Genomic DNA, 72,089 nt, shown 5'->3' on the forward strand with positions numbered 1-72,089 from the left:
TAGAGACCTAACAACACAAAACACTGGATTTATTTTTGCTGTAAAAGAACATTCTTGGGGAAATGGAGGAGATCGAGATAAGGCCTTTTGATTGATCGTGCTATTGCATCCGTGCTCAGTACTGACTTGGGTACTTGTGCTGTGCTTAGATGACAGACCTTCTCCCCTCCACCTTTTTTAAGGCAATGCTCAGTGAGTCATTGAGGGTACAAAAATATTTCCTTTAGCAACTTTTAGTAGATATTTGCCACTTGCATCTACTTAGATCTTTGAACATCCTCACTATATATGACCAATGTACACATCGGAAGTTCAGCCTTCCTGACGTAAAGCCGTACCTGTCACGTCCACACATTCCCTGGCAGCAAAGATCTGGTCATAGAAACCAGCTTCTGTCAATTCGCCACGTCTGCACAGGATCTAGATTTGAAAGAGAGCAATGTAAGGAGGCTGAGAAGGGGGTGGACATTTATCTTCTTGGAAAGCAATGATCCCAGCATCTCTGGTGCTTAGTAGCGAGGGTGATAGTTCCATGTAGAAGCTATCCATGAGGAATGTTTTAGTGTGAGTACCACTCTGGCCCGCACAGGGATTCGATGACAGAGGCTGTGTATGTTTATAGCACACCATTCCTTCACACTAGACGCAGAAGACTAGAATTCCCAGTCTCTGTTGTGGCCCACTGGTGGACCTGGGATTCAGTTCTAACCCAGGGGATGTGTGCAGAACTGATGGAGTCCCCCTCACAGGCCTGGGTGCACTTCAGAGAACCCAGAATAATCCTGCAGCTCTCTTCCTCTTCCCTGTGGTGGTCTTAGAGACCACAAGTCCTAGGGGTCGTGGCTGAAAGATACAAGAGAGCTCCTTAGACTCATGGGAGCAAAACTTATTTTTATTGCTTTTAGATATAAGATTTATTGGTTGTGGCAACTAGCATTGCTTACTCTAATGAAAATTCTTTAATGTCCTTTAATACATACTCTTCTGCCTAAAGTAACTGTCATGAATAACAGCTGTTCATAATTAACAACACCGATGCATTCTTGTTTCCCTTATTTTAAAAAATTAACTGTTTTTCATTCTAATTGATAATTTCAATGATTCAATAATTAAGGAAATTATTATATTGTTATTATTAATAGCTAACAATTGTTAAATGTTATCTATGTTCCACGCACTACAGTAAACATATTACATATATTATGTCATTTTAAACTTAGAAGAACTCTGTAAAATAATGTTATAATACCAAAGCTCAAAAAGTTTAAGTAACTGGCTTACAGCACCCCAGTTGTGAATTCAGGCCTACCTGTCCCCCCACAGTTCATGCCTTTTGTTGTTATACAATTAACATCTTAGTTTTCTTCCTGTATACAGATCATTTGCCTCTCACGCCCACTGTCATCACTCTTTTAATAAGAGCTTTATGTATCCCTCAAGGACTTTTGAGATGCTTCTCTCCTTTTGTTAAGGAGAGGCTAAAGTTACCCACTCAGTGGTTCAGCATCAATATGATTTTCCTACTCACCTGCTCTGACTTTGGAAATGTAATTTCTCTGTAATTGTGTTCACATTGTATCCCATTTTCTTCTTTTGAAAGTGTTCTTGATAACTCATTTTCCCAGAAATAAGATTGGTGCATTTACTACAATTCTTCACTTATTTCCAGTCCCTTTGCAGAATTCGCCAACCCCATATTCTCATCCCATCCATCATATCAAGTTCTTTCATTCCGCCTCCTCCACCTATTCCTCCGAGATGGATCCCTTCTGCTCCTGTATGCCTGATCTTCCACGACTGTAATGAAAGTGTCAGTAAAGTTTGCTGACACCCCTCCCAGAATGTGAATCTCCGATCTGGCTACTTTGGCAATTGCTAGGCTTGTGGGCATCCACTTACTATGCATCACTTGAGCAGAGAATGCATTGTGGAAATAGACAATTGGTACTGATGCTTCTGAGCCTACCACTGTCTTTCCCACTTGTAAAATAATCTCTTCGTTTGGCACATTGTATAGGTTTATCCTTACATGCCGCATTTTTAACTAAACCACAGTTTTCACTTAAATCTGAAGTTCTCCTTAAAATGCCATTTTGTGTTTTGTCATCAAATCCATCTTGGTAAGAAATATTCCTCAGAAAAGATGGCATTTAGAGCTTTTAATATTACCTAGAGTTTTGAATTTGAACCTCCAACAATTTGAACAATGAAAAGTAGTAATATTTTTCATTACTCTAAGTCGAAATAATAGTTGGACCTGCCCATTAACCTTTTGCTACAAAAAATAAAAAGGACATCTGGGGGCATCAAGTCCCATGGGTACTGTGAAATAAAAGGAGTGATAAGGAAGTTTTAAACCTAGTTAATTATTAACTTGAGTCATTAAGGAAATCATATTTGGCAATTAGAAATCTCAGTTTACACGACTACAAGACCAAGTCTCCATGGATTAAAATAATAAAGACCACTTTCAAATGAGAATATTATTTGAGAGGAGACACTAAAAGTCCTCCCTAGGTTTGGGTCGATGAATAAAAAATGACAAGCATACTGTAAGATTTCTTAAAGACTGCTATGCTCCTCAGTGGTAGAAGGGCCAAAATTAGAGATTGATATTATATACATAGGATAGTTTCCAAGTTGCCATAACAAGCTGATGATAGAGCATGCTGTATAACTTGGCTTTATAGAGTGACTCTTCTTTGTGCAATAAATGACAGAATTATAGCTGCTGAAATTCCATTTTAGCAAATGCTGAGGCATCTTTATTAACCACATACATCTAAGTACCACTGCACATCAACCTAAGAAATAATTTTCTTAGCTACCTTGAACACTCTAAAACTTGACCTTCTCTAGAAAAACTGAATAAAATTTTATTACATACTATTTGATTAAAGAGGGCAATTAAAGACTGTTGAAAAATATTGAATTTATAAATTATGCTTCCAACATTCATGCTTTTACCAATGTGCAAGACATCATTGAACAGCAGGCTGGTCAACAGCATCCCTGAAAACATCATCTCTTATAAGGCAATTATAAATACAGAGACACACCCATGAGAGTGTGTATGAGGAAGCAGGAAATTGCCTGGGAAATGCCATGAGGGAAATTTCTGGGTGAAAGAATGTTCTCTATCTTGAGAGGCATATGGTATCCACTTGCCAGAAGTCATAGAATTGTGCACTTAAAATTGTGAATTTTGCTTCTCCTTGTGGATACATTTTACCTATACAGAAAAGATAATATTAATATTAATTCTAGTTAGTAGGTTTGCTTTTGGTGGTGGTCTTTAATAATAATTCTGAAACTATTTTCTATAGATAGAGGCTTATAAAATTCAATAAATTCACTGGCGATAATGAGAATCAGATTTTTCACTTTTAAGAAAGGAACATGAATATGAAGAGGGAACTCAATTTATACAGTGGTTATATATAAACAGAATATATAATATACATTTGTAAATTCTGTAAAGATATACTTATATACTCACATACATAGACATGTATTTCAATATCTGTGTATAGATGGTATACGCATAAGTACAGATACTAAATGTGTAAGTTGTATGTACAAACATACTTCCTAGTTTTCTCCCATCAGAGCAACGAGGCACATGAGCCCTCCTATTGCTCATATCTTTAGTTATAAAATAAGATTCTCCATCAAGAGAAGTCTGGGCTCCCTGAACCAAGGGCTCATTCCAGAATTCAGGCAGAAGAAGTACAGAGTGAGCCAGGGACAGGCTAGTCTTCTCTAATGGAACAAAGTGCTCAAAAAATATCGTCAAAATATCACAGACTGAAGACCCGTCAAAATCACACAGACTGAAGACTTGCACAGGCTGAACCTCCAATAATTTGAACACAAAATTAAATAATATAGTGAAGGAATGTAACCAATTAAATAAAATACGAATCCCAAGTCCATGCTAATATAAATGAATGAATGAATGGCACAGAAGGGAAAACTCTTACCATAGAATACCTACTAATAAATATAGAAGAAATAATGAATCTAGGAAGCTATTAATGTGAAATAGGAGGTGAAAGTTCGATGAGGAAATGGACATTTATATGGTATTGTTCCATATATTTCTTATTAATCAGAAACCGAAAAGTAGATGCTCTAGGTGAGAAGCTACAATAACACCTTAATCTAGTGACCCAAGTTAATGCTTCTGAAGTTGGGACAACTGATTTCTTGTGCCTTCTTTATGATGCACTGAGAAGGCCACCACATTGCTCATTTGGTATCTCTGACTCTCCCGACCAAACCCCACTTGTCGGAAAAACACAGGATCTGAAGATAATGAGAAGGAAACATCATTATCTTCAATCAATTTTGAATCAATTAGTTAAATCAATTTTGAAGGACATTCTAAAAAATAACTTAAATTACTGGCCTTTATTTTTTTCTAAATGCCAAGGGTAAGACAGACAAAAAGAACTGGGTCAAATTAAAGAAGTAAGGGGTATTACAAAAATGCAATGCTTTATCCTTCATTAAAGGTTGAACCAGAAAAAAAGTAACTGTAAAAGACATTATTGGGACAATTGATAAAATTTGAAAATGGACTGTAAGTGGTTCAGAAAAAATAATATGAGAGAGAAAAAGGGAATGAGAGAGAAGGGTAATGCAAATGCAGCAAGTTCTAAACAAGGAGCAAGTCAGAATTAACTGTCTATGGGAGTTCCTTGATGCATCAAGCAACTTTTCTGCAGAAAGTTTGAAATTATTTGAAAATAACAATGCACATAAGAAGTATAATTTTAAATAACTTAAAATCTATTGTATGTTTAGGAATGATAAAATTAAATAAATACTTTAAAAGTCCAATATCTCTGTACACTGCTGAGTAAAACTTTTAAAAATTCCTATGTAAATTTGAAGACATGATAGTATAAAAATGTCAGTTTTCTCCTAATTGTTCCATATATTTAAATAATTTTAAATCAAAATTAAAATTTTGTGGAAATGACCTGGATGATGCAAAAATTATAGGAAATAAAGGATCAATAAGAGTGTTAAAAACAATCTGACAGTAACCAGAGGGGAGGTGAAGGGGATAATGGGGGCAAAGGGGGAAGGGTTTTCGGGAACAACTATAAAGGACACATGGACAAAACCAAGGTGGGTGTGGAATCAGGGGAGGAAGGTGGGGATGGCTGGGGGGGGGGAATGGGGGGCAAGTAAACACAGACAACTCTAGTTGAACAATAAAATAATTTTTGAAAGTATTAAAAAGATCAAAATTTGGAGAAATTACTACACTGACTCAAAAACCACAGTATTGAATGCAGGGTTGTATTAAAGACAAGACAAATGGAATGATGGAACAAAACAGTTCAAGAAACAGAGCCACATGTGTGTAGTTTTCTGATTGATGATAAAGGTACCATTATAATGCAGAGGGGACATATGATCTTTAAAACAGTGGTAATGAATCACTGGGTATTTCAATAGGGGGGAAATGACACAGCACCCCTTCTTTACACCTTACACAACAATCAACTCTGGATGGGCAATAGATCTCAATGTCAAAAATAATAAAACTTATGGAAGATAAATTAGAAGAATATTTTCATGAGTTTGGAGTAAGAAAATTCTATCAACATCTCAATGTGTATAAACAAAATTGAAAAATTAGACTTTGTTAAAATTAAGAACATCATTTTTATCACAAGATACCATTAAGAGCATAAAAAGCAAGGCACAGAATGGGGAAAAGATATTTGTAGTTCATATTTCTGAGAAAGAGTTCATATTCATGATAGATAAAGAACTTGTAAATCGATTTAAAGAGGAGACAATAGAATAGAAACATGAAAAAAAAGACTTGAATGAGAGCTTCACACACACACACACACACACAAACACAGTCTCTAAAAGCCAATAAAAATATGAAGGCTGTACAACCATATCAGTAATCAGGGATGTTAAGTGAAATCCAAAGTTGAGATGTGACAAGCCATGATTAGAATGGGGAAAAAAATCAGCCTGGTAATAATATTAAGAAATATTGGTCAGTATGTGAACCAATTGGAACTTTAATTGATTAGAGGTAAAACCACTTTGACATTTTGGAAAACCATTAGAATGAACCAAAACTAAACATACACATAGCTGTTGACCCAAAATATGTTTCTCCTGTATTTATATTCTACAGAAATGCATACGAATGTGCACCAATAGATATGTACAAGAATCTTCATTGTGGCTTTATTTATGTTTCAAACAGAAATAAATGCATACTATTAAATACAGAATAAACAAAATAGTGATCTATTTCCTATAATAAAATACTACTCCGCAATTAAAAAATGACTTAAACTGGTTTCTTTCCATGTTTTATGAATTTTTCACTAATGACCCTAATATTCCTGGGCTTCTAGATTTTCCAGTCTGCTTTATTTTACCAAATCTCTGCCCATCGAGGTTACCTGCCACTGTTTTGCTGGTTAGAAACAATTCTGAATTTGAAGTATGAGTATGAGAAAATCAGTGTCGGGATTAATGTAAAGTTGGTGTAATTTATTTTGTAAAATTAATAATATATTGGATATGCTGATAATGCTATCCACAAGTATTTTATGATGGAACTCATATAACTCAATAATGTTTTAATTAAAATTTTGCTATACTCTTTGCTCGTCAATGGCAGTAGTTATCCCGTTGGCGTACCTTTTAAAAGCCTCATGCAGTGCCTACATTTTCCCATTTAGTTTATACTCAATAGAACCAGCAGGATGATTGTTAAAATGGCATGTGCATTACATCACTTCTGGGTTCAAAACTCTTCTTCATGTTCTCATGACACTCAGGAAGGGAGTCCGAGCGTTGGCTTTGGCCTTTATGGCCCTGCCATTCCAGCTTGCTTTCTCTCTGCCTCCTACTCCTCTCTCCCTAATTAACTTTTCACCAGCCAATCAAGACTTCCTGTTTCCACCTTAAACAGAGACAGTGAGTTAAGCAACTGCTGTTACCTCTACTTGGTATGTGCTTTTCTGTCATCTTTCAGGACTTTGTATTGTACAAATAATACCTTGTCAGGGAAGGACTTTGCCTGAATATGCTATTTAAATTTTCAAACTACTCCTGATATGCACTCGCCTATTCTCTGCTGTCTTTTTCTCTGTAGCATGCATTATTCTCAACAGAGTACGTATAGTTCTGTTTATGAGTCTGCTATTTATTTCTTTGCTATCTATATCTCTCATTTGGAATGAGAGTTTCTGGTGGAGAAGGAATTTTTCTGTATTGTTCCATGTTGTATTCTCAGTGTTCCTCAGCGTGTCAGGGAAAAAGTAGGTTATAATAAAATACTTGCTAAATGAGTGGGAGTAAAACTTTTACTGCAAAGAATGCAAAACTTGGACACAGAGGGGAAAACTGAAGTCACAATGGCTTATAGGACCTGAAGGGATGGAAACAAGAGAGAAGAAACGAGTTTCTAATACTAGCAATGTTTGTTACATAAAAGGAAAGGAGATGTGATTCCAAATGTAGGTAGGTCTGTCAATTTGAAGTAGAAAAATGGAGCATTTGTCTGTTGCCGTTTCTTAGGGAAGTATATGGCAAGATCATTCAGCTGAAGAGTTGTTTATGACATCTTGGAAATTGTACCTTGCTATTTTAGAACCGAGAGATATGTAATAAGAAACGGGAGAAATTAAAATCAGGGGAAAAGCTATTTCAAGTAATGAGGCAAAATCACGAAATGACTGCAGGAAGGAGAGAAACGTATTTCAGATTGCAATGAAACAAATTTGTAACTACGTTGCACAGAATTTGCCTTGGACGACCATAATAGGAGTTGCAGGAGAGAAGGAAGAAAATACAATTTTTCTATAATTGTATTATATAGAAAGAACTTATGAATTTTCTGACTAATTTTACTGGATGGTATTGTTATATATTTCTTCTGAAGTCTTGGGGCAACTTCTACACATTCAAATACTAAAAGCAGAGTAATTAAGGAAAAAAAGGAGAAAAGCAGAGAAATCACTGTTTCTAGGAATTCTGCACTGAGTTGGTATCCTTAGATACTGATAGTAGCTCTCATTTTCCCGGAACTTACGGTACAAGGAAAAGTAAGTTGAGTTAGAAAAAGAAGGAGGAGAGGGGAACATATTAGAAGGAGAAAGAGAGGAAGAGGAACATCAATGTGTGGTTGCCCCTCACGTGCCCCCTACTGGGGGCCTGATCTGCAACCCAGGCATGTGCCCTGACTGGGAATCAAACTGGGGACCCTTTGGTTCACAGGCCCGCTCTCAATCCACTGAGCTACACCAGCCAGGGCTCAAAAGAATGTGTCTTACGGACTTTCATTAATATTTGTGTTTTGGGTATTATTCTAAGTCTTAATTCAGAGAAGGTATTATTTTTTTGAGCATCTGAGAGAATATGGTCCAAGTATTTTTGTTCATGATATCTTAATATAAGAATAGGCCTCAGGGAAACTGAAGAAAAGGTTAATTAAAATGTTTATTTGACAGATTCTCAAATATCACATGTTTCAAATGGCCTTTGGCAAAATCTCTCATTATCTTGTAAGAATTTTAGATGTAAACTTGTGGAAATGCCTGGATTGTCCAATTCTTCCTAGATATAACCAAAAACAGAGCAAAATTCATCCTTAGAAGTAAATATAAACACATGGTCCCATAATTGAGGCAAGAACTTGCTTGAAATTGTGGAGAACATTACCATTTAATATAAAGTTAATGGATTTAATCTAAATTGCTTTAAAATTTAACCAGAGCCACATGGCTTCCATCATTTTTATTTAAAATGAACTTTCCATCAGGTCAGCTGTGAATTAAATGAAAACAGAGGTCATTTACTGAATATCTCCTACGTATCCAAATCTTCCTCAATGTCTGCTCATTTTATTATTGTAGTCACTTAAGGCAAACGTGCCTTTACCACATACACTTTACAGTTGAGGAAACTGAGGAAAAGAAAAGGAAATAGTTTAAGTCACATAGTTAACAAAAAGGCCAGATATGGAGCACAGGCCTGATTTTAATATTACAATGTGGCCTCCATTTGTTGAATAGAAAACCTTTTAAATAGAGTCATTTAATATTGTACATATTATTATGGGAGCACATTTGCAAAATGTAAGGATTTTACGTTAGTGGCAATAAGTTGTTTTTGACAGTAATTACTCAAGTATTTTGTTCCCAATTAAAAACAATAAAACAATGTCAATAATATGGAAAAAAGGTGTTTTTTCAAAAACATTGGTATATCTAGGAGATATGCATTTAATTAGTAGCTGTTTTAAGTTTCTCAAATATAGGTTCTGAGAGATTGGGCTAGAACATAGTCCTTTTAGGTATATATAAAGTATGATCTAGTAAAATTTTGGTCAACTTGGATTTTGGTAGACCAGGGTGGAAGGAAGATTACTATCACAGGACCTGTATCTAGAATTTCAATAGCTTTCCTTAGATAACTGATTACAGGGAATGAATGCTGTGAAGGTTCTTCTTTTGATCTTATGAGAGAGTGGTCCTAAGTGAATATCTTTGAAAATTAGTTCATTAAAAAAATACTTAACTTCTGGGAAAAAACTCTTCCCGAGGACCATTGAGTCAGTTGGGGTGAGGAAGCATGATTGAGTGAAAGGTAGTCCAATCTCCAATGAGCTACAGTCATTCAGTTGCAAGGGATTAAACATTTTTGGAGGAATCAATTGTTAGATCTTATTGAAAGGATCCATGATCCTAGAAGTCTGGCAATATTTTTTTAGAGGTGCATTTAGAGTCTAGTTTTCAATGAAATATCAATTTCAATTAAATTCCTCTTTTAAAAGCAATATTCTAGCACAAATAATCATCTTGGATAGCTAAACACAAATTCCCCCACTGAGATTTATAATAATCAGAATCATGGCCTTATTTTTTAAACTCAGAATGCATTATTCAATTTTATTAAGTCTTCAGTTGCCTGCAAGAGAATTTTATTTGAGGTGTTGTCTGAATGACTTTGCCAGGAATTTACTGTCAAGGCTGTACTCATTATAACAAGTCCGAATGTCAAGTCCCCTGGGAATAGTTAAGGCTGAGTTCAGGTTGTCTAAAATCTGTCCAGAGAAAGCGAAAGTAAAAATCTGTTCTCCAGAGGGAAAACGAACAGTATTTTGCATTCTTTTGTTCTCAGGAGGTTAATCTTGAAACTGGTCAATTATTTTCTCCATATAAAAATATTATCCCTCTAATTTAATGATCGTGGTTAGAAATCTTATGTATAAAACACTTAGGAATAATAATGTTGAGGATCAGAGTGACTTTTTTATTTGCATGAGATTTTTTAGATAAATAAAAGAAGAGGACACAAGCACCAAGAAATGTTAACAAATGTGAGCATTTCATATGTGCTTCGGTTATTTTGTCAGCAACAGCTCAGATGCAGTTCGAGCTCTCTTTTCGTTCCTGCCAGATCCCATTTCTCCCCTTTCTTACATTTTTAAAACTCTCTTTCAAATTGTTTTAATAGTATACTTTCTTATGTAGCTTTTAATTTTTAAATTGTGGTCTTAAATTCCTCTGGATTTCTGTTTTGTGGCAGTTACATGAGCCTAGGTGGTCGAAGTATTTTATGCAAATGATATTTTTGCTTTTTCATTCATGGGGATCACTTCTTAATTTCTTTGATCCTGCCCACCCCCCCACCCCCCCATCATATCTTGGCTAGCAGACAAAGGTCTAGTTGCTTTGAAATCCTTTGGGCAAAATTTTTCTTCAGTCTTCATGGATCCTGAAGTTGCTTAAGGACTGAAATGGTAGCATGAGGAGCTTCACAGACTTGCTCTGCAGGAAAATCACCATAAATTTTTAACATTTTTAGAAAAAAAGGACAGTGTAGAGTCTTAGGAAATTGTACTAAAGATATATAAAAATGTAGAAACATTTGTTCAAAAAAAATGCTACTAAAAATCAGTAAGAACAGCTACTTTGCTCTACTTGAACGATATGATCCGCTCCCTCCTGCTAACTCTTGACCCCCTTCCACAAATCAAGATGAAGGAAGATCCACTCTAGGAAGAGGTGGCCAGGAAGATGGGCTCCCTCTCCCCTTAGCTCTCAGTCTGTGGTGCCGGTGTCTCCCCAGGAGGAGCGGCCCACCAGCATTTCCACCTCCACCTCCACCTCCATCCAGCTCCACGTGGCAGCAGCTAAATCGGGTTGAGTGCAGCCAAAATGTTGGTGAGTCCCTTCCTCCTCTTAGCCTCCCGTTCTGAGGATGTGGAGTCTACACCAGGGTTAGCAGGCCAAGAATTTTAGGGCCCCAATTGGTCTAGCCCCTGATCCTTTATAGAGGAGAATTTTAAATTGGGGAGAGGCAAGCTTAAGAGTGCAGAGAATACCGTGCCCACTCTAAAGGCAGGAGTGTCACTGCAGAGAGAAACTGGTCACTGTCCTCACCTCAGCTCCAGAGCAGTGATGCAGAGATTTTGCCCAAGGACTGACTGTTCTGGAGTGTTTCTTCAAGAAACCAACATTAGTTGGAACAGAGTGTGGATAAATTCAAGTCCAAGGATGCTGTAGAAAGCAATGGAGATCTTAGCTGAAAGCAAAAAGCTCTACCGCAGGCCAATGGGTGCTAAAAAGGGTGCTCTTGAGGTCAGAACTAAGCTCACAAGTTGACTTTAAAAAGTATCTGGCAGAGAGGCTCTCATTTGTTTGGATCAGATTGTGAAGCCATCGTGCTCGAGGCGTTGTTGCGAACAATAGAACGATCATAAATTAGTGGTACCTAAGGGCTGGGCGGGACTTGCAGGCGGTGAGAAACGGGAGCCAGTCACAAAGAGCCCTGTTAAAATCACTGAGATCCCAGGGCCACAGGGCACACGACCAAGGCTGTGTCTGGGGATTAACATCAGAGGGGTCACACTGCCGGAGAAAATGGTCTAGCCAAGCTGCTAAACAAACAAACAGGCCAATAGCAGCAGCGAAGCTTCAATGGTGGGGATGAGCACGCAGAGATTACATCTAGGGGAGTGTGCCTCTCGGATATCCCACCGGAGATCCTGCAGAGGGCGCAGCGCGGACTGCCAGCCCAGGCTTCCTCCCTGGTCACCTTGCGGCCTCCTGCAGAGGCCTCGCTTCCCCAGGTTGCTCCCTGCCATCTGCGGCTGGAGCAGTGAGGGTGCTGCCAGGACAGGTCTGCAACTGCTCTCGCCGTGGGCCGCTTTTCTGGGGTGGGAGGACCTTGCCTGTCCGGTTGTAACTTCTTTAGAAAGGCCCTGCTGTTGAGTCTATTCCTAATTAGTTCTTTCCTCTCTGCCCCCTTTTCATCAGTGCCAACCCGCTTCATGGTCCTTCTGCTCTCTGCCTGCTCCTGCTCCCTCTTCCTTTACCTTTCCCAGCTTTCCCCCAGTGAATCCCAGGTCTCATCCTGCTGGGTATTTGCTTCTGAGAAGAGTGAACGTTTTTGTGTCCTTATAACATGGTTTAAAAGTAAGTGGGGGATGGGAGGGGGACCCACAGACCTTACCAAAATAACTGGTAGACAAAGGATTATTAATAAAATAAGCTCCTATTCTGACATTTAGGTCTCTTATGATGGTTAATAAACATTTTGAAAATATGTTCTTTGGTGAATTGTAAAGTATCCAGGATATCTGAGAAATCAATATGCCATTTTTTAATGAAAATATGGTTATTTGTAAAAAAAAAAAGATTAGATATATATGTATATAATGTAAGTTTTTAGCCTTTAAGGTAAATTACTTTTCAGTGAGGCTTGGCGAAGAAAAAATATTCGCCTTAAAAGTAAAGTAGCTTTTACGGTTGCTCAGGAAAGAAAGTCTCACAGGGTAGAAAATGTGTTTTTTAAAAACACAGATTGCTTTTTTCTACCTTGAAGACGAATGGAGATCAACTGAAATCAAGTGAGCCCGATCAGGTGAAGGAATCGGGAGACTACTGTCTCGTAACCATGTCTTCTGTGCTTTTAATAGCATACATAGTATACTGAAGACTTAGCAAGGGTGGTAGTTGAGAAGCCATCATCATTGATTTTGGTATCTTGATCTATTAGGAATCAATACGTGTTCAGATGTGAACGTGTGTACCTCACATTCTGTGACTATGCTGACCCGTATGTGCCAGGGAGACCTATAATACACAATGATAAAAGAGATTCATGTAAGAACACTTTTTTAAAAAAGAAAAGATATCACAAAAGTTGGCTCTATCAAGGCAGACAGTTAATTTTGCCATTTGGTGAACTGTTTCTTTATTTAACCATACAGGTATGTAACATAGGAGGTACATTATCTGTTATATAATGTCACTTCACATTACTACTCTTTGTTCCTATGTCATTCCTTGGTGGTAAATTATTTCTTTGAAAGGTAGTGTGTACTCCCCCACACATCTGAATGACTACTACTTAGACCCTAGGCAGAGAATGAGCTTGATGTTCTTTCGAAAGGCAACTTTACGTTGAATCTATTTAATCAAATTGATTGAAGAGAGTTACAAATCAGAATGTAAAACAGAACCTTGACTAATATGCTCTACAATTGAAAATGCTCTGTCAGCTCCTCCAAATATCATAGCAACTGAACTGCAAAAGGAAAATAGTTTTTAAAAAACATTAAGTCACACATTTGTCATCTAAATTAAATATACTCCAAAAGATTTCATGCAACTTTCTAAGTTTATTCCGTAAGTATAAACTCATTTTGGACGACAGACTTCGAGTTGTTTTGATATATCACTATAATTATAAAGGCACAAAAGTTAACTTTAAAGTACATGGCAATAAATTTTGAAGAACACAAATAAAAATATTGTATTATGGAAAGAGAACTAATGAGAAGCCAGGGTTGGTACCCTAATCTCACGGGAACATTCATTTTATTGAATAATATCATTAAGCCTCATATAAGAATGATACTACCATAGAGAAAAAACATTTTTGCTTACTCAAATATTAATTATTATAATAGATATCATTTAATTGCCTACTTTTCCTTGAAATGTAAGTATTTGTGGAAAAATAAAGTACTCTGTAAAAAATTTTTAGTTTAAGAGATATTAAAGAATGACTTATTTATACAAGTAATTTTCTGTTTGTAAATGTGGTCCAAATAATTTTGTTGCTGAAAAATAAGGTTAAAATCTCTATGGACAGATAATTTTATATGTACTTATATAATAATATAAATTCAGAAATTATCATATGGAAGCCAATCTATAATGATGAGAGAGAATAATTCTAAAAAACATTATCTTATGTCAAAATGTTATTAATAATGTTAACCTAAAAATTCTTTCTGTTTTTCCTCAGGCTCAACATTCTTCTTAAACTCCATTAACTGCTAAATTACTGCAATTGCAACGGACAAAATGAATTTCATAAAAAGCTATTTATCTCTCTCTAGAGTAATGGTGAAAGTCCAAGTAAATGAGCTAATAAGATTTCACATATTTTCTTTCTAAAAATACAGATGTTTTTGAACCTTTATATTTTCATTTTCTTTTCAGTTACAGTTGACATACACTGTTGTATTAATTTCAAAGGTACAACATAGCAATCAGACATTTATTTATATGCTATGGAGTGATCGCCCCAGTAAGTCTAGCACCCATCTGACACAATCCATGGTGTCAGTTTAAGGAACTTTTAACCACATGGTTTCAAACTTTATAATTTATCATTCATTCATATGCCAAAAGTATAATTATAAAAGTAAACAGATGACATCAATTAATAATGAATGATTTGAATTTTGAAAAACAAAAGAAACATATATATGGTTTTATATATATAACACTCAAGTCCAGTTGTAAAGCAAATGATAAACTGATGCCTTAATGAAAGTCAAACTGAAAGTTTATTAAAATTTTCAAGGTAGTCAAATACAGAAGAGCATTCTATGATATATAAGTCTTCTGGAAGAAAGGTAGATATTTTAAAATAAATTGATCTGTAATTTAAGTATAAAAGTGCTTATATGTAATTTGACTTTTGAGAAGGTACATTCCTTGCATAGAAATGTTTTCAAATGTTTTAAAATTTTTCAAATCTTACTGTAGGACTCGGCAACCCTAGCAAACCTCCTCTGGCATCGATGGGTCCTATGGTAACTCTATTCAAAAAATTTTGAGGAGCGTCCATGGTGTTTTCGATGGTGGCTGTACCATGAATACAATTCTTCATTGAGATCTTGCGGAGTATCGTGGCCATTCTAGTATTTAAACCGACTTTTTTAAGAAGGCGCGGCCAGTTCAGTTCCTCTTTACCTCATTTAATTCTCCTCAGCATCACAATCAAAATGGTTTCTGCTTTCCATGACCAACAAATAATGAACCACAACTGTCCTAACGAAGTCATTTTTCCTCTGAGAAGGTGCGGCAGCTTCTTCATGTTTTAATCTCTTAGCCTTATACATCAGGCACACTCCCACCATTCCAAAAGTCCTCCTTATAAATTCTCCCAGCCGATTGGGAGGCCCTCATGCAAAGGGCCCTTCCTGCCCTATTTCCCCACAGCCGAACTTTAAGGTGACACTTTCTGAATGCCTATTTTCAAATTTTCCACGTTAACAATTCCACTTTGAAATTGTATATTTATTTGCTTATATATTTACTTTAAGAAATTTGACAAAGTGCAAAAGTTACAAGAATTTTATAAACCACCACACATGCTATGAAAGGTCAGTTCTTGACTTTTGGGAAAAAATCACACCATAAATCTCGATTGACGAATTTGCTTCTTCCCCTTTTAAGTTCTCTAAAAAACACTTAGTGTTTTCTTTGCTATACTTTTTGAATAAATTGTTATCACTCTCTCCTAGTAATGTCAGGATGTTGTAAGTTTTCATTTTTGCTGGGGAAGGGTTCCTGTTTTGCTTGAGGCTTATTTGGCCACTTTTATCAGCAGCAGTTGTATTATCTGTGATTAGATTTCACTGGCACCGAGGCAGCTCTCTCACCATTTACAGTTCAAGGTGGGCAAACAAACTTAAAACCAGCAGAAGAGACAGCTCAGGGCTTAGAGAGCAAAACAAATCCAGCATCTAAATAATAACCAGCAGCAAATAACATACAATTTGCTATTTCAGTGCATTAAATAGAAAATATGTAACCATATATTGTGGATAAAACTAGCAGTTTAGAAACTTAACAGAAGTAAAGCAAGCACAGACTTCTTTTTTTTTAATTTTTATTGTTATTCAATTACAGTTGTATGCCTTTCTCCCCATCCCTCCACCCCACCCCAGCTGAACCCACCTCCCTCCCTCACCTCCACCCTCCCCCTTGATTTTGTCCCTGTGTCCTTTATAGTAGTTCCTGTAATCCCCTCTCCTCACTGTCCCCTCCCCACTCCCCCCTGGCTATTGTTAGATTGTTCTTAACTTCAATGTCTCTGGTTATATTTTGTTTGCTTTTTTCTTCTGTTGGAAGCAACCTAAGTGCCCATCAGCAAATGAGTGGATCAAAAAACTATGGTATATTTACACAATGGAATTCTATGCAGCAGAGAGAAAGAAGGAGTTTATACTCTTTGCAACAGCATGGATGGAACTGGAGAGCATTATGCTAAGGGAAATAAGCCAGACTTCTTACATAGAGAAATTAGCATTATAGCAAAAGAACATGACCTGAGGAAAAAATTCTGAAGTAGGGTCTCTCCCACTCCATTCTAAGTTGAATGTTTAAAATTTCTTTAGAAGCAATGCCATACATGATGGCTCGATGGATATGTCACCCCAGAGAAGCTGATTTCGTCTGTGCTGTGACTTGTAGGATGAGATTGGGCTAGAGCATCCTCTATCTGGACACCACTGTGAAAAAGACGCTTCTTTCAGATAAGTTCATTAAAAATGAAAATAACCCATGAACAATTGATATCCTAGGACAGAGCTAAATAGCCAAACAACAAAACAAAGAAACAAATGGAAACAGAACAAAAAAACACACCCGAATTAAACAAAGAGGAATGGTAGAGTGTCTATGAACACAAGGTGATAGCAACCTGAAATAAAGATTGCAAAGAAGCTTTTCCTCCCTCATCTGCCATTCTACTGAAAATAAGCAGACACCTCTGAACAGCATTCATTAGGCTCACATTTTCATATCGCACTAAGCATAATCCCATCGTCGAAGTGATGTTGTCGTTCTTGTGTGTTTCTCCCATTACATTATGACCTAATTGAAAAACAGGGACCAAATCTTCCTAATTTCTCACACATTGCAAATGCTCAAAGCATTCTGAGTAACTGACTTTTTCTTACATTTCAATATAGCAGTTTTATGGACACTGACACTTCCTAAAATTCCTAGTTTCATACTTCCCATTTAATGGTGTTCTGAGTTTATTTTAGGACCAAATTTATTAACGTGTGAGTGTCTCATGCCTCTCTTCTTATCTCCTCTACTCCCATACTCCCAGACCACACACACAGACACACACAAGACCCATATGGAGACACACACATGCACACACAGAGAAATTGTGTACATCAATCTGGTTCCTTAGCCAGAGCACCTAAGTCGATCCACATTATAAAGGAATGGAAAGCGAAGAGGAGGAGGCTCAGGGTGGGAAAGAATAAATAGGAGAAAAAATACTCTGGATTTTGACTTAGAGTCTTATTGACCTTTTCCTAGAAGCAGAGTTTAAGTATTGGGATATCTCTTCAAACATATTTCCGCTGACTGGGCTGCACTGCCTTATGAACTCTGCAAACTTTGGTCCATGTGAGATGCTGTTTTTTTTAAAGATTATATTAAGGGGTGGGGGGCAAGTATCTAGGATTTGAGATAATTCTCTAGGACTTAAGCTGCAGCATTTGGCTGCCTCTCAGATTAAAAGTTTTGCTTTAGACTGAACGAAGAATATGCCTCAACAGTGACACTCTCATCCTTGGAAATATGCTAGAAATAATAAAATTCTAACAGATAGTGGCTATTGTAGGTCTGAGAATATAACCACAAAAATCAATACTAAAATCAGTATTTTAATTTCTTTTGTGAATGCATGGTTTGGGTGTGAGCATGCACGCAGAGATGCTTAAAGGAAACGACATGGATTTTTGAAATGAAAATTGCTTTACCCTTAATAATAATTAATAATTAATAATAATCAATAATATTATAAATAGCAACAATAGCATCTATCATTTATTGAGTGCTTTCTCTGTACCAAGCACTGCCTTGATTATCTTATGTACATCATTTTACTTAATACCTTCAATAGTTCTTTGACTTAAGCAACAGTCTTAGCTCCATTTCACAGACACAAAAAACTAAGGCATAGAGAAGTTAAATAGTAGGCCTATCATTAAGCATTAATGCACTATATAAAGGCAATCTGGGTATCTCATTCCAAAATCTCTACTCTTACCCACCATATTACATCGTGATATTCCCTAAGAAGATAGCATCTGACCTAGGTAGCTATGTCAAGGTCAGACTTGTTGGGATTAGTTGAATGCTTTTCACTGTACCTTCAGTAAAAACAACAGATCCTCCATGGGATATGAATGCTCTAGGTGGACTTGCAAATAAGCAGTTTGGAGCCACTTGTAGAGAGTTCTTCCACCTGGAAGGCAAAGACATATAAGCACCCTGTGTTATGGACAGGAGTATTGTCTTTAAGTTGTGTTTGTCCCGTGTGGGTGACTAAGATACAAGTCCTCGGGTACAAACAGTGTGTTATCTATGTACATACATCACCCATGACTTCATTTTTGTAAAGGATGCTACTCTGCTCCTGAGTGGGTACACTTCAATACATGGGGTGCCCGAGACTTATGTCAAATGCTGTAATAACATGTCAGCAAAAAAGGGTAATCGACCCACTTTAATGTTCCACGTGACATAGCTACAAGAGAGGGCCATTTGCCAAAGGACATTAAACTAAGCTTTGGAGAAGTAGCAACCATTCCACCAGATTTGTTCAGTAGAGAATTATGGTCAGAATCACTCACACCAGGATTTCTCAAATTCTATGGGTGAAATTAATCAGGACCCAGTAACAGTCGGTGTCCCCCTGCGATGGCCACCCTCACGAGACTGAAGGCTCAGCATCACTTTTTAGCAATTAACACGTCACGAATAGAAATTCTAAAAGAACAAATTTAATTATGTCGCCACTTGTTTTTTTGTAAAAATGGCAAGTAGCATCTCATTTGTCTGACAAGAGTAATCCGCATAAGGGAACGCAGATTTGAAGTATCAATGAGTGCGCCTTTTGTTTTCTTCTCTAAACTTGCCATCATACAGTTTAGTTAAAACACTTTTTTAGACATAGAGTGAGACATGCATGCCTCTGAGAAGACTCAGTCAGCTAGCTACCTTGCCAGTCACATCGCACCACATGGAGACACATGCACTCCTCAGTCACGTCTCTGTTCGATGAGTGTTTTTCTAGAAGCTAGATAGCCTTGTGAATAAAGGAAGAAGAGATGAAAGAATATATAGTAGCACAAGCCAGCCTTATGTATGGAAAGGCAATAGCTAATTTTAAGAGAATAGTTATTTAGAAAGTCAGGAGCGATTTTAAAGAAGCGTTTGCTCTGACAACTCAATACAGACCAGTGAGTACTGAGTCCTTTCTGCCGCCGACACATGCCAATTAGGGAGTGTGCTGTCAAAACCAGGAGACTGATGAAGGGAGAACAGCTCTTCCATCTTGGGAGAACGGGTTAAGACATACACATTTTGGAAAACTAAAACAAATACTGATTTCTTGGCCTCAGTATGCATGTGTGGGGAAAACAGAGCTAAGAAAGATGTGAGCTGGTGAATGAGAATTAGAAACACGAGTGCGGCGATACCCGTGGCTGCATGGTACCAGTGCTCCGTTGATGTATTGCAGCGGACGCCCGCTGGGAAACGTAGGGAACTCGGACAGAGTCCGGGCGCTCTCCTGCACTTCTTGCCCTCAGGCGCCGCATCCTTGCTGATTTAGAGATCAGCCCAGCACTTTTTACTGCAGACCACAAACTGCTTCACAAACTTTCATGGTGATTTTCACGGAGTTGCCAGATTTGCCCCACGGCTGGAACCAAGTCACACCCCACAATGTCTGACAAACAGAGACGTCTTTCCAAACGGTGCATGTTTCCTTAGCGGAAGGGCACACCGTGCTTCACAAAGGGTCTGGTCCCTCTGTAAACTGGGGGGGACCCTTTCACTTGGAATATTACCCTGGCGCTAAAATGTTTAGTCTTTGAGGAGGGAGTATTTTAGTTCTAGTTATTAAAATTTAATAGTAAAGAAATTAAATCTATTTTTAAAAGCAAATTTTACATGTGAGGTCTACTGGGTGCATATTTTTATTTCAACAGTTTTTTTTTTCAGGATAAAGGTGAGAGTCTATTATATCCATGATGCTTTCATCTCTATAGTAGCGAAAAACAATTCCCTGCAGTTCTTTTTGTAACGTGTACAAGCACATCTGTTCACACACACATGCACCTTCATCTAAGAGAAGTTTTTTAAAGGAAATGCTTATGTCTGATGTAAAGGCTCCCTGGAAAATAAAGTGATTAAGAATAAATGTATTTATCCTGCTGAACACCCAGATATAACTAGGCCGGAGAGATCACAGTATCGTGGTTAACTCAATAGGCCAAAACAATGTCTACTACGGCATGCTCCTTTGCACTAGAAAAGTGAGGGCTGTGTTTCAAGCTTTTTATTTAGAAAGATCTGCCTCTCAAGAGAAAGCATCAATTCTACAAGTGAAGTGGCTGCTACAGTTGATAAGCAAGAGCTGTGAGTCAGCTCCTGACTCCAAGGCAAGGGCCAGCTGGGAAGTAATTTGTAGCAATAAGGAATCGTGACCTCCTTGGTCTCCCTTCCTGCTCCTTCCTCAGGCTTGTCCCAGCAATGGAAGAAAATCAAAATAACTGAATATCTACTATAAGCTCCATACCATGCTAGGCATTGAACTTACAGTATTTCTAAAACTGTTTCACCACTTCAGAGCTAACAAAGCAGTGATGTTTGAAAAGAAAAAGAAAAAAAATACCTTAATATGCCTCTTGTGTGACACAGACAAAGCTTTTCTTTTAAATATTATATTTCTTATCAATTGTTTCGAATGACAGCATGCAATCTCTCAGTCCTGAAGTAGTAGGTTGTTCTCTGTTGTGTTTGCTGATTACCTGAAAGAAAAATATATGAATTTTAAATACCTTTCTTTACTTAAATACACTCTATAAGGGAAACTAAGGCATATTTGACTTATATTAAACATTACTGATCTCTTCATCTTTTATAGTTTCTCCACTAGGCTGGGAAAGGGAGCTGCTGAGACCGCAGGGTCTGCTCACCATCTTCAAATCTAGAGCCCCGACGGGCTGCCATGTCCTATTCTGGGGCCTCTGTGCCTGCTCCCTAGAGGGGGCCCTTCTCTCTCACCCTTTTATTTGGTTTCCTTTGGGGAGGAAGCCCAAGGCAGGGTCGGCCTCTCACTCATCTCTGCAGCTCCCACAACATGTACTCTGGACAGTGTCTGAACTAATAGACGTTTTCTTGATTGTTTAGTCTGGTTATATAGGTTGCAAATTCTCCATTTCCGCTGGGGCTCACAGAGAGCGAAAGAAATTATAATAAATCCTCAAAATAAATTTCTGACTCTCTGTAAAAAAAAAAGAAAACCTTCTAAAATTTTAAGCCACTCATTCCGAATGGAGGAGGAGGAGGAGAATGACTCTGCTTTAAAACAGCTTCACTTTTTCTCTCTTAAAGGGAGTTAGTGATAAGCACAAAGCCCTTGATTTTAAAGTGCTGTCTTGATGGAAAATATACGGGGTTATTCTATTCATAGGCTAGGTCAAAATGAGTTATAGTCAGCCCGGTATTGATTCCTCTTGGTATTTTGTTGAAACTAATCACCGTCAAATTAAACATCACATGACTTTTATCTGAAATTATGCCCTAGCCTGAGCTATATTTAGGACTCTTCCTGTATAACTGTTCATACATCTCTTCTTTATCTTTGTGTTAGACTATTTGGAAAGTAAACTATTATGTGAATTGGATATCATGATTTAAAACCTGGGATGCCTTCTTGCCGTGGATCGAATTGCGTCACCTCAAAGGTTATTTGTTTACAACCCAATTCCCAGTATAATGGTATTGCAGATGTAGCCTTTGGGAGATGCTTTGGGTTAGAAGAGGTCATGCGGGTGGGGCCTTTATGATGGAATTCATGCCCTTTTTTAAAGAGGCACCAGAAAGCATGCTTACTCTCTTTCTCCCATGTAAGGACACAGTGAGAAGGTGGCCATCTGCAAGCCCAGAACAGAGCCCTCTCCAGGAACTGAATCTGAAAGCACATTGAACTTGGACCTTCCAGCCCCCAGAACTGTGGGAAATAAATGTTTGTGGTTTGAGCCACCCAGGCTATGGCATTTTGCTGTACAGAGCCCGCTGAGATGACTAAGACACTCCCCAGGTGGTGAGTGCAGGATATGAGGAAGCAATGGAATTGCAAATGGCTCCTGAACTAACCTGGAAGCTGAGATTTCTGTGTAGGTTGAATTTTAGCTTCACAGCACGCAGCCTTCTCAGTGTTTGTGCCCTCGAGGCTTGCACAGCCAGTCCTCCTCCACACACAGCACCTTCCATTTAGGTTCATGGAGTTCCTTCTGCTTATGGATCCTCGAAGGCATTTGAGCACCCTCCCTAAGTAAAAATAGGTAACGCTTCCTTCAGCTGACACCTTCATCATTATCAGAGTTAAGGAAGATCTAAGTTTAAGAAGCCCCACTCAGGGCCCAGCTAACACTCCCGATTCTAGGATACCTCGTGGTGCTAAAGATTTACTGACAACTTCCGAGGGCAAAACCCTCCAGAAAATTGAGTCCAAATCTCAGGCTGTGTATCAGTTTAGCGTCCACAGACCCTTGTCTTTCAGCTCACATTTTAGAATTATTGTTCTCCTGGGTGGAGATCGAGCAAACACTCAAGCAGCTATACGAAAGATTCAAACTCATGCAAATGGCTGGAAATATCTCTCCCTTGAATCCCAGGAATGAGGGTTGAGAAATCATCATTCCTTTATATATTTGTATTAAAAAAAAAAACTAAAGAAAAAATGTCCAACTTAAAGTTGCAGAAATAAAACAACAACAAATATATACTCCATTTGGTCAGAAACCACACAGTCCTGCCAACAATATTAACATCATTTAGATCAAACACCTTGGATAAATTAGCAGCTTTCCTGTGTCTAGTTTAAATGGGCTGGGCTATAGGTATGGTGGAACGGGGGTCAAATAAATGGCAGAGCTTCAGATCTGGTTCTGATTACCAAGACTTGTAGAATATGTTTTTGTGTTTAACTCATATTGTAACTTCGCCAATGACTGTTTGCCTAACCTCTGCCTCAGGAACATCGAGTTTCAATTCCCTAACATACTTCTATGCTTTTAATTTGTATCTTCCTGCTCTTTGCCAGAGTCCTGCTGTTCCTTTACACACTCCCTAAGGCCTCAGAACTGCGAGACTGGCTTCCATATGGACGCTGCAATCACTCACTGCATTCAGGCAAGAACCCTCTGGATCGTCCCAATTAGAGCAAAATCGCAAGTATTTAATGTCTAAAGTATACTAAAAGTCACAGTGACTCGTAATTAGTAACAGACTTCAAGATAACCTTGAGACCAGCATTATCCACACTCTTGAATTTTCCCATCTAAAATTACTTTACAATACCACTTAGTTAAATACTACTTATAGGACATTTTATCTTTTAAGACCAGAATTATTATCTTTACAAAAGATTCTTTTCTACAGAAGTTTCACAATTTTCACCAGAAGTACATTTTAAAGTTAGTATCTTGTACATATGAAACTAGATTAAATAATTTCCTGTGGAGTGAATGATGTTTTGAGAATACAACTCTGATTGTTTATTATGGCTTTCTATATTCAGGCTGTTCTCCAGCAGGATATTTAAAAATATAAGCCTTGAAAAATAGATAAAGTGAAAAATAGATAAAATAGTAAGTGAAGAAAATTGCTAGTTGTTGACTGTGGGAGAGATAAAGACATAAAACGCAACCAAATGACAGCTTCATAAAAATTGCATTTGGGGGAAAATTTTCAAGTATTACAACAATGTTTTTGAAAAGATAATATTAACACTAGGGCTTGTTTTTTTTAAAAAAGCAATAAGACAATCACCTCTGTGAGAAAGGCAGAGCTGATGATTATGTGTCCTGGAGAATGAGTGCCATTGTAATCAGGCAGCTTACAGAAACACAGCTGTGTTTTCACTCGGGTTGTCCCTTTGCAAAAGGTAGCGACGTATTATCTCTGTGGAAAAGAACTCATTCTTTTCTATACTTGAAGATATGACACCTATATTCCTCAAAAGACTTTCCCCGGCAGGATTGTAAGAAGCAAAAGTGGGAGATCTGGCTCTCTCTGCCTCTCCCTTGGTTTCTCCTAGGGTCCACCACGGTCAGCCTCTGAGAGACCAACCCTTCCTAAGTCAAGGAACCAAAGCAGACCCTTGATTAATGCATGTTGAGAGCTAAGGCCAATGGGTTAGTACACACAGATTAAATGCTCTCACCAAGTATCTACTTCCATCTTAGCTTTAGTCTTGAAATTAGCAAACAAAATAATTTAAAATGCAGGAGCTGGGACATCTGTGGTCAGGCCAGTACTCAGATAATTACTGCCAAGGCTTGTGTATGTTAAACTCAGTGCCTGAAGGACCTCACACTTTCTCCCACTCACGGTCACATTCTGTTCACCACTGTTCAAGACAGGGGATGTTGTTGGAGAGACAGGCTGGGGGGTGTCAGGTAAACATGCCCTGAATCCACAGGAAAAAAACCTGCAGTCTGGAGACAGGTGGAAGCAAACTGGGGCAGGATCTGGAGTCCGTGGTTTCTTAAAATACCTCCATCAAAAATGTTCAGATGGAAAGAATGTCAGAATGTTTCTGGTAAAATAAGTACTTGAAATTCAAACCACTTCTACTGCCACTCACCCATCAGCATTATTTTCCTTGCTTTCTCTCCCTCGTTCATTTCTGTTGCTGTCTCAGGTTTGGGGATCCCTGCCTTTCTCACTCTTTGCTGATATTTGAGGTTGCTCTGTGGAGAGCCATTTTTTTCGTTTACTCAAACCCAGAATTTTCAGATGCTTTGATATTTTGAGTGTGTGATAGGGGAGGAAACAAGGGAGAAAATAAGAGAGGAAGTTAATGTGTCTTTAGCAATGTAAACATAAATAGTGTTTGAGCATCTATTTTATTTAGTTAGGGTCTATATGATATAAACATTGGTAAAAAGCAAAGGGCTCTTAAGTATAACCCTTAGCTTTTTGTCATTATCTCCTAAGAAACTATTTAACTATCTTCTTCTTATAAAGACTAAATAGAAATATTTTTCCTGATAGTGCAGGGGTGCCGAAGAGAAGCAACAATGTATCCTCAGACTTAGAGAAAGGAGGGAAGGAGGTATAGTTCAGAGCCACATAAAACAGGCAAGAGTGTTAAAAAAACAAACAAAAAATACTATTAAAGTGAGGAAGCACAAAACCTTCAGAGATGGAAGGTTATTTGTGGTTTGAGGGAAACATAATACACAATTAGCATAAAGTAATTTATATTATGAACTCTTTAGACATAACTTACTTGATTATACTTTACAGATTGTTTTGGTCATTTGCTCTTTTTAAGATTCATTTACTAAATGATCTCACACTTTTAAAATGACATAATTACATTCAGACTTTAAGTAGAATTACAGTTAGCATTATTAAATAATAAAATGAAATGTTTTTGAAACTTATGGCAGTAACTTAAAAATAAAATATGTATCCCTGCACGTGACATAGAGGTACTCTAAATCTCGCTGTGTCTGTTGGAGTTGGCACAGAACATAAGGGGTGCTGCCAGAAAGGGAAAGGGTGGGTTAAAATCAGCAGGTTTGGTGGATGGGTGGCATTTGAGGCACATCAGTGCTCAGCCTCGGGTCAGGAAGAGCACGAACAGGGTGGTGGGAGAGAGGGGAGGACCACAGGGTCCTGCTTAGTGGTGTCCTTTTATGATTTCATATGATGGTAAAGTGATCCTTGGGATCACCCAGGTAACATAAATTGTTTATTACAACATCGTAAGGAATGGATGGAGTTGGCATTTGCGTCTAATGCTGTGAACTTTGCCATCAATTCAACAACTGTGCTCTTTCAGACTTCAGATGATTCCTTTCCAATATACTTTAAAACAGGAAGTAAAGCCATGAAAGGGGGGCTCTGGGAGTGGATATACGTCTTTTAAATTCTTACTTAGAAAGTACAATTTAAAATTTTGAGGCATCAACTGCTACTTAACCTGCTGTGATGTAGTGAGCATTTCTCCCAGAACGATCATTGGTACGATCAAGACTTTTTTCCAGGAGTCTCGTAACAGAAGATCTGTTCTTCTTTCTTTTCACCCGGGTTGTTAGAGGATTACCGGGCAGCACAAATATGATAGCTTGGGATGAAGAAGCCAAATTATGCTTGAATTTCTCAGCATAAGTATTTGGAAATCAATATTGATCCTAAGAGTAGATTGTTGAAATTTAGGGGTGTGTTCTTTACTTGGCATGTTAAGCATTAACATCTCACAAATATCTTGCTAATGGAATCTATTACAAACCTATGAAGATATTTTTATTTCTGTATCCAACATGACTTAGTGAGTTATCCATCCATTTCCAAAAAATCACCTAGTATTTCACATAAATTAGGTGTTCGATGCAAGTTTCCTGAATAAATATTGCCCCCAAAAATGTATAATTAAAGAAATAGCATAGCTGTATAACTATAAATTAATGAGTTTTATAATCCATAAAAGACTAAATGTATTACTCTATATAATACTGAAACATGTATGTAGGCCTATAAATACATGAATAAATAAGTAGAAATAGAAGAATGTTTATGGTTAAGGCTCTAACTTGTTAAGACACATGGTCTAAATTCAGCAGAATACCTGGAAATTTTACAGACATGGCTGATAACTGTGCACTTTCCTGGGTCTGCAACTGGTAGAGTAAAAATGGGTGGAGAGGAGAGGATAGAGATGTACCCATTCAATGTTAAAGAGACACCTGGCGATGTCTTAACACAAATATTCAAGGGATTATGCATAAAACTGGAAATGTAGAGTGGTGCTCACCTGGAACTACTCTGTCCCCCTCCCTCCCTGGGGCACATATGTGGTATATGTAGACACTTTCAGTTGTCACAACTTGGGAGGGATGTCACTGAAATCTAGTGGGTAGAAGATACAGATAATGTCGAACATCTTGCAATGCGCAGGACAGCTCCTCATAACAAAGAATTATTTGGTCCAAAATTTCAATAGTACTAAGGTTAATAGATCCTGAACTAGAGGTTATCAGTCCACAGAAAATTTTTTAAAAAAGTTATCTTTTGTCTTTTCTACAAATAGGGACAGACTGTCCTAGAGGAATAAAACATAGTAGTATAAATACATTTTTAAACTCTGCATGAATGTATTCTTCCGAGCAAGTTATAAATGACCTCCAGATATGACTGGCTATTGAATTATAGAACAAAAGCTATATCCTTTTGGTTTTGCACTTATTAAAAATGAATAATCACTGTTGTATGACCAGTTATACTTTACATATGTTCTTTTGCCAACTAACTATGCATTTAACTTGGATGTTTGCTATTAGAATGCAGAGTCTCATTATTAAATGTTTTTGTACATTATCTAACACAACAAGGAAACAACAGAGTAGAATACATCATACTTTCTAAGTAAAAGTGAAATTTCACACTGGTTTCCAATAGGAAAAAAACCATTAATTTTTGTTACAATTTTAGGTATAGTCCACATGTAGAATATTTTATAAGAAGAAACCATGTACTTACACTCTGCTTCTGAATAAATGTCGAACTTGACTTTTTCAGAGTCAGAGATGACGTTTAGCAGTCGATGCAGTAAACAGGGGAGTTGAGGTGTAAGATATTTACGCCCAAAGTAAGGTTTAGGTTCAAGTATGCACTCAAAGAAATCTGAGGGCCTAACAAAAGAAAACGAGAGCTGGATTAAACTGGAAGCACTAAAAATAAATGGAAGGCAGGAAGACGTCAAAGCAGGATCCAGAAGTTGCCTGTTAGGCCTCAAAATCAGCTTGATATGATGAAAATCTTAATACGCTTCTCCAAATAAAAAGGAGCAAACTCATTCCACTTTACACACTTGTAAGACATCAGTTCCTTTGGGGTGTGCGGGGCTGAATCGTGTGGACAAAGTCAGGCTCAAATAAGGACCTATTGCCACTTCCTCAGACAGAGAGTGTCCCCCGTCCCCAGGGCTGACATGGGACCACACGGGTGAAACGTGGAGGTCACTTCAGTTCCAGAGCTCCTGGGGTGAGCTGCCAGAGCTGGCCATGGACCCAAACCATGAGTTTGTCCTCATTTATTCCTCTGAAATGGAGAACAGGTTTCCCTACGTCCCAGTCTACCCATGAAAAGTACGGAATAGGCTCGCTCACTGGGTCCGTCTTCTAGCAATCTCTGCTGTCATAAGGGAGAATATTTGAAAAGAAAATACTAACTGATCTATGAAATAGTAGAATTTGAAGGAAAGCGGTATCTCTCATCTCTGGCAAATGGAAGATCTTAGTAATTAATTCCATCTGTATACAAAGAGTTAAAGAATATTCTATATGTTCGTATATACTTACATATATAAAACTAAAACATATCAAATTTTAGTATTTATTGATGATTTCTTGATCTTTTGCTATAGAAAATGTTTTTTAATTCATTTTGGGGGAAAATACATGGACAATTCTTTTTTGAGAATTGATAATGTAAAATTCTCATAGAGCAAAGGACCTCTCCAAAATATACTTTACTTCACTTTTAGTTTCTGAGTTCTGATTCAATGTACATGCTGAGTCTGGGCATATTTTTGGTGCATGTGCCTTTGCCTAATGCAACTAATTGAAATTATATAGAGACAATTATCCATGCATTACACTTACCTACAGGGAGAACTGAGCACTGTTTTGAAATAAGAATAGCACGAGCTGCAGACTGAAACAAGCCACACAGCACTAGAATACCCAGCAGGCACTTCATTAAATCTTTTCACAGTTACTTAGAATTTATTGGATGAAACATTTGCTACAAATCATTGCTAATACAGCACCTTAAACAACTCTGAAAATGAGCTGGTACATTTTAATTAAGTAGTCTTAATGAACAATTTAAGAAGCAAATACCCCAGCATTTTATATTGATTTTTCTCCCCCTTCACATTTTATGTTGTTGATTATTTTTTTAAATACCATTTTTTACAAATTAGGGAATTCTGGTAATAGGACAATTTTTCAGGAGAATTTTGACATTGCACAGGCCACTCCTGGAGGATAGTAGCCTTTCCAACATTTGATTTTCACAAACGGTTTCTATAGTAAACTTTTCTCTCCGATCCCAAATCACTTTGGAACTTTGTTTGGTCACCTAGTGATGCTGAGATATAGTACAGATTTTATTTCATTCACAGTGCCCATTCACCTAAAGAAAAGTGGAAAAAGGATTAAAACACATTTATTTTAATCATTTTGGAATCCTTTACTGAATTTTGCTTCATATAAAACCGCTCCCTTCTATGGGTCCCCAGGACTGGGTCACCAGCCGTCATATAGAACAGATGAAATTCTATTTATTTGGTTCCCAGGTAATGCACTCTTGCCCGAGGAGCATCAAGGCACATGGTATTTTGGGGTCTTGTTGGTGTCTGCTTGTTTGTTTTCACACTCTCTGAAATGCAAGGTTCCTCTTAGTTATACTAAATGGAAGACCAAGTGCTCTAGAGGACTTGGTTAACAGCATTTTTCCCCAGCATTTAGTGACAGCATAACTAACTAGTTATACAGAGTTCTGGGGTAGAGGTAAGCCAGTTGGCATGAGGAATCCAGGAAACTTCCAGTGGAGCCCCAGCCCTGTGCCTGGGCAGAAATATGAGACCTTCCCTGGGACCTGACCATGTGGTCCTGTCCTCTCACTGTAGAAGGAAGAGGTGAAGTAGCCCCTCAAATTAACCTGCAATGATTTGAAAGAGGTGAGACGGGGGGCCAGCTCTGAGATCAGTCACTGTGATGGCAGAAGGGGGTTGATAGAGGGTGGTGTGGGGGGCATTCACGGAAGGGGTGAGTCAGGGTCGAGCCGGTGTCCGTGACACACGCGTGTAGTTCAACCTTCGGGACAGGACTGTTCCCAGCAAAATATCAGTAGATCAAAAAACCTTGACTCTTTACCCTGTTTGGGTGGTGTTTTCTTGTTTTCATAAACTTTATTTCCCTATCTTATTTTCGGTCATTTCCTTAATGTTGCAATTGACCATGGAGCTTGCAGCAGGAAGCTCACTCAGGAAGTGATGCCCTTTTTGGAATGCCAAGTGGCATCTCTAAACTTCCAATTTTGTCCCTGGGGTCTCACAAGTTCTCGTGGAAAGAGATACCTGCATGCCCGCTCCTTACACTCACCTCAAAATGCACCTCCTGTTGTGTGAAAAGAGTTCTATTGACTTCCGGCCCTCACACCTCATACATGGATGCCCAGATCAGGGGCTGGCCATCTTCTGTCTCCCTCACAGTTGAGACACATTTGGTCTCCCTCTTCTTTTTTCTTTCCTTCTTTTTAAAGCTGTTAAGAGTGGTAATTCTCTAACATTTTATTTTAAAAGGTATTTTACTTAATATTTGTATATCAAAAACTGCTTTCACATGGCTTTCTTTGTAAACAATCTATTCTATAGTTAAATTTCACTAACTGAAAAAAAACTTTAGAACGTAAGTGATAAGGTTGTTTGGTAGAATTATTTTTATTGTATTCTTTTAATATCTCACCCACTACATGGGGAGAACAGTTTGTTTATTTATACATTTTGAGTTTAGTAAAAGCATTTTGGTGGATTTCCCATCTAAGGAGTATTTTGGAAAAGAAATTTGAATCTTATTCTAATGTATATAGTAACAATTTAAGTTTAAGTATATCTGATGTGTAGAGTTATGGGTCTGGGGTAGTGTTCAACTCCATGAAAAGGAAATAAACTTCACAATTAAATCTTTGCTTGGTTATCATATAGGAAGCTTGAAAGTGTGGTCTGGATTCTGAAAAATAAAAATAGGTAGCTTTTCCAAATGAACTAAGACCAAATGCTAGCTTATTATCATATTTGCCAGACAAATTTTATTTATATTTTAAAATACATTTCAGTCATATTTATATCCAAGAAGTTCTACTTTGTTTTCAACCACCGGTGGTCAGAGATAAATCAAAGACTATAAAGGAGATTTTATTGCACATCACAGAGTGAGGATTATTTGATTTTTTTTTTAAGAAAACACAACAGTAAAGAAGGGTAAACAGGTTGAAAAGCTTGAGGCAACATTTAACTTCAGAACTGTTGCATGAAAAGAAAATATATGTTGTATTCATGATACACAGTGTCTAGTATACAGTCTATGCTCTCTAAATGTTGTTTAAAGAATGTATGGCCTTGGCCGGCTAGCTCAGTTGGTTAGAGCATCATCCTGATACACCAAGGTTGTGAGCTCAATCCCGGGTCAGAGCACAAACATGCAAGAATCAGCCAATGAATGCATAAACAAGTGGAAGAACAAATGAGTCTCTCTCTCTCTCTCTTTCTCTCTCCCTCTCTCTCTCTCTCTCTCTCTCTCTTGCTCAAAAAAAAAAAAGAAAAAATAATTGGATGAGCTATCAGTAGTGTATTTCATCCTACATGGATATTATAGTAAAGTTAAATTATTCAAGAACTACAATGGGTAGAACTCAAGGGTCAAAAACAGTACCTAGCTCAAATAAATATTCATTTATTAAATACATTAAGGGCCTGTTAGAACATGCCTTTGCTTTATTGCTTACATAAAAAGCACTCACTGCTTTTAGACATTAAGGTGACTTAGATCACCTACAGAACACTCTTCCCTGAAATATTCTTTCATGATTGGCGTCTCTGGTTAGAAGACACACAAAAAATCACGTGCCTTTTCATGTCTCTTGAATACATTAGCAGGGCCATTGTGCTCTCGTAGTGACCTGCTCCTGTAGAAAATGAGAATTATTACAGGAAAGTCACTTTTTATTTTTGCATCTTCACTTTTTCACTTGGGAAATGAAGAAACATTTCAGAGAGAAATATTTGCCTGGCACTTTAGAAGAGTTTGGAAGGTGATGGATAATGAAATGATGATTTCTAAAACACTAGCAGCTTTCCAGACAAAAGTTGCTGTGAGATGCAAAGATAATAAGAATTTTAGGGGAACACTCCATTTAATAGCCATTCAAAAGGGAGGTTTAATTCTAAGAAGTGCTTAAAGAAGTACTTCAATTTAGGTCTTAAAGTCCAAGTGATTATTTTAGGACTTTTAAAAATGCCAAGTTGGATAGAAAACAAATAAGCAAGTCATAAACATGTCACCTTTGCTAAAAATCAAATTCTGCTTCCTAAATTTAAAATGCAGTAAGGTTGGTTACTCTGTAAAGAAGTAAACAAAAACTGCCAAAGAAAACAGAAATAAGCATGTTTCATAAAAAACTCAAAGTACAGTTATAGAATCATAAAAACAAGATGCTGAGACACATTCCATTTCCCAAAAATTTCAAAATAGCTTTTAGGTACTAAATGACACAGGAGATACTGATTCTGTAGTAAATACTGGAAAAGAGGATATAATAATTATAATGATAGGTAAAAAAATACTGCATCATGTTCTTATCATCTTAGTAAAATGTTGCTTTGACCTAAATTTCTCTTCTGCATACAGTTGGATTGCTTTTTCAAGACTAACAGATTTTCAAAGAATTACTTAGGAAGTCTGTTATCTAGCTGGAATGATGATATATTTACAAATTGTAAACTTTTACTAAAAAACATAGCCCTATTTTTTTACTAAATTCTCCTCAATTATGACCTATTATCTGAGTGAATAGTCTTTATTCTTATTTTCTTTCCAATGTATTTGGGTTACCTAAATCCATACTCAAGAAAAAGGCAAACTTCAGAAACATTTTTAAGTATAACTTATTTTCAGGTAGTTTAAGGTCCATGCTAAGTTGCAGGAATACAGTGAGTACCCAACTTTCTTTTATCCAGGTTCCCCAGTTATAACAACACCTTTCATACCAAACTCCATCATCAAACTGTGTCATTAACTAACGTCAAATGACATTAACTCAGGGACAGGCAAAGGCAAACTTTTAAATCATAGATGATGAATGGATGGTGGATGGATGGATGGATGGATGGATGGATGGATGGATGGATGGATGGTTGGATGGATGTGGTTTTGTTCTCTGAAGATGGAAATTGAGTATAAATGACTTCATTTTACAAGAAAATGAGGCAAACATGATTTTTTCTTTATCATATAAATCCCTTAACCTCCTGCTATTCTTTTCTATCACCTCTAGACACATTATTTTTAGCATGATTATTTATGCTATATCTGGCCATCGCCAAGACATCCCCCTTCCCTTCAGGTCCTTGCAGAATGCCCACATACATCTTCTGCTCTGACGAATCAATGTCAGCCCTACTTCAATAACTGTCTCAAGGTGCTTGACCTCAGCACAAACTCCTGCCTCCTCTCTCACAACACAGATGAATCACTGGGTTTATATGTAGATTGTACATTTTTGGTTACTGGAAATTTTTCATATTTATCTGACTTATTGCAATAGATTATAAATTGCAAACTATAGGGACCACTTCATCCATCACTTTCAAATTCCCCTAAGTGCACAATCAATTATGCAGATGGTGATATGGTTAAGGTTAAAGATACTTGTTGAATAAAGGCCTACCTTTGGCACTGAATGCAAAGAGGGCAATTATAAAAAGACATATTTGCTTAAACATATTTCACGAAACAGCTCTAAGTGAAAGTTCCAGGAACAACCCACAGTTATTTAGAAAATATTTGTCTTTGGCATGTACATGATGGGACAAAAGTAGGTTTACAGTTGTTTGTCTGGGAAATAATACAATAACTAATAAATGATAATGCAAGAATAAACTCTGTGTTTCATATACTCATAATTGTAAACCTACTTTGCCCCACCTTGTATTTGAGTGTAAAAAAAAGAGGTAGAAAGTCAAAAAAACTGTACTTGAAGTGACCTGGAAAAACTAAATCTAAGGCGGTAAGATCAGATGCAAAGAAAATTAAAATTAAAAATACAAGAACATAAAAATAACACATGTATCAATAAAACACAAAAATAAAAATGAAACACACACAAACAAAACTTACAGAATCCTTTTCCTGGGATTGCTGAACTTCCAAGTATGAAGTGTAACCACTAGACTCTCGTCAGGAGAGGTCACATGTCCATGCTCTGGCTAATAGTCTAGTTGAGCCCAGTCCTCCAACTCCCCTGCCCGGACTTCTGACAGTGAGCAAAGCTGTACCTGGACCCTCCAGAAAGCCACATGCACAACCAAATGCCCCCAGGCCACCTCTGTGAACCAGGTGACAAAGAAGAATTGCTTTGCCAAATCCTGTCCAAATTCCTGCCCGCAAAATCATGAGAATGAAATGCTTGTTATCTTCAGCCACTGAAATATGCAGGAGTAGCGGCCATCTCTTTTAGCGTGAGATAGCAATGGAGCCCTCACATTAACGAAGCATTGTAAAACCAATTTGAGGACAACTGCTACATTACGGTAACGTTTAGGACAGGAGTACATGAGTGTGTGTGTGTACACATACATGAACACTTAGCTCTCAGGCTTTCTGTGCATGTACAAGAAAAGGAGACATTATAATAAGTTAGCTGCCTTACCACCCCACTCCCCCCACCAACACACACACAAACAAAAGTCTCAGCCACCCTGAACTTGTCCAATCTCATCTGATTCTGAGAGTCAAGCAGGGTCAGGCCTGGTTAGTAGTTGAAAAAAATGATCAATTAAATTATTAATTAAAATAGCACAGGAAATCAGAAATCCTTTGGGGAAGAATTTGACCTGCACTATATCGACAGAAAACAGAGACAATGGTATCTTCCTAAAAGATAAAATCTATGGATTGAACCTCGAAGAAAGACGACAAAAACCAAGCAAGGCCTTGTGTTGACAACTAGACAACGGAAAGACATGGCTTGAGACCAAAGCTGTAAGTGTGCGATGCTGCGGAACAGAACGGGACTGAGTGCATCAGTGATCTTCACGAGCATGTGACACACCGTGCACACCCTTATGCTTATTTTCACAGGCGTATTTTACCTTTAATTTTACACACACACACACCCCACACACAGAGAACTAGGAGTTCTCCGATTCTGGTGCTAACTGACGGCCTTCACTGTGTTCCTAGAATCTTTGTTGGACTGTCTGTCAATATGCCCTTGGCTCTCCAGAGATACTTGCTTTATCTTACGTATATATTACATTTGTCCAAATCTGGAGTCTCCTGTCATTACCCTTAGAATCTTGTTTTTACGGTGAAGGAGTCAATACTTTGTGTGACCATTTCTTCTTGGATGACCGTATCTCTGAATTCACTTCTCAGTTGGCTTGCATTATAAAGCTCTATTTTCTTTTTTCCAAAACATGTAAATATATCTGCTACAATCAGCATAAATATTTAATAATATCAACTAGTCTCTTGAATCTGAATGTTATAGTTTATAAGGGACAGCAAAGACCATCTGTTCATAAAAGGCCAAGCAAAGGACCAGAAAGGTTATGCAACTTGTCTAAAACCAAGCAATTATGATTTTGTGTCATATTCCTATTTTAAGTTTAATGTTCAAAATTTTAATTATTAACTACTTTAAACATGTAATAGTTTGGGAAATAATATAAAAACCAGCTATACTCACACACACATTGCTGGGGGTGCTTAACAGATGATAAGATTTTGTCATACTTGTTTCAGATCTCCATCGTTAAGAAGAAAAGAATAAAGAAGGAGAAAGAATACTGACTTTCCAGGTCAATATTCTATTCACAACATCCTACTGTCTATATCTCACCTTGGAATTACTGCTGATTTTTATTTTTGTGAAAGATTAATTGTAAGTTTACTTCCCTAAGGAATTTCACTTATTAGCACATCTGCTTCTCTACCCAGACACTTGGGAAATAGGGTGCATTCTACTCTCTGCATCTCATGGATGAAGGAAGCACAGAAACGTTAAATGACTTGCCTAAGAAGTCAAAGTGATTCAGAGAGAACTGGACCAGCTCCCGACTGCCGGCAGGCATGTGTCCCATGACCCTTGCTGTGTAAGTCACACGGTACTAACTCAATGTCAGCATATGAGCACAACATAAAGAGAAACACATTTTGAAGCACAGTTAGAACTCTAAATTTTAAGAAATCTAAAGCTATCAGTATTTGGCCATCATTAGAGTTACAAACTTACTTAGGAAATCTCAATACTTTCAGACCCCCATAAACTATTAATTCTTTACCTTTAAACATCCCTTTAACCCTTTCCAAAATGCTTTTACATTGTATCTCTGTTTAATCACCCTGGCAACTCTACAAGGCAGATATTTTGTTAGTAATCCACATACAGATGAATGACAAAGTGGAAATGCTGAGAATTCACATGTTAATAATGGCTTAAGCCAGCTGTCTCCAATCTCTGTTATACATTAGAATTATCTGGGGAGCTTCTAAAATGCTCGAGGTCTGGGTCACACCCTACACAAAAGTATCAGAATGTCTGGGAGTGGATTACAGGCATCATTTGAAAGAGCCCAGTGGTTCCAGTGTGCAGCCACGTCCGACAGCCACTACTGTAGGCAGCAGCTGCACAACAGTTACTTGGCGCTCCTAGTTTAGTGCTTCACCCTGTGCAGTGTGAACATGCACTCACAGATACTCTTGCTCTCCTTCCTTGGGACATCAGCCACCAGCAATGATATGAAAGTATTTGTCCTTGAGTTCGATTTGTCATTCCATGTGTGGTGAGGAACAGATCTTTATGTAATATCCAGTCACCAAAACATGTTTCAGCCTACCTCAAGCTGAAGCTGAAGTGGTGGGTTAGCCACCTAAGACACCAACCTTTAAAAACCTTGATTCTGTTTTTTAGCTCAACTTCTCTATGGCCTATGCATTTATTCTTGATACAAGAATGAACAGAAACCTCTCTCTTTTTAACTTGGATCTTAAATCAAATGAAGGAAACAGAAAAGCTGTGAATCAATATAAGAAAACTTGCTTTATCTGCAAGCTTCACATACTAACAGAGATTTGGATGAGTTCAAGGAACCAAGGTGGCTTCCACTTCAATGATGTGAAGTGGGGAATAATAGTGTATCTCCTAGGACCCACCTCTTGATTGCTTGTTATCAGCTCTCCAACAAACCTCAGCCCATATTTCTCCCTCACATCCTTGGATTATGAAGAGCAATTAGGGGTCACATAACACAATATTCAAGAAACAGACAACATTCATGCATTAGAACATTTCCCACTGGGTCTAAGAAACTAGGGCACACCATGCACCCTTCATGCAGAACAAGGAAGAGTGGCTACAGGGACCTATGCTCTGTTCCTTCCCCTCCTTGGAGAACAGAGGTCCAGAAATGAGAAGTGAAGAACCTTCCCTAGTGTGTGGTCTGTTTACCATTACTCAGGGTCCCTAGTAGTAAACACAGGCGTTATGAAGCTAGTTCTCAAGAAGCTTTCTGGCTGTGCTGTGGCCTGACAAGGAAGGCCAGACATTGTACCAACAGAAATAAAGGAACCACTTCATGAGAAGCAGTTCCATTTTAATTGGACCCACTTTGCTTTTCGCTTTCATCAGGCTTACCTTTCTCTCATAGTGCAAAAACCAGCCTCAAAAACAACATAAACTTCACTGAACTTTTTATTTCTACAAGAAAGAAGTCAATCTTCAGGTGTAACAGTGTTGAATTAATTTACTACTTGGATTAACGGTTACGTTATTGAAAACTACTTTAAATAATTTAACAATACAGACTAAAGGATCCCTTTTTTGACCCTGTAAATCTTATGAATCTTAATCAATGTAACAATTTCATGAATCAAATACCCTCTCAGTTGAAGGCAATTTAAATGGCATTAATACAAGTTTTTTTTTTTAATCTAATGAAGATGTTTACAATGTCTTCCTCTAGAAAAGTTCACTTCCTGAAGACTAGTATACAGATGATTGTGCATGAATAATAAAATTAATTTAAAATAAAAGCAAGGTTTCCTGAATGGTACTTACTGACCAAATTCTTTTCTATGAGGCCTACTTTGGGTCTGGTGTTCAAACGCCCAACATTAAATAATCTGCACAAAGCTCAAAGAGCGTTGATTTTTCTCTTTCGTGGTTTCCACAGTGCTGAGTAAATGATAAGACACACTTATCATAAAACTTTGTTAGAACGTTGCTATACTAACCTGTGATATTAATAGTTATCAACCTGGTAGCTGATTTATAAAGTGGTCAATAGAATTAATTAAGTTATACACTACTCAATAGAATAAATTAATTAAGATTGAATTAAGATGGGGAGTCCATCCCCCAGCCCCTGATTTCATCATCGCTGTGTGTGGTGGAGGCTACTGTTACTCTGCTTAGTAGTCCGTTCTTTGTCTTTTTCCAGTTAACAGGACCCTGCTTTTTTGTTCTTGTTTTTGAAGCCAGTGAGCATAAAGCCTCTATTTCCCACCCTCATTCGCCATGTGTTGTGACCATGTACCTAAGCTCAGGTCAGTGATAACGTGCAAGTACTGGGTGGTAGCTGGTGGGAAACTTCTTACAAAACAGCTATAAAGTGTTCACTCTTTACAGATCTGACCTAAGCCATGTGGACTTAGTTGCTGGGTTTGCTAACTTGACCCATGACCGTGAGAGTTATAAGTGGGGATAGCAGAGTGCTCATTTGAAGGGGCCTGAGTCTCTCAAACCTTCTTAAAGCCCCCATGCCCTGGAGACTTATCTCTGTGCTTTGTGGAGGGGAGAAACACACTTCTATCACAATGATGCCACTGATATGTTTGGTTTTCTGTAAATATGGCCAAACCTAGTGGATATGTTACGCTCTTCATTTTCAGTATATCATCATACTTAATCCATGTGCCATCTCACTAGGTAGGAATGAATCATTATGCTTATTTTACAAGTTAGAAAACTGAGATTTCGGTTTGGTCTGATTTCTCAGTAAGGGAAAAAGCTGAGTTTTGAACCTAGGTCTGTCTGGTCCTAACATTATATGTTCCACACTAATCTCTGCTATTTCATCTCATGATAACTCCTGAGGGCACGCAGAGTGCCTAAAACATTGATTGGCTGCTTGTATATTTCCTTACGTATGAGCGGCTCATAGATACTTGTTATTCCAGTCATTTATTAACATGAGTTGATCAGACTTAGAAAAAGTGGGTGCAGTGTCTGGAGGCATGGGAGTATGTAAAAACAGGCAGATATTGCTGCCCACCCTGATTAAAGAAGTCCCTAAACTTTTCATGTGAACTCACACATATACTAAATGGTGGCAAAATTAAAAATATAATTGTTGAATAAAAAGTGGTATCAAGAAATACAACATAATAAAGTGAAAATGCTCTGAGAAATATATATTTTTAAATGTTAAGTTCTTTTTGTATGCTTAGCATATTTGTCCTTTTAAGGGAAATTTTAACTCTTGATTTAACTCTTTTGAAAATTTTTAAGTTGATAATATTTTTCCTTAGCTCTTTGTTGTAAACTCAAAACTTTGAAAAGCAACTTCCAGGTAAATGAGATTTTGTAGATTCTCTCTCTAGAAAAAAGTTGGGTGGTTATTTAGAAGGACAAAGTTATTAATCTACACTATGTGAGCATGAGAGACAACAATAGCTGAGTTATCTCAGTAAAACTGCAGCCCAGGGAAAACAGAAAGGAAAATGGTTCCCTCTTTGGCAGAAGAGAGAAAGGTAGAGCTTTTTTATTTTCATTATTTTTATCTCTTTTATTTTGGGGGAAAGATGGTAGTGACAATGGCTGAGCCATTCTACTCTGCAGCACCCAGGTGCTCAGGCTAGAGGTACCGGGATAGTGCAAATTGCAAACACAGACACAAAGCAAACTACAGAGAAGATGAAGAAAGCATCAACACATAAAAGAATAAAAGGCAATAAAAAGGGGCAAAGAACAAGAAAATGGTTTAAGATAAAGACATAAACAGTTTTTGTTTTAAGAAATATCAGTGTCCAAGTGTTGCAGTGCCGGCCTGACATGAGCTACGGAGAACCAGAAGTCAGGAAATGGCATGCAGAAATTGTCAGAGAAATTACACAGTCAAATCTCCCATTACCTGAAAGTCTCCAGATTGAAAGGGTCAAAAGAGCATCCAAGACAATAAAAGGAAAGGACGGCCTCCTGAACAAACCGTAAAATTCCAAAACACTTAAGATAAATTTAAGATCCAGCAAGCTTGCAAAGTGTGGGTGGGTGGGGAGCACACGGAAAGAATAGGAGGCAGAGAGACATCAGAACTCTATCCAGCATAATTAGAATCTAGAAAATGGTAGAGGTAAGATTTAATTTCCCATGGAAAATTTAAAAAAGGATTTTTAAAGTGAAACACCATTCCCATACGCTCTATCATTTAAGTGTGATCATAGAGTAAAAGTACTGTCAAATATCCTAGGGCTAAAATGCATATAACTCTGTGCTATTACAGACTGTGCTTCAGAGTGATTACAGGAACTAGACTACAGGAAAGAGAAAATCCAACAGAGAAACATGCCTGAAGACTAGAATATTAAATTAGCCTAGATTGGAGCATGGGGTGCAGGAAGCAAGTCTCCAGCAAATAAAAATTAAGTAGATAGATTTGTGATATGGAAATAAAAAATCCAGAGTAGGTTGATGGGAAAGTAGTTCTGAGGTGAACAGTGATAAGTACATGGAAAACTAAATCAGTAAAAAATTTAAAAAATAATAACATCCAAGGAAAAATAAAATGATGGTCTATATAAATAATATTACAGATAATATTAATTGATGTAACAAAAATGATTTAACAATATTGAGGTGTGGGAAGAAGTTGGGAGACAGAATCAAAAAGAGATGAATTCTCAAAAAGAAGTTAATAGATGTTTAAATTGACATTTAGTGCCATAAACATATAATTTAGAAATATGGAGTTATCCTGCCTTTAATATTCAAAACTATTTAAATTACTTTCCTAGAATTTATGAATTGCACTAAAGCTCATAATGGTGAATAGTCTTAAATAAAGGAATAGGTTCTGACTCGTTTTTCCATTTATACGAGAGCTAACACATTTTCTTTTTCCTCTTGAATCACTGCTCAATGATAAAGCTGACCTTCACCAAAAATCATATCATGAAATTTTTCATCTGGTCAACTCTTTGCTAATAAGGATAGAACATATGGTCATAAACCAGATGCTCAAGTTCATGCTTTGCCAAAATACTTTGCTCCATCCTGTAGGTCCTAGTTATCAAGGACATGCAAATAAACTCTTCCTTTCTATTACAGTCCATTGATTTCATCCCACTGATTCATCTCTACTCTTAATAGTCAAAAAGATATTTTCCGGATGACAACAGGAACACAACAGTCACCCACTGAGGGGCCTAATAAAGAGATATTTTTCTCCTGAATGTTTGAATAATGAACGTAACTGTGATATGGTTTTCCTTAATTATAATAATTTATACATTATTTGCATGAAATCTGATTTAAGTAAAACATTAATTTAGCAATATCAAAAATTTATTTTGATAGAAATAAGCCTTACATCTACATATACCTAACCAGAAGGCAAAGTGCTCTAAAATTACCGTTTGGTGTGTTTCACCAGTGCTTTCTAATTTGAAAGGTCAAAATTTAAAGATATATAATTTATAAATTATACTGCCTTGAGTAATTTTTTAGTGCTTATTTAAGTTTGGTTTCCATTTTGATAACTGGTACTCAAAAGTACTTATGCATTTTGTAGCCTTTTCCTGTATTATTTACTATCATTTTATTTTAAAATGATTCAATCAAAAAAGTAATGTTTTCCTCTGTCTCCTTTTCTTTTTTGGGGCCAACATTTAAAGAAAAAGTTGTGTTTATATCTTACCTTGATGTTATTTACATTTAAAACATTTATGACGTATTTCTTTCATCCTACAGAGCATAAAAATCTCCTTTGGGAATCTTTTGCTTCATGCGGTAAAAATCTCTCTACTTTATAAAAGTTAAGCCCACACAAGTAGGTAGCTGTATTGAAATGGATAGGTTCATTGCTGCTGGCAGAGAGGGGCAGGAGAGTTAAAAGAATTGCCGATTAATTTATATTTCATTTAAACTATTTTGAAACAATGCAATTCTATTTTGTATTGGTTAGAGTTTTTCCCCTTGAAAGTGAGGACCTATCCTGCCAATAAACATAAAGCAAATTGTTAAATCAGACAAATTTGAGAAAAGTTAAGATAGCTTTATTTATTAATGACCACTAGTGACTTATGTAGGAGAGGACAAAGCTTTCCTAACCCTGTTTAGAATCCTTAGCTGGGTCTGAGAATTAAACTGAAAAAGACAAATTAACAGGAGAAAAGCATACAAATTTCAGTGAATTTTTACATGTACATGGGAGCTTTCACAAGAGAATGAAAACCGGAAGGCAGACCAGAGCAGGAGGCTTCTATAGCTTCTAGACAATGAAGCAATAAATTGTATCACAGACCCTAGTGAAAGTTATGTTATTTAGCATTTAAGACAACTTATGGTGATGGTGTAAGAAAGTTTGGTTAATATGCAGTGAAACATATTTCTCTTTTGTTTTATTATTTCAGCATCTGTGTGGCCATTATTGGACACACTACTCATCTTGATCCTGTCTATATTTTCTTCCAATAATTTTATGACTTACTTTATTTACATTAACATCTGCACTCTATTTGGATTATTGTTATAAAGTATGTAAGGTATGAATATATTGAATTTTTCCCAAATGATTAGGCAGTCGTTCAATGCATTTAATTAAAAACTAACCATTATAAAAACATGTGAAGAATTAACAAGACAAAGAGGTTTAAGCTAATGGTAGTAAATGGTAAAGAAGTAACGAGGAAGATGAGGGTTAAGATCCAGAACCCCTCATCTCTGATGATAAAAATGTATTCCTTCCTCTTGGTGTAGAGAGGGTACCTTTCAAGTGGGAAATTTATCTCCTGCTTTCAGGGGAAAAAAAATAAAGTTGCAGGGGTGTGAAGGGCCAGACTGACCAGACTGACCTTCTTGCTTCTGTAGTTTTCTCACATTCCTTCAGTTTATGATTGTAAATATGCCAAGGTAACATATTTTGGGTAGCATGTCCTAAACCCCATCACTTATAACAAATGTGAAATTGCATATTTAAAAACATAAGCATCATGCATGTAGAATGTGAATCAATTTGTATGTACATTTTTCATAAAAATCTGTTTTACATGCTTTATTAGGATTCCAGCTGGTGTGTTATGAATGAATTATATGGGGGATTGAGCAAAAAAGAAAGAATTCACAGACCTAGACAACAGTGTGGTGATTGTGAGGGGGGTAGGGGTGGGTGGGGGTGGAAGAGGGTATGTGAGGAGAAACAGTAATGGAAAAAAGATACAATAATAGATGAGCTATTAAAAAATTTAAAAAATTAAAGGAGAAAAACATGCAAAAACACCATCAAAAAATAGGCAAGGATCTGAGTAAACTATTGTTCAGAGCTGGGCTGTTGGAGAGCTCCTAGCTCCCTGAGGCTGCTGAAGACACGAAATGGGGGGAGTCTTTTTTGAGACGGACTCTAAGTCCAAAATACAAACCAGATTTCAAACACTTGATATGAGAAAAAAAACATAGTAGGTACCTCATTAATACTTTTAAAAAGTGATTGAATGTTAAAATGATATTTTGTATAGATATTTTGAGTTAAATATATTATAAAAATTTCACTTCTTTATTTTTCCTTTTTAATGGGACTACTATAAAATTTTAAATGACACACATGGCTTGCTTTTTATTTTAGTGGATATCTTTGGTCTATTGAGAAGTTATGACTCAAAATATTTAGAATGTACATCCAACAGAATGGATTAGATGCAGAGTTTGAAGTATGGAGTCAAGGATGACTACAGGTGCTTTGTGTGTGTGTGTGTGTGTGTGTGTGGTTTTTTATTTTTTGTCTGAACAACTTGGAAACTGGAGTTGATGTTTAAATCAAGATAGGAAGAGTAGAAGGCACAGTGTTGGAGAGAAAGATCCTTAGTGTTGGACGTCTGAAGCCCAAGACATCATGAATGGAAAATCTGACAAGACAAGACTATATTTTATGCTCACTTCTAGTTCCGTTAGAAGCTGCCAATCAGAAAAGGGCAACTTGAATGCCCTTAATCTTCACCCGTGAGTATAAGTGAGGCCATATTAACACAATTTTTCTTGGCACTTACTTTTATGATGAGTAAACTTTACATTACCTTAAAGTAGTCCCCAATTATTTGTGGCTACTCATGCTTCTCTGTAAAGATAGCATGTTACTCCATCATGTAAAAATGCTGTCCTGCTGTCGGAGCCAAAGATGGCACCCAGTGCCCGAGGCACCATGGTCTGTAAAACAGTGACAGAAATGTGCAGTCTTCTATGTGTCCGATTCTGCAAGTGGCCCTTATGAAAACTGGTCTGTAACATACAGTCCTAATTCTCCTCGAAGTTAGTATGTGAGGGACAGGCAGCACAACAGATCTATCACCATCTTAATATTTACGTTTTTCCTGCCTTCGAGAGTCCCAGAAGAGACTTTATCCCTGCTTTCCGATCCCACCCACCCCCGTGCATATCAACGCTGGGAAGTACACTGGCCACCAGCACAGCAACGAGCCAGACTTCAAATGCTTATAGAAAGCTCAAAAAAACACTGTGCTGTGGTTGGTGAAGGAATTTTTCCTACTTCCTCATCCTCAGCTGTCGGAAGGTTTGTCTTCAACAGAGGACTCCCCTCCTCTATCGTTCTGTGTTCCAATTGCACAGAAGACGAACTGTGCATTGGACAGAACTGAGTTTGTAGAGGCTGAGCATTGGGAGCTATTCTGGACACCTTGGACAACAAATCCAAGCAACAAATATGCAGATTCTCTTCATAAAGATAAATAGACAACAATTTGGGTTTTTTTAAGTATTATCTTAATTATTTTCTTTGCTTACAAGACCAAAAATAATTGACTATTAAATATGGCTCATATTATAATACCTGTTTTTAATCTTTCTTTTTTATTAATCCCAGAGAGAGGGGAAGAAAGGGAGAGAGTGAGGGAGAGAAACATCCATGAGAGAGAAACATTGATTGGTTGCCTTCTGTACACACCCCATACTGGGAACCAAACTGCAGCCAGACATGTACCCTGAATGGGAGTCAACCCTCGATCTTTTGGTTTGCAGGTCGAGGTCCAACCAGCTGAGCCACACTGGCCAGGCTTGTATTACAATACTTTAGCATCCAAAATATATTAACTCTTTTTCGATTGGTGTGTCTCGGACTTTAAATATAGTCAAGTGTGTTATAATTGAAGCTCTGATTTTGCTTCCTTGTCAACTGCAATTTAACAGTAAGGGGGCCTGCCAATTTGGGGTTAGCATGAGAACTAACTTACCGTGAAGCTATGTTCCAGTGAAAGTTTAGGAGGTAAATAGCAGGCTAAATATTTAGTTCATCAAAAGCAATATTGTTTGAAGTATTCATTCTGGTTTTCATGATAGCGTGGCTTATTTAAAATACAGTTTAAGGGAAATTGGCGAAAACATTTTTAATTTTTTCAGTTCACTCAATTCATATTAATGTCATAATGAAACTTGACTTCTGAGGCCATTATTTGTTAATTACAAATACTTTAACAGGTGTTAGTTTATAGTTGATTAATTTTCTTATTAACACTTCTCTCTGAACTATAAATTCACAATAAAATGATTTTAGATTCTGTCTTTATTCTTAGGTAGTTTAAAGTTCTCGTTTATAACAACATCAACAATATACTGGTTTAAAATACTTTAATTTGTTTAGTAGAGCATAGTTTCTAAATCTCAAATAAAGAGAAATCTGTTAATATAGTTTCATGTTACATGTATGCAAGAAAGTGTTAACAATTTCATGTTTTCAACTCTAGTGAATGACATTTAACATTTTATAAAACAAATATTTTTAATACTACCATAGTATATAGATTATACAACTACATGAGCTTCAACTACATGAAAAACCAGGGCAGGCAAATATCAAGGTTACATCATTATTTTTTTTTAACAGGTAGGCATTGCTAAACCTAGAGGCTATATAGGGCGTTTCGGAATTAACAATGGATTAAAAATCTGCTCAGTAAAATATAGCTGCTACCTCAGGACAGATGTTTTTAAATACATGCCCCATCGTCAAAATCTGTGTTCCACCATTGGAAAGATATCACAGGTTATTCATCAAATAGATCTAGTAGTATTAGCAATAGGGACAAGCACTGATCTCAGAAGTGAAAACCCTGAGGCAAAGGATATAGTTATTATTTTTTTAATAATTATAAGCACCACGTTGTGTCATAGTATAATTTTTTTTCAAAATTGTGGTATTACGTGCGCTCTCTTTGCATATATGTGTGTATGTGTGAACAGAAGAGAATAGCTGCATGTATTCATAATGTTGGTTAAGAATGACTTACAATCGACCACCAGAAATTGAATTTACAACACATCAGATTGAGGCATTAATAGACAAGGGGCTAAATACAATTCTTGGCTTGAGAAAATACCCACGAAAGCAATGATAATTAATTACACAGAATTGTTTGTATTGCAAATGTTCACTAATATGCCCTGGAAATACTTGTTTTTCCTGAGTGACAACTGCATTCCAAATCCCATGAGCACTGAAATCGGCATCTGTTTTTGACTATGTACATTCACTGCAGGGAAACAGGAAAGAGGGGCAATTATCTAAAAATTCAAGTCAAAATACATTGGTGATTTATTTACTCAAGTATCTATATTCAACAGTGCATTTTATAAACTATAGCTGTATTCTTTCCAGAATAGAAATGAGTAAGTTTATAAACTAAAACTTTGAAGCAATCCAGCTTATATATTTTTTCTGTACGTGTACTTTCAAGTGTTATTGCATTTTTGTTGTTAAAAATAAAAATGATTAAAAATGTTTAGATGTATTACCACCATTTATTAACAATCAAAGATAAGATCACAAAGTAATATTGAGAGAAAGAAATGGGTAAAATATGCAGGAAATAAAGGAGAGATTGTCATATTTTTAATCAAAACAATTAGTCACAGAAGCCCTAAAACAATGACAAGCCAAAAAGGCATGGGAAGTATCTTGTGCCCCACATAGCTGGTGTCCTTGTAAAAACTGAAAGCAATTCTCTTTCATTCTGTGACTCAGTTAGAAAGTAAAATGTGGGGATGAAAATTGTAAGGTACATATACCTGTCCTTTTTTGCACTAGAAAAGGAATGTATAAGGTGACTTACTCTTTAAATTTTTTTTATTACCTCTCACCCTGGTGTCATTTGAAAATGTCAAAATATTTTCACCATACTGATCATTAGGATTACTCAGAGAAAAAATATTTTTTCCCATCAAACGTCTTCATAATAGCTGACATGTCATACAGGTCCCGGACAGCCTTTCTGAAGGAGTTCTCAGAATACTTCTACAACATTGAATGTATCTTGAAAATAATGAGGCACCTACCTGATCTTCAAGAAATTTATTTTAATAAATACCAAAATGAGCAGACTGAGCCATCTGTGTCTTCCCTGCTAGCAATAAAAAAAAGGCATTTGTTTGGTGATGGCGTATTTCTCAGAGTGCATCAAGTTCTTTATTTTATGGTGGTATTTATATGACTTCCACTAAATGATATAATGCAAGATGTTTATTATTCCAGCATCTGCTCCTATATTTTCTTAGTCACTTGAACACTGAGTAACTCACATTTCTCGGAAGAAAAAAAAATCACTTGATTGTTTCATCTTATAGTTAAACAGATAGTCCTGTATTCTTTTTAGCACATTGTTTGCTCTCGATCCAACAAAGGCTCTAAAGGAAAACGGTAGATTTTATGAATTGAGGGACAAAGGAATAAAAGTATAGTAATAAAAATTATTTATAAAGTAGTTCTTAGGCATTGTGCTTATTGTGGTGGATATATTCATGAATACTCTACCTTGTTTGAAAGGATTTAGTGTGAATACCCTGCATTATATTGTGCATTTCTTCTCATACAACCGGGAATTTAGATGTGTTGAGTTTGAAGTAATGGTATGGCTAATTTCTGTTACTAATTAATCTAGTGAATTACACTCACAAATATTAAATATTCTCATCTGTTATGACCATGGCTTTCTTTAATAAGAAAATACAACTATTTTTTTGAATAAAACATAAAAGCTAATTTTAACACTTTAGTATGAATAGGGACAAAGACAAATGACAAAATTACCACCTTCTTAGCTTGTGTTTCACACTAGTATTACTCACGTACGATTTTTAAGCCAAGGATCTAAATTCTTATTGTAGGTGACATGGTGGCTCAGATGACTGAATCCTGAGGTTCTTCAGGGCCTCAGATCCAGCCCAGGGTGGGTCTGAGTCAGAGCGAGCCTGGACTCTGAGTCAGTTTTAAGAAAGTTCCCTAATTCTGAGGGTAAGGACGTCTTTTGCTAGTTCCCCAAAGTCCCTAATACAAGATCCCTTGCTGTCAGAGTATATAAGTGAAGCTTATTTGATTATTTATGAAGAATACATTAAAACGGGGCTGACAGGAGTTTCCAGTGGCCCTTAGAGCTAATGTAACATATGAAACCAAAGGAAATAAAGAGAATGAAGTTTGCTACTGGAGCAAGTCCATTCAAACTCATAAGCTGTGTGCTTGAGTTATTCTATTTCATTTTATAATGGTAATGAGAAAAAAGGCTCAGGGCAAACACGCAGGCTAATGCATGTGTTTCCCACTTTTAGACCAGGGCCGTTCTCTCTGAACCCCTCCACCAGGGCCAATTTCAAACTAAACTGGAAAAACCTCCTCTTTTACTTTCAAGACCAAATCGCTCTTGTTTTCAATCCATCAAACTGATTAACTTCCCAAGGAGGACATCATCTAAATTATCATCTAAAATCTCAAACAAACAAACAACAATCTTTCTGAAACAGATGAAACCACACTCCTTCAGTATAAATGGAGGGTTAAGGCTAAGAAATTCTATTTCCAGTTTCCTGAGACATTCTTTACAGCCTCAACGACTTTGTGCTCTCAATGCTTTGGGGGGAAAAGGGGAAGGAAGAAAATGCAAAGAAATATATATATATATATACACACATATATATATATACATATATACACACATATATATACATATATATATGTATTCATTGCCATTTGGTAAATTTTTGTGTGCATGTATTTGACAGTTTTGAAAGCAGAGAGGAGAGAAAATCTTGTGTACCTTTCCATGCTGACCCAGGTAATAAGGGGCCGTTATTAGTGACAGGTGAAAATTGCATGCAACCTGTAATTATGTGAGCAGCCTGACCGTGTCTGCGGCGTATCCACACTAATGATCTTAAGTAACAACAAAAGCCGCAATTTCAAGTCAGCTACCCACTGTTCCTCATACTAAGGGGGCAGAAGAGCCAAATGCGTTTGGATTCTCTAGAATTTTGGGAGTGTTGATTTTACTTCTCACTGAGATGTTCATCTAAGATGACTTAAACTCATTTATTTAAATTGTCATGCCTTAAACTTTAACGAATGAGAAACTTTTTCAAAAAGCCATATGAAAAATCTCTAGAGAATAAAAGAAGCCTAACAGACTAGCTCTCTTATGTCTATCAGGGTACAAGGAGAAGTGGTCACATTTCTAATAAAAATCCTCCGAGAGAAGACACCTTACTTCATGAGTCTCCCTCGTAAGACTGGATTTGACCCTAATGTGTGTTTACTGATATAAATTATGAGATTCTAACAAGTGTAAGTAGAAGTGCCCCGTTAGCTACCAGGATAATTGTGTTCTCTAAGTCTTAATGACTATTTTTCATGACTATTAATGAAAACTCCTTTTTAATTGTTTTCATAGCATCATCACTCCCTTACCTATTCTAGTAAATATGTACGTGCCGTATTTCTGTCTCCATGTTCCTGCTGGTTATTTAGGAATGCAGTAGTAGTAATCTATCACTAGACAAATATTAAATTTTTATGTCTTACTAGAGTCTTTGCTAAATAAAAATAATCATAATTCTATTTTATAGGATAGGATCCCTTAGAAACAGTTTAAATTAATTAGTCATTTCCCAAATATAATGGGTGAGTCTGCACACTGATTTATAGGCTTCTTAATTCCAGCATGCATAATTTTTACATAGTAAGACTATGTCAGGGCTATCTGTTCTGTTTTGCAAATTATTTATTTCATTTGGAGCAAGCTCACGCTGCTTTTGTATGAGCTCTTCATGATACCGGCTACCATGTCCTCCTCATTGCTTTATGTTTTTCAAATAAATTCCTAGTTATTCTTGCCTGTTTGCTTTTGTGACTCAACTTCAGAACCATTTCATAATACTTTTCAAAGCACCTATGAGGTATGTTGGGGAGGGTGTATATTTTATTTATATGTTAATTTGAGACAAATGGAAGGTTTCACAACATTCGTTATTCACATTCCGGACAATGGAATTTTTAAAACCACTTTAATTATGATTGACACACAAAATAGCTGTATATATTTAATGCGTGCCACTAACATATTCATCACCTCCACAACGTTTCCTCTCACTTTCTTTATTTATTATTTGTTTCTTTTGTGATAAGAACGCTTAACCTAAGTGTCCCCACTGAGTAAACTTTCACGCATAGAACGCAGTGTTGTTAACTTGTTGTTAAGCACAGGAGCTGTGCTATACAACGGACCTCGGGGACTGAACTCCTATTTCAAAACTGAAGCTCAGTTCCCTTTGAGTATTGCCTCTGTTTTCCTCTCCCCCAAGGCCCCGTTAGCCACCATTCTACTCTCTGTTTCTCTAAATTTGACTCTCAGACTTCTCACATATGTGATACCATGCACTATTTGCCCTTCTGTGTAAGGCTTACTTCACTTAGTCTAATGTGCTCCAGGTTCACCCACGTTTTCACTAGTATCGGGATTTCTTTCTTTCATAAAGAATACATAATATCCCTGTTATATCAGCAGCACATTTTCTTCACTCATTTGTCCACCAATGTACTTTCGATTGTTCCCGTGTCTTGACTATTGTGAATAACACTGCAGCAAACATGGGAGTGAAGATTATCACTTTGAGATTCTTATTTCAGTTCCTTAGGATATGTGCCCAGAAGGAGAATCGCTGCATCCTATAGTAGCTCAAGTTTTAATGTCTTGAGGAACCACCGTGTGGCTGTAACAATTCCATTCCTACCAAGAGTATACAAGTGGTGCCAAGCTCCACATCCTTGCCAGAACTCGTCTTAGTCAGTTTGGGCTGCTGTAACAAAAAATGCCATAGACAGAGTGGCCTAAAACACAAACATTCATTTCTTACAGTTCTGGAGGGTGGAAAGATGAAGGTGCCGGCAGATTCTGGTAAAGGCTCCCTTCCTGGTTCACAGATTGCTATCTTTTTGCTGTGGGCTCACATGGTGGAGGGACCGAGGCATCTCTCCAGGGTCTTTTCCATAAGGACACTAATCCCACTTATGTGAGCTCCACCCTCAGGCCTTCATCGCTTCCCAAAGACCCCACCTCTAAATACACTCCATTAGCAATTATGTTTCAACAGGTGAATTTAGGGAGACACAAGCACTCAGTTTTGCGATCTATTCTGGAGAAAATTCTGCATTCACCTGAGAAAAATGCATAACCTGCTGCTGTGCAGGGAGAGTTTTGAACTTGTTTGGTAGGTGCATCTGGTCTCTAGCGTGTGCAAATCTGCTGTTCCGTTATCGATGTTCTGTTGGGACACGTTATGCCATTAGGCTCGGTGGCTCAAACCCTACCCTCAAATATCACAAGGGGCTCTATGAAATGAGCAATAATCTACAACTGCTTTTGATGTAATAACATGGCCATTTCATTAAGCTAAATCTAATACTTAGTTCAGTTTAATTAAAGGATCATCCCCATAAACACGATCTATCAGAAATGATTTTTCTACATTTGTATACGGCATAAATGGCATAAATTATTTTAAGGGGAGAGTTACCAGTTCTTGAATCTGTAATCTGTAAAGCAGGGTTATGTTCTGAGGCCATGTTTTTTCGTATCCTCCTTATCTCCGGCACTCACAAGACACATCCTACGTACGTTTCATGGTGTCCTAGGAACTAAGAACTAGCAAGGTCTGTTACGCCCTGTTCTTCACCCTTCTTTTGCAAAACGGGGAAAACAATTAAGAGTTGTCTGTAGCCCCATGTTAACTGGCCAGCTCAAGGAACAGTCTCAAGTTGAAACAGACATAATATGCCATCTATTGCAGTTTAATTCCCATCAATAGAGAAATGTTAACAATCATTTTCATTGGCTTTTAATAATTTATTTTCACAAATGAAATACTGGTACTGTTTTGCTGTTCTCAATTTGTACATCGCTAATCTGACTTTTATTATTCAGCTGATTATAAATTATTTTAATGCGCATGAACTTGTTATACATTCTTTAAAATTCCTGACTTACCCAGGAGATGATTACACTGTGTAACGATGTACTACAGTTACCATGAGAACACTGCAATCATACACTGCAACCTAATTGCAAAGCTGTTCATTATAATGTATAGTTTTGAATATAGATGGTCAAGAATTCTTTTTTTAAAGATTTTATATATTTGTCTGAAGGGAGAGGGGCGGAGAGGGAGGGAGAGAGGAAGAACATTATCAGTGTGAGAGAGAAACATCAACTGGTCGCCTCTCCTCTATGCCCGACCCTGGCTGGGGACCGAAGCTGCAAGCCAGGCAGGTGTCCTGACTGAGAATTGACCTGGTGACCTCTTGCTTTGCAGGACGATTCCCAACCAACTGAGCTGCTCTGCTCAGGGTGAGTTCAAAGGGCAAGACCTCAGGACAGTTTTATATTAAAGTGACACTCCAGCGTGCTTGTGTGTTTTTTAAAACCTTCACTGAGATATGACTGACATAAAATAAACCACACATTTAAAATGTACAATTAGATAAGTTCGAATATATTCATACATCCATCCAATCACCACCACAATCACGATAATGAGCCTATAACCATTTATTTTATGTACTTGTCTTAAGTGCATGTTTTTCAAATATATATTTTTTTTCTTAAATCTTTTATGGTTCCTTTCAGTTTGAAATTGGGTCATTTTTCAAAAATGATGCCCAAAACTCAGCAGGCATTTTTAAATAGATGCTTTTGTTCAGTGAAACGAAACGTGGGCATCTTTACAACATCGGTTGCTGTAAGATGATCTTTAACTTGAACACATTCATTGCTTTCATTATCCTCACTGTCGTTCGGGGGCTTATGTAAGAGCAGAAGTACTTTGCTTCTCAGAATTCTCACCTACTCTGTTTTGCTAAGATCTACTCCTATGTCTCTTACTTTACAGTTATATATACTTTTGGGATAATTTTGGTATAAAAATATGTCTAAAGTGTTGGATTAGACCTTAAATATCCCTGGTAGTTCAATAATTGGAAGTCTGGGGAAAATAAAAGTTCTGATAAGTGTGGGGTTCACCTTAATATAAGACCAATTTACTAAGTGCTTGAAATTAATTTTTTATATTCACAATGAAAAATTGAAATACAGACCACAAGAATATGTATATATTTTGGCAGTATCCCCCCAATGCTTTAATTTTCCACTTTTATTCCCTTCCCAGAACCTCCTTTCCCTTGACTCTGCTGCAGTGCCTGGCAATTGTCTAGGAAGGAATGGTCACCTCGTCTGCAAAGACAGAGGAAAGAGGAGTGGATCAGATTGCTCCAGAAATGGTACTGGGGCCAAAGTCAGTTACTGGTTGATTCAAGATCTCTCTGTCCTATATAAACTGCAAGAGGGAAATTTTTTTGTTGTTTTGTTTTAAAGATTTTGTTTATTTATTTTTTTTAGAGATATGGGAAGGAAGGGAGAAAGAGAGAGAGAAACATCAATGTGTGGTTGCCTCTCACGTGGCCCCCAGTAGGGACCTGGCCCACAACTCAGGCATGTGTCCTGACTGGGAATTGAACCGGTGACCCTTTGGTTAACAGCCTGTGCTCAATCCACTGAGTCACACCAGCCAGGCCAAAGGGAAATTTTTGAGTCCATTACTGATAACTATTTTAAAGTCCTTGCTGCTAACTCCATCGTCTTTATAATTCATGATGTGTTCCTAGTGACTGCTTTTTTTTTTTCCTTTTTCATCATTTCCCTGTTTCATTTTGCTGCTTCTTTGACTATCCAGTCACTTTTTAAAAATTGGATTCTGGAAATCATAAAAGCTACATCACTGAATGTCCGCATTTTGTATTCTTTAAATAGTTTTGAACCATGTTTGGATGGAAGATTCAGTTTGGTCATTTGAGGATAGTTTTTAAATTATTTTATAATCCATTGAGAGTAGCGTTTCTCTGGGTTTACACATTACTAAGGCATACGAGTGCATTGGGTGTTGACTGGGTTTTTTCCAAATGCCTTATCAGAAATAAGTCTGAGTGAGGCTCAGTTTGAACTCTGGGAATTGTGCTGCTTAGGTTTTTCTTTTTCCCAACATTTTCCTATGAATTGCAGCTGAGTCAGCCTCCCTATCTTTTCAGTTCAGTGGGATGGCTCTCCTCTGCTAGAAGCTGCCCTCCCTGCACCACAGTCTAAAAAGTGTCATTAGACAGAAACTGGAGGTGATAGCAGGACTCGCCTCGTTGATATTTTTCTCTCTGGGGTCACAGTCTCGCCAGCCTGCTGTTAACATCACCTTGCTCCCACAGTTGGTGTAGTTTTGCAGTTGTTTGTGGTGGAAAAGGGGAGTCCAGTGTGGTACCACTTTCTCCAACATGATCAGAAGAAGCTTCCGTTTTATTTCAAACCATAGTTTCAGTGTATTCTGTTCAGAGCAAGTCTATATTTAGGAGACTGAATATATTCAGACAAAAGTATTAGGGAAATAAGAATGTAGGTGTTACTCATATAAAATGAGATCATTGTGAAGACAGCATGAGCATCGGTGATGTTTAGCTTACTGTTTTGACAGAGAAACAAGCAGTGAAAACTAGGATCACCTATAGGGTAAGGGGGGGAGGTGCAGAATCCTCGAACCACCGCAAACACGTCTGTCGCAAAAGGTGTGTGAGTGTTGATGCATTCAACTCTAAAATGATTGAATCACCTTGTCCTGTGTACCGAAGACTGTGGGGTTTACATCAGAAATAAGTGGGGTTTTACTGAAGAACTGTAATATAACATGATCATATTTCTATTTTGGAACATACACTCTGGCATCTGTGTAGAAAATGGAGTTGATCAGGCCAAGATTAAGCATAAAACTTGCAAATGCTCATAAAAATTCAAAAAGGGGTGTTGAAGGACTTGATTAAGGTGGTGATAGCGAGAATGGGAAAACAGATGGAAAACTTTAAACACACTAAGGAAATATAAAGAGCATGAAAAAGCGTTGCAACCAAATATCTAAGAGTTGGAAAGAGGGAAGTTAAGGCACTGTTTTGGTGAATGATAATCTTCTTTCCGTGACTCTGGGCTTGATGGGAAAGAGGACTGTTTATGGGGAAAAATTTAGTTTAAGGCATTTATATAAGAAGCAATTTATATGTATCTTGCTTAATTAAAAACGAATGATAGACTCATTTTATTGCCCTTGGCTTTGGTCAGAACCTTATTAATATGCCTAGGACTGTATATTAAAAATACTAATATAAGGAGGCTCAGAGAAGAATTAAACATAATAAATTGCTAGAACACAAAGGTTAGTGCTATCCAGTCTGAGAAGGATAAAACCCCGCCAGCAACCCTGAACTCAGTCAATACACTGAACTGAAGGACCACCTGCAGTTCTCAGCTGTAGAATGAAAGGTTTAGAAGCGGCCTTAAATTTCAGCATAATAGATGTCTGTTTTGTTCAGTATGAAAGATTCTCTGAATGCCTCGGCCTGCGAGGCAGTCAACGGGGTCCGCCGATATACCTGCAACGGATGAAAAGGGATGGGACAGGAGGCGCGAAAGAACGGCAGCAAGACAAAGGATTCTGATCAAGCTGCAAATTTATTTCAAAACGGAGGGAGTTATATAGAGGAGGGCAGTAGAGGAAGTGCAGTGGATAGGTGGCTTCAAAGCGTGCTCTAGCCTGCGATTGGCCGGGGGGTGCATGGCGGGCGCGTGATCAAGGCACTGATTGGTGTGCCACCTGCATGTTCAGGGGGGAGGGATTCCATGGCTCCTGACCGCAGCATCCTGTTTATTCCGGCGCAGCTCTCAGGTCTGATTGTATCAGCCTGTTTCAGGCTTATCCCAGCCCCCAACATCTGAATAACACCATTAAGAATAAGATAAGAGATTTGGTCATTAAAGTTTGAGCAACTCTTAAAATTGAGACTTTGTGAGAGAAAATGTCCTATTATCTCATAGATAAATTAGGCATAGACTTTGTTAGGCAATAAGTACAGAAGAGTTTAGATGAGTGAATTTGTTAATCTCTTGAGGAACTTTCCAAATTTAAAATAATGCATTTTCACAGTTTTAAGGTGCTGTGTGGGTTACATTTTATATACATATACATTTGACACACTTATTAAAACCAATTCTTTTTAGAGATTGGTACTTTGAGTGAATTTGACATAGATTATTAATATCCACATTAAGTATCAACAACTTGTGAAATGTTGCTCTTTAGAATGTTATTCTCTAACTTACATAAAATTTCTTAATATATCATTTTTCTACATAAAAATGAGAATTTTAGGCTCTAAGAAAACTCATTTAATATAAACACACTACATTATTTAAAAGAAAAACTGTAACAGTTCAAGAAATAACATATAAAAATATCCAAATTTTGGCATCTTCACAGACAAAATTGCATGGTATTCATCTTAATTTATCACAACAGAACATAATTTAGATCCCTATTTATCTTTTCTTGAGGATTCTAACCAATTACATTCAGATTTACTGTCAGCTCTTGATTAACTTCTTCAGTCAGCAACCCAACTGAGGATTTCCATCCACCGGAAGGCATAGGTTCCCTCTGTACTTGACTCAGTCCAGTTGGACTGAGGTAGAATATAGAACCACTTGGAATAAACCAAGATTCAAGACTCAGGATCTGAGGACAGAGACCCCACAACTGTCTGTTTTCATTTCCACGTCTTATTCACTAATAATCAGTGGTAGGAATCAGAGCTCAGGAGTAAGCTTATCAACTATTAATGCCCTCAAAACACCAGCCACTATTCAAAGGGCCTGGTTCCTGCCTAGGTTCACTTTGATTCATATTCTGATTGCTAGGTGATCTTGTGTCTCTTCTCGTCTTCAAGATTAGAATTGGTGATCTATTTTCTATTCATTTTATTGCTCTGGGTGGGCTGGTGGTTCATGCCAAGCACAGCGTGGAGCCAAGAAGCAGCTCAGGAGTGTATATATACAGGAGATAGCCTGGGTGATATATTCCTTGAATATTGTAACAATGCTTCAACATCACAGAGGTAAAGAAAGGTATATGTCTGCCGGAAATACACTAGATTATGAAACACTGTTGAAAACTGAATCATAGTTATATGTGTAACATCCATGTATCCGTTTGGTAGTGTCAACATGGTGAATTTTGAACATGCTAATTAAAACCGACTATTAAACCATGAACGCCATCTAGTGGAGAGATCTGCTACTGCGACTGCTATCGCATACCGTGCGCCTGCGCGCACCCTAACTTCATCTCTGTAGCAACTTGGACTTTTCTCCCCCAGATCTTGGTGCTGTCCTAATGATGTCCAACCATCAATAAAGGTGTGTTCATACAGAGACAAATCTTAAAATACCGAGTTCCAGGTAGCATTTTACAAAATGTCAGCTCCTCTGTCTTCTTTCTCCAAATCATCCTACTCTGCTACTTCGAAAATGAAGCCTTCCCCCTAAAGGGACTGCACGGGCCTTCCTTGGCTAGAACATGGATATAAGACGAAGCTGATTAAGGGCTGATAAGTACTTTCAAAGTGTTAAATGTGAGGTACATTCTGAGCCCGTGATAATATAATTTGTATATGCTGAACAGGACCACCAGTATCTCGAAAGAGAGAAATGTTTTAGGACCACAGCTCACGCGTGGATTCAAGTGACAATTTTCTTCGGCTTGACTACCTGTCTCTTCCAACGTCTGCGACAAAGATCAGAGGACTCAGAGAAGGACACTGATGGGATGAGTCTTTCAGGCTTAATTTTAGCTAAGCCGCACAGGCATAAACGGCAATAGCGTTCCTGGAAAGGGGAATTACAACCATCACGGTACAGAGCAGCATTTTTGAGAGGAAAGTAGGTTAAGCAGAACCAGGGCGTCAAAGGCACAGAGTGAACAGTTGGCAAATGTGCCACGACTCTAAAAAGAATTTGTCTGTTTAGCCTGCAAAAACTTTAGAAAAATGCAGTTTTTCTGTGCACCAACATTACGCCTAAAATACAAAAGAGGACTCTGTTGACTTACTGGGTAGAAGCTGAAGTCGCAATGGCCAGATTGACTGTTGAAGATACGAGTTGGTATTTACAGGAGATATCGGGAAGATTTTAACTCAAGTGAGACAATTGAAATGTCATGATACTGTAAAACCTTCTGACATTACCTGAAGTTTTGAAGCAAAACTATTTAGAGACCATAAATCAAGTACAGAACTTGGTGCATGTTAATGACACAATGACTTCTCGACACAAACCTACTGAACAATAAATATTCTGTTTTTGAATCTGTGGGTAATTGGTATAAACAGGGGGCTGTTTACTTTTAGTAAATAAGCAGCAGATGACATTAATGGAAGCAAATATACAGTATGGAGAAAGCAAGGAGGAAGAAACAGTACAAAGAGTTAAATGCCTACAAAATAAGTAGGGCAATAATTCTTAACAGTTACACTCAGGTGAGAATCCATTATAATTCCATTATCATGAATGTGTTTTCCTTTATTTAAAGATGGAAACAATTTAAAGAAACACTTCTCATTTTGAGGCTATCATGTATGTAGCAATGAGCTAAGAGACCTACAGTTGGTAGTAAATAGAAACTAAACATGAATATTTTACGATAATTATTTAAATGATACTTTCAATCATCCCTGCTTTCTGACTATTGAAGGAACTGATTGGAGTATGTCCCCCTTATGCAGGGAGGGTACATTCAAAGACCCCCAGGGGATGCCTATGTCCATGGGTAGGACCAAACTCTCTCTACATATATTTTTTCCTATATGTGCTTACCTATGATAAAGTCCATAGCTTCTCTTCACATATGTAAATCGCCAGTCTCACTGCTCCTATGCTTTGGGTCCATTATTAAGTAAGACAGGGGTTACTTGAATACAAGCACTGACCGTGAGAGTGGATCCGACCACCCAGATGGCTACGCAGTAGCTAACAGGCAAGGAACCACTGCAGAGTGCAGACAATGGGCAAGAGGGTCTCTGGGTGGGATGGAGCAGAAGGTAGAAGATTTCATCATGCTCCTCAGGGTGGCCCACAAATTAAAACACATGAATTATTTATTACTCAAATTTTCCATTAAATATTTTTGGACTGTGGTTGATCACTGGTTACTAAAACCACAGAAAGCAAAGTCATGCATAAGGGTGGGGGCGCTATTTTATCTTCAAGAATTTGGCATTGAGCCACAAGAGAATAAAATGTAAAGTTCAATCTTCTATTTATTAGTACAATGGATTAGAATATTATATGAATCCATATATATTTAAAACCGGTTGTGTTGTCTCTCTTCTGGCCACCCAATCAATAACAAAGAAATAAACAATTGTCTCTCATTCTTCTACCCCTGATTCCGTTTAGACCTGGCTAGTTTTCAAGGTATTCACATTAGCTCTTTGGGATTTCATACAAGGTAAAGAATAACTTATTCATTGCCATTGAAAAGTAAATTTTCTTGGGAATATTCTAAGCCCATAGCCATATTTTCAGTAATTCTAATTCTCAAATACAACACTTTTCTCATTCCATGTTTATTTATATAATGCTAAATCTTCAAAATATTGAAGTTACAGGTGAGGATATGCTTTTAAATTCCTGTATGCCATAATTCATGGTAGATTTTGATACATGTGACTAAGTGGGGAAATCAGCACTTTAGCAAGAAAGCTTTCCAAGGCAGCCATTCCATTCTGTGTATTACAGCAGGAGCCTGCAGGGAGTCCCAGAATAGAAAACCCAATTTGCCTGCCATTACTGTTGTCTTGGGGAACCAGCATCTTCTACAAATTCAAGTCCCAATGAATCTCTCACATGTCCCCAAAGAAATAAGATTGAATTTTATGTAAATATATGTCCAATGACATTTAAGCTTACTTCATGTGCTATAAAAACATAAAGCGAAACACAGGTATACTTTTTAAGTTACCCATGTCCAAAATAAACCAATATATGTATTTCTGAATTTAAACAAAAGTCTTACAGAAAAAGACAAGGTCTTATGACTTAAAGCATTAACATTTAGACTAAGGAACATGCGGCAAGGACATGTCGGAGATCGGAGCAGCTCTCCTTAAATGTCCTTCTGTGGCCAAACCTTGAATTACCATTGAATTTAGCTTCTGACCCCAGAAATGAAGATAAATGGTGGACTGTCTCCACAATGTTAACTTATATTTTTAAAGAAATCCCTTTTATTCTTTTTAAATTTGTTCTACACAGGATACTGGCCTCTTAGTATGCAGGTTAAATTAGGTAGTTCTTATAATAATTCTCTCTCTTAGAGCAAAGTACTTTAAAAGATTTTCATGAGCTATAGCTTTATTAATGTGTAATTTTGGCATATGGCATGAATGAATGAAAGTTTGAAATAAAAAATCAATTGAGAGTTGAATAAATGCTTGGATTGTATTAGTTTGTCTTCAACTTTTTAAAAATCCCTTCAATACAGGAAAACAATTTTATTTTATAGGATATAAAATATTGCTCTTGCCTAGATTAATAATGGTATTTCAGTTCTCAAAACTAGTGGCCTTTTTTCCTGCTATCAGTTTCATTAATTGTCTGCAGCATTTGAAACAGTTGCCTGACATTCCTTCTGGAGACATTTTTTTTCTTTTCTTTTCTTTTTATTTTTTCCCTCTGCTTTAGACTACTGACTAATAGTGACATCCGAGCTGCGTGACCTTGAACAAGTTACTTCACCTCTCTCTCTCCAACCCTCCTACTTTCCGATGAACATTATTAAAAGGATGGGACGCTTGCGAGTCTTAAATAGGATGGTATCTATAAAGTCATTAGATTTACACCAGCTCCGTGGTCAAGGATAACAAATATTAGCTTTCATCATCATCATCACCCACTGACGCCATTCTGCTCCGGTCCCACTGCTACCTCTGCGCTGCTCGCTCTCCGTCCCATCCCCTAATTTATGAACTCACCCGCGTCTCATCGTGGCCTTGCTCGTTTGTCACCCGAGTCTCCCAGAAATTTCATCCATCCCAAAGGATTAAATTATTAACTCTCATTAAAAATGAGCAGACATTATTTTAACTCCTGTTCAACAGCAATGAAACGGTATCCTACCTGCTATATTAGGATGATCCCACCCAGTCGCTCCAATTCCTGGTAGAGCAGACCACCGACATCATTGAGTGTACACCAGGCTTCCCCCACCAGGCTTTTTCTTCAAAATCGCACAAGACTTCTTTTTTTCCCCCTAAATAAATTCAGTATCTGGCTTGAACAGAGATATAAATACACAAAACATTTCTGGAAAAAGGAAGTGGGCTTGGTTAGAAAGGTGTGCAAGACAGGGACGAAGCTGAATAGTGAGGGCAGACTGTCTCCAGCAAGAAGTCATATTAAATTCTCAGGTAAGCACCACTGAAAACCAAAAGGTCCCAGTGCCAGGGACAGATGTGAGAGAAACTTACCAGGGATGGGCCGGGCTGAGCGTGACTGTGCAGTAGGGAAAACTGACCTGCTGGGGGAAGGGAATTACAAAGTGTGCTATCCGCTTATACATCTTGGGTGTAAGTAGCTTAAGTGCTTCTGCCAGCTCAAAAGAATGATATAAGGAAGATAGTAAGGAGTGCAGTAAATTCATGAGTTTTGCTGAATCCTTGGCCACTCCTGAGAGACCTCACCCTTGGAGGGGGTGGCTCTGGGTGGGAAGCCCAGATGCACCTCCATAAATCAGCTGTCAGATGTGGGTCGGCAGCCCTATTTCTCGCCTGGACTCAATAGCTGATTTTCCAAATGGATATTATCTTCTGAATGTTTTGCCAGCACTGTAAATTCCAAATAGCCTTGGACCTATTTATTCACTGCAGAAGCTGAGAGTCCTCTGTCTCTCTTCTTTGCTCTGCGTGTTGAATCAGCTACCCACCAGTGCTTGCCATTTTAGCTGCCCCATGTCGCTTCTTCCTAATCATCCTGCCACAGCCCTCCCTGGAAGCTTCTGCTCCTTCACCACAGCCATTGCAGCAGCCCCTGCATGCTTTCTTTCCCTCTGATCTTTCCAGTCTTGAATCCAACCTCTTTATGGCCCCCGAATATCCAGAAACAGAACTCCAGGCAGGCAGCTCCCCCAGCCAAGGGTCCTCCATACACGAAGCTTTAGCGATCATCTCTGCCTGATATGCTACTGCATCAAACTGTTCTCTGATCTTATCAACTTATTCATCTTATTCATTCAGAAAATAGGTATTGAGGGTTTATTACACGTGCTGAGGTTATAGTATCAAAGTATGGATGAGGTTTCTACTTTCATTCCACTTACATTATAAAAAGGGAGGTTGATTTTTATAAAGTAACAAATATAAACAAACAAAACAAGTGATGGGATAGAGGATGAATGAGGAGAGATGTTTACATTTGAGACAGGTAACCAGGGAGAGCCTCTCTCTGGAGCAAATATTTGAATTCAGACGATGACAGCAGGAGGAAGGTCTGAGTCCAGAGCCTGTCTGACCAAAGATGGGCTAAGAACAAAATCCCCGAAGCTAACCGACATTAACACACTTTATGCCCTCAAGCTGAAACTCAACTTCTGGCTGATTCGTTAGCTTGACCGTGCAGTTTTCCTCATTGCTGCCATTGTTCGTGATGGTTATGCTACTCTAATCCTCTTTGCTGAAATAAAACCCATCCTTCAAGTTCTGACTCAAATTCAACTCTGAAGTTTCCTCCTCTTATCAAAGTAATATAATTCTTCTTGTCCCTTGGAACTTGCCTTTCTCTTAGTCCATGGCTGCATCCCATCCTTCTTATTTGTGTATAGTTCATGCCCTCTAAGAAATTGCCAATTTCAGAGGACAAGACTTATAATACATTATCTGCATGTTCCTGACAGGTCTAGCAAAATGCCAGAAACACAACGATTGTTCAAAACGTACTTATAAAATTCGATAAAACTTACAGTTTCTGTTAAGTTTCAGACAAGGGTTTACTAAAGTTTCATCTGTACTCATCATAGTGGCTCGCCATTGGCCTCTAGAAAGTGACCACTCTGTTTCACAGGTGGACAAAACTCTTGGTGATCTGGCTGCAGCCTTCCCCTCTGCATCTTCACTCCTTTCCACTGGGCTTTTACTGTTCTCCTCCCCAGCTACACCGAGCGTCTTTCACACCGAGTGATGGGTCATGCTGTGTCTCGGTGTTCTTCCCACATACCATTGGATCGTCTTGGACTTATTCTCCACTCCAGGCTCCCACCTCCCCTCTCTTCAATGTCCCCATCTGCCCAGCAACCTGGTACTCTCTACGTCAGCTGATGCATCATACTCTCCAAGGAGATTTTGTTTTATTGCCCTCTCTGCCAAGCCGTGAATCAGGGGCTTATTGCATGTGCTTTCTAAACCCCTTGTTTATCTCTAGCCTACCATGAAGCATAATAGTCTATTTTTTTTTCTAATGAAACTAAAGTCTCCTTCACATAGGAAATGGACTGAATTTCACTCCTATCCCCAGTGCTGGCACATTTCTGGTAACTAGTCAGTGTTCACTAGTGTCTCTGAATGATGAATGAACTGATCCATCATAAGTTCTGCAAGAGAAGTTTTTATTCTCTGCCACATCCCACAGCTTTTATTCTAGTGCCTGCAACAGAACTTGGGCACATGGGGAGTGCTAAATAGATATTTGTAAAGAAATTAATAAAGTATGCCAATCAACTATATCTATTTTCCCCTATTTTTTTTCAAGATCGTGTTAGGTATTAATGGGGGTATTCTGAAAGGAGAAGGCCACAGTGTCGCCTCTCTGGGAACTTAGAATCTTGTTGGGAAACAATTCTTTCCCATACTTTAAAAATGGCAAACCAACAGCATAGGCTGTTTACGGATACCGCATAACCTTTATTGACTTAAAAGAAGATGTTGGAAAAAACATTGGACATTCATTGAAACAAAACAGTATTTAGTTACGGTGTAAATTACCCGTAAATTCTTCTACATTCCTCATCTGCAGAGTCAGCCAACGTAACTGAGGACAATAATATATTTGGGGTTTGGGGGAGGATATTCCTAGAAATCCGTTTAGATATTCTGGTATCTCTTGTCTAGTCACAAGTGGCAATAACAGAGCATTAAACCTCTCTTTTCCCCACAATTCAGTTTCATTAATAGGTACCATTTATTGCTGATGCTCCGTGTATGAAGTACAAAGCTAACAAAGATGCCATCCCATTTCCCTAGTGAACATGTTCGTTTTGGGTAATAATGGATATAGTCTCCATTCCTATGGGTTATGTGCATTTATCCAGTAAAATTTCCCTCATGAGTTATGTAAGGCTGCAGCGTCTATGCCAGTTCCTTCCAGAAATATGAATAACTACTTACACTCAACTCTTAAACAGTGTTTATAGGGACTCCCTAAGTGCAAATGACATATATGGATAAAAACCCAGCAGAATGACATATACGGATTATAAAAGTTGCTGAAAGACAGCTTGAAAGTACTGATTAAGTCTAATGCCTTTCAAAGAGGCTTTGAAAATTGGTCCAAATGACAATATATGATACCCTTACCACATTACCTTCCATTTGTTGTAATTCACCACTGAGTACTGATTCAAAAATGAGGGCATGAGATAGTGACGTTCTGGTTTACAGATGCATGTACTTTGCTGTGACATGTTTGAGAAGTCGCGTCTAGTTACATAAACTGTGGAAAAGCCCTCTCTGTACATTAGGATAGCCAAGATAAATCTCTAGAACGGCCTTCACTGTCTTTCCCAGAAGCACAATACCTGCGTAATGTAACAACGTGAGCCATTTTAGCAATGTGATAAATTTAGCTATTATCTGCAATTAATTAAATGCACTTAATAAAATTAATGTCATCAAGTTGAGTTGTAGAGAAAACTTCCTCCTGATACAAAATTCACTTTGTGCCAGCGTCGGCCTAGCACGTTAAATTCCTGCCCTTAAGAAGGAGCTAAGTTAAATCTTGTTTTCCGCAGTGATCGCCAAGCTGCTGCTAAGTTGACAGTAAAATAGAGGGGAGCTGGAGCGTTGACTGGCCCTCCGCGGACTCATAAAACACCCATTAGTTTTTGCCATTGCCTGGAGAAATTGAGTTAGAATTTTAGAGCGATAGTTCCAAAGATTTAAACAGGGACATGAGGAGAAAATTAATTATCTTCAGGGGTAAGTACTTCTCAAATATTCTGCTATGCCAGGTGTGGTTTTGGATCAGAGACGCTATACAACACTCATAGACAGACCAGTCACGATTTCTCCTGTTCACAGTAAATGTCCCCAAGACTACATATTTAAACTTCATTGTAAGTATAAAAATCCTTGGGCCCAGATATGAACTTGGATCAGAATTAGCTTAACAGATTCTTCCAATGACTAAAAGAAAGTCCTGTATTCACCAAATACTTAGAACTATTGTTTTCTGTGCCTAATTCACTCTCCCATTTCTGGGAATCTCCCTGCTAAAAACCTCCTTGCTCCATTTACATGTTACAATAGAAGCCGTTATGTTTTTGTAAGATGAACATATCTGGAAACAGGCAATATGCCCAGCGATGGGTCCTCAAGTTGTGCAAATTGGAGCCAGGCAACGTTTTATGAAGGGTCTCTCCAGAAGACTGAACAAGAACACGGACTCTTGGGGCTCTTAGGACCGTGCTTCAACCATGCAGACGGCCAGACAAGTGCACGCCAGGCCTGGGGATACAGAAGGAATCAGAGAAGACAGAACCTCATTCTGACTCTACCGCCCAGGTTTGTTTTATTCCTGGGGCTCTACTTCATCCCCCCCCTTTAATTTCATCCAAAATTCATGCTATCTACTGATTTTTTAAAAAACCTCTCAGAGTTTTTAAAATGCCATATGCATTGCGAATCTCTAGGAACACAGTACCTTCTGTAGCTTCTGTAACTGTATATGATCACAGAAGCCATTTCCGAGGAGCACCTTTAGAAACAGTATTGCACGGAAAACACTTCGGAATATGTTGGTCTATCCCAACTGCCTAAATAAGACAGTAAGGCTGAGACATTCTATTTAATCTAATACAGGCCAGAGCCAGAAAAGATACGGCACTAAAATCCAGATTTCCAGATGCCTTGTTGTTTTTCTGTCCGTTACCATATGCTGTCTGTGGCCATAGCCAACAGGCATGGAAAATAAACAACCTAGAAATGGCTTTCAAAACATAAAAACTCCATTAGATATTGCAGCCATTTTCCACAGGGCACAAGTCCCTGCAAGCTCTCAGAGTGGCAGCGAAGCGAGGTGATCAGGCATGAGACTCAGGAGACGGTAAGCGTGCATTCAAATTCCTCTTCTGCTTCCTCTTAGTCCTGAGTCCCTGGGCAAGAATGTGCACCTGCCTGGCCTCACTGTCCTCATCTGTAAAATGGGGCTGCCACTAGCAACTCTCTCTTAGGGTGGCTCTGGTAATTAAATGATTTTAGAAAGGGTAGCAGACACCGAGGTGTTGTTTGCTTGTCCATTCCTGTGGCACCCCTGTGAGAATTCTTGCATTGCAAGACTGAATCTAGTGGGGCTTGAATTTGAACCTGAGCAATGTGGAAAAAGAAGTAGGTTGCAGATTAGATAATTTGCAGATACTGATTTTGTCAGAGACAGCACGATGGTAGAGCGGGCCACCAAAACCGCAGCTTCTAAGTCCAACAGCAGGCTTCTGAGAGTGGATGGCGTAGCAGGTGCTGTGGAGATGCCCCTCTGGGCTGAGTTTGGAGACTTCCCCAAAGCAAAACCTAATGTCTGTGTTTTTAGTCCTCCTAATGATTCTGCAATCCATTTATACCTGTACTAAATCCCGTTTTTCCTTAACCTTGCCATAGTAGAATGGATTCTCAAAAAAATAAAATAAAAATAAATAAAGCTCTGACTGAAAAAAAAAAGCAAAAAACATGTCAGAATAGTGTGTAATGGAGTGAACAGAACACCTGCATTACAACTTATGACTATTATTTGGTGGGCTATTCTGCAGCAATATTTAAGGTGTTATTAGGATACATTAATTGTTACCTTAGTATTCCAAAGTAATTCATATGCCTTTCTAAGTGGAAAATTGTTACAAGAAAGGCTAAGTATTAGAGAGAAATAGAATTATGTATGTGCTCTTGACATCTTTTATTAAAGGAGCTGTATTTTCTTGCACTTACATTGTTGTATCTGAACTTTGGCTCATCATTTACATTGAGAGGGAAAGACAGAAAGAGAGATGAATGGAGACAGAGAGGAAACATGGACTTAGAACTAATAGAAGGAGCGGACATGGTTTAAATAAATACCTCTTTGCTAATTTCTAAGTAGAACCTAAACTGTAAATCTTACTAGTTACTTAGTCACACAAGAAGTAATTTCAAAGAAGAAAATTTATTTACGTCATCTAGAAACAATAAGAAAACATATTTATGAAAATCAAATTACTCTTGACTAATATGCCTTCAACTTGTGTTACCATATCTGCAAAGACCAGCTTTTGCTAAAAAGTAGCTCTAGGTAAGATTCTGCTTTCCTTCAATATCATGATTTTTTAAACATAAAGTTTTTATGATTGCATATTTTAGTGAATAGAAAACTGTTTCACATTTATAAGGTAGTCAATAAATGTCTTTCTTTCCTCTTTCTTCTTCTTACCCCCATAAAATCATAGATTATTTTTCTAATCTTCCAAACATAGATCATTATCACAAGCTTCATATCACCAGTTAATATTACTACAATAATTACTATAAGCAGGTTAATACATAAAAATAAACAAAACAAAAAAGATATACCTAAAAGATGTTATAGTTTGCAGGACCTGAACTTTAATAAAGGTAGGTGCCTGACAGATACTCATAGATGGCTGCTTGTAGTCACTTTGGGTCTTCAGAAGAAAGGTAGCAAGGAATCTGCCATGAAAACTTATCTATATTTCATGGTTTTTGTAACTTTATTAAAGCTGGTGTTTCTGACCCAGCACAGAGAAAGCAGCACTGCCTGCCCATCCCGCTACCCTGGACAGCCTCTGGGGCCTCTTGCTTCAGGTCCTGCATCCTCATCTCATACCACCCAGTTACTCACAACCCCTGGTAGATTCTACCTCCTGATTCCACAAAAATTCCTGGGGTGGAACTCGATTATCTCTTGGCCAAGACTCCTTCCTCTCCTTCAATCTATTTTTGACCTTGTCACCAAAAGGGATAGGATCTTTAATCTTTGTAGAAAAGAGCGTAATAACTTTAATTTGTATGTTATGTTTTGTTGAAGGATTGTGAATAGCCAGACAGTGTTAAATAAGCCCCCCAGCACCTATGATTTACGGAATTGTCACAATAATTCTGAGTTAGATATCCTTATTCACTACACCTGGAGTCAATGTCAGAGCCTGAATCCCAAAGGAATCCTGTGCCACTTTGAAGTCAAGTAGGCTCTTGGTAAGTACCTGGCAAAGACTGAATATTTTCACCATATGCTCATCAGCACCCTAACAATTACTGATTCATGAAATCAGAAGCAAAGCATTTGCCAAGTAATAATCAACACAAAAGCTCGCTTTTCCTCTAAAATATCTACAAAGTTTCATAGGAGCAATTTTGTGAATGGTAGTTTTTAAACATAGAAAACAAGATAAAAAGTGAAGGTACCCTTAAAGGTTGGTGGAAGAAAATAATTTTAATAGCCAGGCCATGAGAAAATCAACGTGAAAATGCAAACGATAAAGTACCAGCTTTATTTTCCCCTATGTTCTTAATGAAGTGCGCCATCATATCCGTCATCCTAAATTTTAAATTTACTTTGCACATTTTGTGCAAATTCATTATACATAATGGTCAAAGTCTGTTGGAATCCAAGCAAAACAAAGAAGACACTGACAATCATATGATGTTTGTTCGGAAAAAGTCCAGCCATTGTTAACATAACAAGAACAGTTTGTGTAACCTCAATGTAATCTGGCAGCCCAGGAGAGTGGACTGGAACGTGTATGCATGAATGATGACCTCACTGTACTTGTTAGTAGGGACAGTAGACGCCATTGAGTGAGCAGGAATACTGTGTGGCCGTCACATTCAAAACAACTGAGCAAGTAGAGCAACAAATCTGCATCCAATTGTGCGTTAAGCTTGAACATTACCCCATGGAAACTATTCAGATGACTCAGAAGTCTGCAGCTATGGGCAACATCTTGTGCAGAGATTTTTGGCAAAACATCAAAGCATCCAGGTGGCTCAGGCCTCCTATAGCCCACATTTGGTGCCCTGTGACTTCTGGCTTTTCCCAAAACTAAAATCACTTTTGAAAGAGAAGAGATTTCAGACCATTGATGAAATTCAGGAAAATACAACAGGGCAGCTGATGGCAATTGGGAGAACTGTGTGAGGTCCCAAGATGCCTACTTTGAAGGGAACTGAGACATCATTGTCCTATGCAGAATTTTTCTTGCATCTTGTATCTTCTTCAATAAATGTCTCTATTCTTTATATTACATGGCTGGACCCCTTCTGGACAGACCTCGTGTGTTCATTGAGAGAAGCTACTATGTCTGGCGCATGGTTCTGTTTCCCAGAATCCTTATTCCAGTATTTGCCAATGGTCTTATTTGGGGTATTAGTTCCATGTTGTATTCATTAGGATTTAAAAGACTTAATAAAGGATTTGATATTGAAGTAGTGTAGGAAACAATCTATCAGTCAGAGCAGAACTTCTTCCACGTCTGTACTATGATGCCATGAATTATAGGAGAGTGAGATTGGGAACAATTTAGCCCATGGGATGCACACATAAGGCATCGTGCGTTTAGAGACAGATGTGACCAGCTGCATTTATATGTCCCAGGATGATGGAAACACTGTGTTATCTTCCATGAGTGCCCGGACGTGAAAAAGGATGAAAGCATTAAGTAGGATTTTCGTTGCAAAAAGCAGACATCATTTATTGGTAAACTGACCATAAAAAGGGAAATCACTGACAGTACCAACAAACATGCACATTAGATGTGAAAATATAGATTTTCTAAGGGCTGTATTGGGTGTATTAACAAGAATGAAGTCCAGGTGGTCATAACCAGCCAGATTAGCACAACTCAGGGTTAAATACAGAAAAACAGGACTTCAAGTTGTCAGTAGCCATTGTGTTTTGTTTTGATCTTATTAGGTTTGATCATTTTACTTCATTTTCCAAATACTTAAATTGCATTCTAAACATACAAGAAACCTATATGAATTTTTCATATGCGATAAAAATACTATAGGTACTTGACCACCGAACCTTCATTCACAATTCAACTCAAGCTTTCCAAACATGCTTTGGTAAATTTGTTTTATAACTAAATGTGTTTAAAAGATTTATTCTTACACATTAGAAACACAATCAGCAATTTTAAAAAGCAGTTTTACATTGTCAAGACTAAAGTTGGTAATTATCATAACTTTACTTTTGTGCCATATTAGATCAGTTTTTTTTTTAACTCTGGTGAGAAATTGGAATAGAAATTAGCAGCGATGAAAATGTTGTGTTTTCTCTAAGCGCTGGTGGCTGCTTGACCAATGGAATGCTTTAAACACTTTCATTCTCTAAAAGACTTCCCCAACTCAGTTTCCACCTGAAACACGCTAACGTTTTAAACATACATTATTTTTAAAAGTAAAAAACAAACACTTGTAAGATGAAACAGTCATATTAGCTCATATCCTTTCCTGATTTTTTCCCATCCATGTAAATGTTACCACCATCCTCTGCATGGATCAGTCTGGTAACTCTGCTTTTGGGGTGTGCTCAGCATCCCCAAACATTCCCAAATCAAGTCCTGTGGACTTCCCTTCCCAGAACACCTTCAATGGATACCACTTCCTCTATTCTTACGCTGCCATCCTGGTTCAAACCTTTATCACCTGTCCTCCACTTCTGTAGCTGTCCACTCACCAGTCTCCCCTTGAATCCTAAGGCTTCTATTAAAGTTATCTCCCAGGAAACCAAATAAAAAACAACAAACAAAACAAATAATAGGCTTAAAAATCCCCCTGCTATAACACTGTCAGTACTATTCCAGTACTTTTTAAAGTTCAGGACTTCTCATTATGACCCATGTGCTTTCTATGACCTGTTTCCCTGCTATATCTCTAAGATCAACCTACAGCCCTCTTGCCAGAACACACAGCAAGTGGCTTCCCTGCTCTGGGCTTCTGCCCAGGTTCATTGGTGATTTAGAGTGCTCTTCACATGTTGTTTGCAAAGCTTGTCTCTCTCCATCTGCCAGGTCTCAACCTCAATTACTCTTCCTTTGAGAGTCTTGACCAAGAATCAAAACAACTCTTTACCTTTCTTCAGCTCCCCTGATGTTCTCCTTGAAAGCACCAGCTTTCTTTCCCACATAGAATTTCAGAATTTGTAGTTTACATAAATGGGGTTTTTTTGTATTACT

This window comes from Desmodus rotundus, chromosome 13 (assembly GCF_022682495.2).
Source record: "Desmodus rotundus isolate HL8 chromosome 13, HLdesRot8A.1, whole genome shotgun sequence".
NCBI lineage: Eukaryota > Metazoa > Chordata > Mammalia > Chiroptera > Phyllostomidae > Desmodus > Desmodus rotundus.